Source organism: Bos javanicus, chromosome 22 (assembly GCF_032452875.1).
Source record: "Bos javanicus breed banteng chromosome 22, ARS-OSU_banteng_1.0, whole genome shotgun sequence".
Taxonomy (NCBI): Eukaryota; Metazoa; Chordata; class Mammalia; order Artiodactyla; family Bovidae; genus Bos; species Bos javanicus.
In genome coordinates, this window is record NC_083889.1 from 60,881,789 (window position 1) to 60,937,142 (window position 55,354).

The 55,354-nt window shown below is 48.5% G+C and overlaps 1 long non-coding RNA gene across 1 annotated transcript; it reads left to right on the forward strand.

Annotated features, from left to right (window-relative positions):
* The first annotated feature begins 12,137 nt into the window (after nt 1-12,137).
* On the forward strand, nt 12,138-17,513 carry LOC133235631 (uncharacterized). The gene is made up of 2 exons (XR_009732611.1): nt 12,138-15,573; nt 16,476-17,513. It is a non-coding gene; the product is annotated as an uncharacterized LOC133235631 (long non-coding RNA).
* The last annotated feature ends 37,841 nt before the right edge of the window (nt 17,514-55,354 follow it).

The following is a 55,354-nucleotide window of genomic DNA, read 5'->3' on the forward strand; positions in this document are numbered from 1 at the left end:
CATTCTAACTCCCTGATCTCAAAAACGTCAGAACGATCTCTGTTCGTTTCCAAGACAAACCATTCAATATCAGAGTAATCCAAGTCTATGCCTCAACCAGTAACCTTGAAGAAGTTGAAAGTGAATGGTTCCATGATGACCTACAAGACCTTTTAGATCTAACACCCAAAAAAGATGTCCTTTTCATTATAGGGGACTGGGATGCAAAAGTAGGAAGTCAAGAAACACCTGGAGTAACAGGCAAATTTGGCTTTGGAATATGGAATGAAGCAGGGCAAAGACTAATAGAATTTTGTCAGGAAAATGCACTGGTCATAACAAACACCCTCTCCCAACAACACAAGAGAAGACTCTATACATGGACATCACCAGATGGGCAACACCAAAATCAGATTGATTACATTCTTTGCAGCCAAAGATGGAGAAGCTCTATACAGTCAGCAAAAACAAGACCAGGAGCTGACTCTGGCTCAAATCATGAACTCATTATTGCCAAATTCAGACTTAAATTGAAGAAAGGAGGGGAAATCACTAGACCATTCAGGTATGGCCTCAATCAAATCCCTTATGGTTATACAGTGGAAGTGAGAAATAGATTTAAGGGCCTAGATCTGATAGATAGAGTGCCTGGTGAACTATGGATGGAGGTTTGTGACATTCTACAGGAGACAGGGATCAAGACCATCCCCATGGAAAAGAAATGTTAAAAAGCAAAATGGCTGTCTGGGAAGGCCTTACAAATAGCTGTGAATAGAAGAGAAGCAAAAAGCAAAGGAGAAAAGGAAAGATATAAGCATCTGAATGCAGAGTTCCAAAGAATAGCAAGAAGAGATAAGAAAGCCTTCCTCAGAGATCGATGCAAAGACATAGAGGAAAACAACAGAATGGGAAAGACTAGAGATCTCTTCAAGAAAATTAGAGATACCAAGGGAACATTTCATACAAAGATGGGCTCAATAAAGGATAGAAATGGTATGGACCTAACAGAAGCAGAATATATTAAGAAGCGGTGGCAAGAATACACAGAAGAACCTTACAAAAAAGATCTTCACGACCCAGATAATCATGATGGTGTTATCACTGACCTAGAGCCGGACATCCTGGAATGTGAAATCAAGTGGGCCTTAGAAAGCATCACTACAAACAAAGCTAGTGGAGGTGATGGAATTCCAGTTGAGCTATTCCAAATCCTGAAAGATGATTCTGTGAAAGTGCTGCACTCAATATGCCAGTAAATTTGGAAAACTCAGCAGTGGCCACAGGACTGGAAAAGGTCAGTTTTCATTCCGATCCCAAAGAAAGGCAATGCCAAAGAATGCTCAAACTACCGCACACTTGCACTCATCTCACATGCTAGTAAAGTCATGCTCAAAATTCTCCAAGCCAGGCTTCAGCAATATGTGAACCGTGAACTTCCTGATGCGCAAGCTGGTTTTAGAAAAGGCAGAGGAACCAGAGATCAAATTGCCAGCATCCGCTGGATCATGGAAAAAGCAAGAGAGTCCAGAAAAACATCTATTTCTGCTTTATTGACTATGCCAAAGCCTTTGACTGTGTGTATCACAATAAACTGTGGAAAATTCTGAAAGAGATGGGAATAGCAGACCACCTGATCTGCCTCTTGAGAAATTTGTATGCAGGTCAGGAAGCAACAGTTAGAACTGGACATGGAACAACAGACTGGTTCCAAATAGGAAAAGGAGTATGTCAAGGCTGTATATTGTCACCCTGTTTATTTAACTTATATGCAGAGTACATCATGAGAAACCCAGGGCTGGAAGAAACACAAGCTGGAATCAAGATTGCCAGGAGAAATATCAATAACCACAGATATGCAGATTACACCACTCTTATGGCAGAAAGTGAAGAGGAACTAAAGAGCCTCTTGATGAAGGTGAAAGAGGAGAATGAAAAAGTTGGCTTAAAACTCAACATTCAGAAAATGAAGATCATGGCATCCAGTCCCATCACTTCATAGGAAATAGATGGGGAAACAGTGGAAACAGTGTCAGACTTTATTTTTCTGGGCTCCAAAATCACTGCAGATGGTGACTGCAGCCATGAAATTAAAAGACGCTTACTCCTTGGAAGGAAAGTTATGGCCAACCTAGATAGCATATTAAAAAGCAGAGACATTAGTTTGCCAACAAAGGTCCCTCTAGTCAAGGCTATGGTTTTTCCTGTGGTCATGTATGGATGTGAGCGTTGGACTGGGAAGAAGGCTGAACGCTGAAGAATTGATGCTTTTGAACTGTGGTGTTGGAGAAGACTCTTGAGAGTCCCTTGAACTGCAAGGAGATCCAACCAGTCCATTCTGAAGGAGATCAGCCCTGGGATTTCTTTGGAAGGAATGATGCTAAAGCTGAAACTCCAGTCCTTTGGCCACCTCATGCGAAGAGCTGATGCATTGGAAAAGACTCTGATGCTGGGAAGGATTGGGGGCAGGAGGAGAAGAGGACGACAGAGGATGAGATGGCTGGATGGCATCACTGACTCCATGGACGTGAGTCTCAGTGAACTCCGGGAGTTGGTGATGGACAGGGAGGCCTGGCGTGCCGCGCTTCATGGGGTCGCCAAGAGTCGGACACGACTGAGCGACTGATCTGATCTGATCTCATTTCTGAAGACAGGTGATGTGAATGTGGCTTCTTTTTACTCTTTTACGTTTAAAGACTTTTGTATTACCTATGCACTTTCTGTATGTATCCCCCCCCCCTCCAAAATACCAGACATCCAAGTAAATTCCAAGGGGAATATAAATAGAAAACATGATGCCATGAAGTTCAAGATGAAAACTAAAAATATTTCTATGGTCAAGGAAGATATTTATAAACTGTTATGAACTGAATTTTGTCCCCCAAGTTCACATATTTAAGCCCTAACCCCTAGTATGTCAAAGTGTGACTAAACATATATCTGTGGCCTATAAACAGTTAAACAGTAAAATGAGGCTGTTAAAGTGGACTCTAATCCAATCAGGCTGTGCCCCTTCCCTATGAAAGAGGAAACTTGGAGCCACAAGGAACACAGGCTGCATGTGCACAGGGCAGATGACGTGAGCACACACTGAGGAGGCTGCCTGTGCCAGGCAGGGAGGGGCCTCAGGAGAAACCACAGCTCATCATGCCGTGGCCTTGGGCTTCCAGCCTCCAAAACTGTGAGGAAATCCATTTTCGCTGCTTACAATTCCTTCCCTGCTCCCCTCCAACCTGTGGTCTTTTGTTAAGGCAACTACAAGAAAATAATATTATCCTAAATGCCAAACTACACAGAAAAAGCTTAAAGAGTTTTACTACACAGTACTGTTAAACTCTTATTTGTCCAAAAATAAGAGGAGAATCACAAACTCAGACTGTTACTGCTTCCCCCCCACCCCAGAATGTAACTTCTAATAGCTGATAGAGGTCTAGTATTCCCAAGAAATAATTCCTATAAATATATAGCAGTGTAAACACTTTAGCAGAAAAATTGGCAAGAAATGTAAGTAGGAAAGTTGAAATGAAAAATATACATTGTTGCCAGAAAATAGAAAAAGAAACCAAATTAAGAGGGAAATAATATTTTCTTCCCCACAAAGAGGTAAGAATCTTCCAATATAATATCTTACCCACTAACAAAGACTGTCGCTTTCATTCATGAAGATCTGTGTACTCTACAATTTGTCTTGTTTGCTTCTTTGGTGGCACATACAAATCAAAACCCTTTAAAATGTTTCCTATTTGGCCTAGGGATTTCATTTCTCATTTCTGGGGATTTATACCAAGTAGATAATAAGCTATAAAGTTTTACCTGTTTGATGAGAAATAAATAATGCTAAAATGAGAAATACTCTTAAATGCTCAGCAATAACAATTTGATGAAACAAAGCTAGTACCTTTTAATACTCTCATGCTCTACCAACTGAGCTAGCTGGGCAATAGTAATTTTTATATCAGGAAAATATTTAAAATTGAAAGAAAGTAAGCAAAGAGAGATCTTTGGGTAGATTTGGGGGATTGTGGGTTACAGGTGAATTAAAATTCCTTCTTTCACTATTATAAATATTTTCAAATCTGGCTACAATAAATAAATAGTATTTTGGTAATTAGAGAGATCTACAGGAGCTACTTTAAAAAAAAAAAAAAAAGTGCAACCACTGAGCTCCAAAAAGTACAGGAAGAGAACTTCTTGTGAGTATGAGTGCCCAGGAATCAGACTTGTCTGAGTTTAAGTTTTGGCTTCTCACTCACTAACTCATTCACTGTGTGATTCTGAGGCACCAGAAATAGGGTCTCAAGTTGAGCAGCTGGAGTTTGTCCCCTATGGACACATACTCCAAGATGAAGGCAATAGCAGGAGAAAGGAGAAGTTGGGCACTGCCCAGATAAAGAGACCATGTATTTCTCATTCTCCATGTCAGGGAGGCTTTCCTGAATACACATCCAGAGAAAGGCTGCTCGGAAGTCAAAATGAGAAGGCACCACCCCATAGTAGGTGACGTCAACCTACCCATAGTCCTCTTCACTAGAGCCCGGCTTGGCTATGAGATGCACGTGCGCGTCGCGGAAAACCGTGAGATACACCCAACACAGACTCAGAGCTCAGCAAAGCAAGGTGACTGGTCAGAGGGAACCTGGAAGAAACACCCCACGTAAGGGATTCAAACTAAGAGGGTGCAGCTCTCTCGCTGAGCCACCCTGTGTGTGTCCAAGCGTACCCTTCTTCCTTCTATAAACAAATCGTAGACTGTTTTCAATATTTTCCATCTATTTTGTCAGATTTTATTACAACGTCGACTGGAGAGGACCTTTTCACTGGCCACTGGACAGGATCAGTGCTCTCACTGCTGTGGCCTGACTTCAATCTCTGGTTGAGGAACTGAAATCCTGCTTCAAATTTCTGCAGGTAGAGACCATATGAGATCAATCCTGGCCAAGTTACTAAAAGCACCATGTCTCAGTTCTGTGTTTTGGAAAATAAGAATAGTTGTGCTACGTCAGAGGCTTTTTATAAAGATTAAATAAGATCTTGAATTTAAGGGCTCAGTGGGCACAGAGGAAGGCTATGTCCCACCCACCCCTCCAACCACACACAAGGGAAGGTGGAGTTTCATTTGGAAATAATTACATTCAGTGTGGATGGTTGAAGATGGAAAAGTAGAAACAGCCCGTGGGAAATGAAAAGGGCCCAATGCATGACCGAAGTCTGACAGTAAGAGTGATCATCCTGGGGACCACGTGGACAAGTAACACAAAGTATTTCAAATCGTTCATTGGGATTATTGAGATTGGTATGTGACCTTGCATGTGCGGGCTCACTCAGTCACATGCGATTCTTTGCGACCCTATGGACTGTAGCCTGCCAAGCTCCTCTGTCTGTGGGATTTTCCAGGCAAGAATACTGGAATGAGTTGCCATTTCCTCCTCCAGGAGATCTTCTCAACCCAGGGATTGAACCCACGTATCCTGCATATTGGCAGGCAGGTTCTTTACCACTGAGCCACCTGGGAAGTACTTGTGTGACCTCAGTTCAGTTCAGTTGCTCAGTCGTGTCTGACTCTTTGCAACCCCATGGACTGCAGCACGCCAGGCCTCCCTGTCCATCACCAACTCCCAAAGCTTACTCAAACTCATGTCCAGCAAGTTGATGATGCCATCCAACCATCTCATCATCTGTTGTCCCCTTCTCCTTCTGCCTTCAATCTTTCCCAGCATCAAGGTCTTTTCCAGTGAGTCAGTTCTTTGCATCAGGTGGCCAAAGTATTGGAGTTTCAGCTTCACCATCAGTCCTTCCAATGAATATTCAGGGTGGATTTCCTTTAGGATTGACTGCTTGGATATCTTTGCAGTCCAAGCGGACTCTCAAGAGTCTTCTCCAACACCACATTTCAAAAGCATCCATTCTTTGGTGCTCAACTTTCTTTATAGTGTGACCTCAGATATGAACTAATACACACATTATCTCATGTAATTCTCCGTACAGCTATATAATATAATAACATTTTCATCTCTGCTTTAGAAGTAGGGAAAGTGAGGTTAGAGGTGGCTAGTCGGTCTCTCCAACCTCACATGGACAAGGAGTGGGTAGAGCTAGGATGCCAATGTTTGTGTAATTCAGGACCAGTTTGTATATTTCCTATCAGCATCTTCATGTCTAAATGGATGAGCCACAGCAGGGTGGGGGGACATTTAAAATCAAGTAGGGCAACTACGGTCCAACTAGGCATTCACAATGGAGCCAGGTGGCCACTATGAATGTGGTTGCAGACACATCCTGGGATTGCGGAGTGCTTCAGTGAACTGACCCGTGTTGTTAGTGAAGGCTAGTTTATGTGTCCAGTGCAGAGTGAGACCAAGCAAATGGAAACATCTGAGTTTGGAGCAGAGAAAAGTTTGTTCTGGGCCTTGTGAGAAGAATGCAGGGATCACGCCCCTACAAAAGCCCCAAACTCCCCCAAAGCTTTCAGCACAACTTTTCCAAAAGCAAGCTGTGAGGTTGGTTGTTGCAAACTTCTTGGTGCAGGAATTCTCTGTCCCTGAATGTCAGGTCACCATGTTCCTGGAAACATCCCGCAAAAAAATGTAACTTTCTAGTCTGAAAATTTTATGTCCATGAATGGAAAAGTGTTATACTCTTAAAGATCAGAGCCTTGGGAATGGGCTGACCTGTATATTTCAGGCTATAGACAACATTCTTAACTCAAAGTGAAACCATAGAGTATAGAGGTTAGCGTAAAAGAAACAGACCTAATAGATTTGTTCTTCCCTATTACAGCATCAAACTCAAGGACACTATCAGTCACTCTCAAAACAGTGTCTACTGCCAGCTGCCACCAGCAACCTTACAGTCTCAAAGTCCTCCCTTGTAACCATGCAGCCATTCAAGACTGGGGCCATATTTTTAAAAATTTCAACCCAGCTCTACCTTCCCAAGGTAGAGGGAGTTTAAGTCGGAGCCTCAGTGCACGATGGGAACTTGTTGTCTGCAAAGCTATTTTATTGTAATGAGCACATAATGAGCAAAAGTTACAGTGAGACACCAGAGATTTCCACTTTTCCCAGCTTTGTTTTTGCTTCCAGGACATCTATAACCCCAAAATGTGTGGTTTCCTGTCATTCCAGAGGCTCCTGATTTTCTTTGCCCAAAGCCCCCTTGTTTACAGGATGTGTGCTGGCCCACCTCTGGCCCTGGCCCTCTGTCTCTGCTCATGTCTGCTGTCTGCCTGGGCTCTGGGCCAGTCGGGGCAGGAGCACTTGCACTTTGTGTTTTGCCAGGTTCCAGGCTACAGCCACAGAGCAGAATGAGGGAATGCCTTGGCCCTGTTGTCTGTCTTTCTGCACTCGGGGCCCACATGGGGCAACAAGGTGGCAGCCAAGTACACATGCTTCATTTCTGAGCCTTCATCTCTGGTGTGAAAGAGTCCAGATTTCCCATCCTTGGCAAAAATTATTCTTTAGAAAGGTTTGCAGGAGGCATTCTGTTCTCTGCCAAAGTAAGGTGTCAAGTGAACTAAAATCGCCAGAGTCATCCACAGGCATTGGCTGTGAGCAGCCAGGGCAGGCCCCAGCCCAGCTCCTTTTGGGTTCAGGGAGCGCAGAAGAGCTGCTGGACTCCCCTGGGCCATCCCCAGGCAGGGAAGCTGCAGTCCTATTTGTGGGCTCTGAGCACGGAGCCTGAGGATGAAAAGGCAGCTCTCTGCCCCTCCCAGGGTGGGCAGTGGGGACCTGATGGATGATGGATGGGCCCAGGCAGGAACTGCTGCTCAGACTGAACTGGCACCCTGCATGCCAGGGACAGGATGGCCTCCATTCACTCCTGGGGCCAGGGATGCCAAAACGAGGGGGATGCCAACACGAGAGGGCTGCATGTGAGCAGGGGGCAGGCGTCCTGGGGAAGAACTTGATTCATTCACACCTTGGCGGAGCTTGGTAACTTGGTTTTTGTTGTGCTTTGTGTTCATATTTTCTGTAACATCTCAGTCTCTCAGTCATGAAGATCCCCTGGAGGAGGGGGCATAGAAACCCACTCCAATATTCTTGCCGGGAGAACCCCATGAACAGAGGAGCCTGGTGGGCTACAGTCCACCAGGTCACAAACAGTCGGACACGACTGAGTAACACTTTCAGTTTCACTTGTGCCATCGGTTTGTTGCAAAATGCTGGTCTCGAGGAAGACATGCTGGTCTCTCAGTTACATGGTGGTTCTATAGACCAGCCAGAGCATCCTACCACCCACGGACTGGGCTCTACCCCCATACTGTACTGGCAGGACCTGCAACTTAAGAATGATTTTTATATTTTTAAGTGTTGAAAAAAATTTAAATACTGTTTCACAACATAGGAGAATTGTATGACATTCACAGTTTTGTGTTTATAAATACAATTTTATTGGACAACAGCATGGCCCTTCACTAACCTTTTAGCTGAGGCTGCTTTCCTGCTGCAATGGTAGAGTCTATGTATAAGCAGAAGCCACGTGGCACAGTTTAATAGATTCACTGTCTGGCTTTTTAGAAAACTTTGCCAACCCCTTCTCAAGAAAAGTAGTATTTTCTTAAAACTATATGATGAGAATTTACTTAATAAGCAGGTTAACTTTTGGTGAATTCCCCCCCCCCCCCAGCAGATCTCAGAATAAACCCTAGACACCAGATGTGCTATCACTCCTGCACTGAGAAGGGAACTCACCTACTGCTTCTTTCACCCAAGAATCATCACACATCAGCACAGGTGGAATACAGCTCCCATCTGAATTAGCATCAACTACAGACTATCAGTGTTTCCATTCTTCAAACTGGGGAAGAGTAAACCATGCATCTCCTTTGGACTTTGGTTTAGATACATCTGTTTTGACTATATCACTGTTTGCTGAAGTACACTGAACATAACAATTAAAAAAAATCATTGATAGAAAACTATCAGAATTTAGTAAGTTCTATTTATTATACTTGGAGAAAAGAAAACTGCTAACTGGTCACACTGAGGACATGATTAATACAAAAGTTACATACACTTAAGAAAATTTATTAAAGTAATATGAGAATCACAGCATTTCCTGTTATGAAATGACAGGCATTTTCATGCAGCTTCCAGGTATACTGTTCCATCTGGTGTTCTGCTTCTGTCATGAAATGCATTTTTGCATAATAAAAACACATTGATAAAGACATTTTGAGTTTTCCTTAGCTATTTATAAGTACATTTTTAAAAATTTATTGCTAGTTTATATAGCAAAAATGTTTTATTCTGTGTTGCTTTGAATTATATACAATTAAATTAGAAGGAAATTAGGACCCCAATACAATAATCAAAATAGATATCCTTTTGTCTGCTAATCTTTAACATGGAAACTTACTGAATCTTAAGTAAAATAGCTGATATGTGGAATTTTAACATGTGTGTAGAAAAGATTTTCTTTTCTTATAAAAAATACTGGCTTTTCAAAAACCTAATTTAGAATTCAAAGAATTATATTTAAGAGTACTTATTTTATAATATACGGAGAAGGTAATGGCACCCCACTCCAGTACTTTTGCCTAGAAAATCCCATGGATGGAGGAACCTGGTGGACTGCAGTCCATGGGGTTGCTACGAGTCGGACACGACTGAGCAACTTCACTTTCGCTTTTCACTTTCATGCATTGGAGAAGGAAATGGCAATCCACTCCAGTGTTCTTGCCTGGAGAATCCCAGGGACGGGGGAGCCTGGTGGGCTGCCGTCTATGGGGTCACACAGAGTCGGAAACGACTGAAGTGACTTAGCAGAGACTTTATAAGTCCTGCATGATATAATATGGGAATTCTCTGTAGTTCAAATGGTAAAGAATCTGCCTGTGATGCAGGAGACCACAGTTCGATCCCTGAGTCTGGAAGATCCTCTGGAGAAGGGAATGGCAATCCACTCCAGTATTCTTGCCTGGAGAATTCCATGGGCAGAGAAGCCTGACAGGCTACATTTGTGGGGTTGCAAAGAGTTGGACACCACTGAATGACTAGCATATTTTATAATAGTAAACAGGGAATCTTACTCTTAGGAAAGGAAATCTAACTTTCCTCTGTTCACATCTTACAGAATACCTTTCCAAGGTTTCAGAACTTTGTGAAATATTTGTAGTAACCTAATCATTCTAAAAATACACAATCTTTCCAAGTCCTACAATTGGCAATGTTTTAAACATAATTTGTTTTTATATAAAGTGCCCATATATCCCAGTAGATTAGTTGTAAACAACCTGTAATTTACACCATGATAGACATTTTGTCTTCTTTTAATATCACTATCTTATTTTCTACAGTATTTCTATTATCTGCATTAGGTTGCAGATTTCTGTGAATAGAAGGGCGCTGTATTATTCACACTTTAATCCTCATAACAAAGTTCTAAAATATTAGAAGTTCTTTGTAAATATTTGGTAATAATTAAACATTTGATTAGTGAAAGAATAGTGATCTAGACAATCTTCTCTTGCACGACACATTTATCTCATTGATTGTGGACTCACAGTTTCCTTTAAGGATAGAAAGATGATACACTCTCTTCCTTGCTTTTCCTTGTTTATGTGTGTGTGAGTGTATGTGCAAGCATGCGGGAGTGCAAACACACACACGCAAATACACAGGCATGATGCATCGAACAGTACATTCTAATTAGCCATCTTGAAAACCATGATTCAAGCCATCAAACATCAAAGACCTCAAGGATCTGATGCCTGTTTGGCAACAAAGAGAATGCGATTAAACCAAAGAGAGACCAGAATGTATGACTCAGCCCCCACCCTCTCCCTAACTAGACTTCTTGTAGGTTTAACTTCCCAAGAAGACATGCTCTCAAGGTTGGTTTTTCTCCCAGTGCTTTCTGTTTTAGGACCCATCAGGTAGAGCGAAGGGTGAACCCGTGGAGGGCAGACACACACATGGATGGCGGGAGGGGACAGGGCCTTGTGTCTGAGTGAAGGGGTGTATGCACCCCTGGAGTCCAGGCACATCGTGGAAATGGGGCTCCCCCATATCTCCTATCATCTTACACCTCCTCAGTCATGGAGATATGGACTTGTTTTATTTGGGGGTTTTCTAATGGAAAAACAAAACTCTTCACTGTAAAATCTCAGGTAAGGGAAGAACCTATGGCTCTGAATCCTTGGAATGTTCCTGTCCAGCAGCAGCTTCCCCAGAGTCCACTCTCATTCCCAACCTGACTTGTATACACTCGTATAACACTTACATCCCCCGAAGGAAATACTCTATTACTACACTATATTTTGAATTAGCCATGAATGAGAAGACACATTGTAGAAAATTATCTATGGTAAAATGAAGGACAAATGAATTATAAAACTTTTTATAACTTTCCCAGTGTAATATTTTATTTATTGGACTTTCTCCATAAAATCGCAGGTTCCATAAGGATGGAGGGCATATAAGAAATTATTATATGGACCAGATCCAACACCTGGGAAGTCCTAATAATGTCTCCTTGAATTGAGAACTCTATCCAAGGCCCACATTCTAGCTTTTTACTGCAAATAGAAAATCCAGATGGTTTTTCAAATTGAGTTTTTCAAACTAAGCTATTCAATGCATCAGTTTAACAGAGAACCTACAGATTCAAACTCATCCTTATTGCAATAATCAAGTTACATCACACATGAGATGCCTGTTCCTTGAGGTTGTGCAGTTAGAAACTGTCCACATAATCAAGGAAAGAGCACAGGTTTCAAAACCAGCTGTGTCTTTAGGAGAGTGGGGGGCGCACAGTGTGGGGGGAGAGCATGTCCACATCACTGGAAGGGATCAGCTCCTGATTAAGGCAGTTAAGAGCATCCATGTTCACACATTGGATTTTCAGAGAAGTGCTTGGAGAGGAGAGTGGATTGGATCTGAGCTTGGCTGTCCCCGCTTGTAAAGGAGAGCTGAAAATGCCAGACAGCAGAGGTTCTCAGAGCAGCCTGACAAGGGCACTACACAGAGTTCCCTCAAAGTCTGCTGTGCTGGTTCAGCTTGCCTGCAATAACCTAAGTCCCCACATAATTACAGCAAAGAGAAGTGTGCCTCGGTCTCCCATCCAGATCTGGAGGCAGGTGGCCCAGTGCTGGTCTTGCAGGGCTGTTCCAGAGAGCTTCTCTGTCACCCAAGGATGACAGAGAATGGATGAGGGGTAGGATAGAGCTACCATTTCTGGGTTTACATTCCCTGAAGCAGAAGAGGGGAGGAGAAAGGGCCTTCCTCTCCCTCCTAGAAAATATCCTGGAAGTTGCACAGCTTGATTTTCTTCCATCCTGGAGGGAGAGCATAGTCTCACAAGCAACCTCTTTGCGAAGGAGGCTGGGAACACCTCTCGTCTCAAGCAGTCACATGCTCTGTTAAGTTTAGTGCTTAAGGCTCCCTGATGGCTCAGTGGTAAAGAACCCACCTGCAAATGCAGGAGACACAGGTTCAGTCCTTGATCTGGGAAGATCCCATGTGCATTGGAGCAACTAAGCCCATGTGCCACAACAATTGGAGCCTGCACATCTAAAGCCAGCACTCCAAAACAAGAGAAGCCACTGAAATGTGAAACCAGGCACCACAGCTGCAGAGTAGCCTCTGCTTGCCATAACCAGAGAAAAGCCCACACATCACTGAAGACCCCAACACAGCCAAAATGACTGAATACTACTGTTAAAAATGTAGTGCAGTTACTCCAGGAGACAAGCGGACCATGTGGGCTGGTGAATGAACTGGTGCTCTTCTTTGTGTTCTGTCTAAATCTCTTTCTGGGCCATGTCACAAGGTCCAGCAGAATGTTTGAAGCAGTGTGAGGCAGGTCTACTCCTGCTACTGAGCATAAGTTTTTGTGTTTGATGCACAGTGAGACTAAGCAAACAGAGAGAAAGGTTTTGGCAGGGCCACGCATGGAGACAGGTGGCAGGTGCCCCACATTGCCTGAGCTCCCTAAAGGGTTAAATGGCAAAGCATTTGTAAAGTCAGGGGAGGGAGGGGTGAGTTGGTTGATGCGAGCTTCTTGGTGCAAAGACCCTTTGTCCACACAGGTAAGGCCACGATGTTCCTGTAAACCTCTGACAAGAAAAGTATGTTAGTCTCTGTTCTGTAACTTCTCTCTATATGCATGAAAAGTGTTGAACTGAAAGTTCGGCATTAAGAATGGGCTCTTCTGTATTGTGGGCTACAACCTACATTCTTGAAGCAAAGGCAGTAGAATAAAAGGCTGAAATAAAAGAGACACCTACTGTGGAGTCAAATTTGTTCTTCCTTATAACATGTCTGACCGCCCTGCAGCCAGAATGCTGTGCCCTGAGCGCCCAGCTTCCTTCCCATGGGTGTGGCTGTGATGGACCTAAGGTCTAAGTGTGGAGGACGCTGACGGTGCCTTTGTCCTTTTGACCCTCCCAGGTCAGGAGTTCTTACTGCCAGGAGTTTAGGAAAAAGCCCGGGAGCCTGGGCCCTCCTGCAGTCAAGGATAAAATGTGTGAGAGCACCGGCTTTCTGCAGGTAGGAGTAACTGCTCTGGGTCCAGCCTCACCCAAACATTTTACCCGCATTTCTGGTTGTTAGATATTATGTATTTTCCCAGAATACATAGCTATAGTATTTCCGCTAAGAGTTGTCATTAATTAGTAAAGGTAAGCTTCTGAGGATCAGGGGAGAGCAGTGGGTTGAAAACGTGTAGAGCATTCTGGGAAGCACCAAGTTTCAGAACCGCATTGCTTCATCTTCCCCAACAGTCCCCAGACTATAGTTCTTAAGAGATCTTTCTAACTTTCAGGTAACTGATTTTTTCCCGAAGAGTGGAATTTTTATTTTTTACTTGTAATTTTTATTTTGTTACTTTAAAGCCAGGCTAATATCCTCCCTTTCCTTTCCATCCCCAACACAGCTTTCAACTCTGTACACAAATAGTTTGGGGCAAACTGAAGTTGCCGTTGGATGTGTCACATTGTGCACATTTGGAGGCTCGTGTGTTTTTCATTTTAAGTTTTAAAACACGATTTGGATGCTTAGATCCTGGAAGGTCAAGACACCAGGCAAGAAGGCAGCTCCCTGCTCCCCATTGTTGGATACAGTACAGCCTGGGCTGCAGTTCAGCCCCTGTGGCCCGGAGAAAATCCTGCTACCCAGAATAGCACTTAGGCAGGCTTCTCGTTTTAAACAAAATGCATTTTCTCTGTGGCCTTGGTGGTGCTCTTAGGGCTCACATCACAAAGGCCAGTTCAAGTCGTCTGAGGGGGAAGGCGGTCCTCACTCAACGTGCTGGTCACTTTGTAGCGTCCAAGAAATGGCAGCTGGTTTCAGGTGAAGTCATTCCAGGTAAAAATAAAAGAACTTTTAAGCGAAAAAAATCCAGTTCCAGAAGTCTTTCCAGCCTGGTAAAGTCCCAGGTTTCATTTTGTATTATCTATTCTAGAAGTGCTTTTTTTTTTTTTTTTGGTCCTCTTATAAAACTTGGCCTTCCCTGGTGGCTCAGATGGTAAAGCATCTGTGTACAATGTGGGAGACATGGGTTCGATCCCTGGGTTGGGAAGATTCCCTGGAGAAGGAAATGGCAACCCACTGCACTACTCTTGCCTAGAAAATTCCATGGATGGAAGGAGCCTGGTGCAGGCTACTGCCCATGGGGTCGCAAAGAGTAGGACACGACTGAGCGACCTCACTTATACAAACTTACCGCATTAGAGGGTGGAGCACTGCTACATGCAGCAGTTTGATTGCTTTTACTGTTTCTCTATAGAAATGTTTTATTGACCACTCATTCTGTGGGTCCCAGACCATAGCATGGGAAACAGTTTCTACTTTCTCCTGTCTTTATGAAGCTGACTCCAAGGAAGACATTTTTGAAAACACCTGTGTACGTGCAGACAATGCAGCAGCTACTGTCAAGGATTTGCTAGTGAGCATAGATTAGATCTACACCATGTGTCACGTCCACTATGATCCTTGAAGGAGGCAGGGCTGAAGTAGCTTCACGGAGCTTTTCTCTTATTTTCAAGAGTTCCTTTAGAAGATGTCCAATTCTGTACCATTAATCCCCACTGTTTATAGCAATTCTCAGGCTCTCTAACAAGGTGGAAGTGCAACTCATTCCTTTAACGCTCACTGTAAAAACCTAGAGCTGGGGGAGCCCTAGTTCTAGGTTGTGGCCTGACTCTGCGCTGTCACACACAACAGCACCTGGACCTGCACGTGGGGTGGCTTCGGGCGCTGCTCCTGGCCTGGGGGTGGGGGGGCACCCTGGTTGCCAGCCAGCTGAAGAGAAGTGTGAATCCCTCTCATCATCTCCACTCCCAGTTCCACTTGTCACAAACCTCTGTGAAAGCAGATGTTGGGGTGGATTTATGTATGACGTGTCAACCTTTGTGACGGCACAGTGAGAAAGCAGCATGGGGCATGTGGCAAAACTGAGCTGTGAGGCAGTGCCAACACAGCCTCGCCCCCCCACTGAGGGCTTCTGCAGCATTTGTGACCTCACAGTTTCTCCAGCGTCCCCACTGCACTTGGCCATTGGCTGCAGCAACGCAGCAGAGACCATCCAGGGATGAGGCTGCCTCGAGGAGCTCTTGGCTGAAAGTTGTGTCCAGACGGCACACCCAGCACGTGGGCAGTGAGTGTTCTCTGTGCCAGGGGTGTCAGCGGCATAGGGATGTTCACCGCAACTGGGGCTCAGTAGGATGCGAGGTGGAAGCGGGAGACCTGTCTGAACCGTTTATCTTTTCAGCGGGCCGCCCTCCCAGCAAGCGGCATCAGCGGATTTTGGTGGCAAAGAGCCACTATGGGTAAAACTTAAGTTTGAGTTTCCACTTTCCACTAGATTCTTTTCTGCTAGCAGTCACTACCGATTCTGGTACTGAAGACTCTATTATCACCAAATCAAGGGTAGGTCCACTCAAGAGCCCAAACTCACAGGATGCCCAGGAAAACCAACCGGCAAGTGTCTTGGTGCACAACCTGCCGCCTGGGGGAGAGCATGGAGGATACCCCGGCGGACAAAGGCGCTAACTCATAGACTTCCCAGCTCTCAGGGTGTGGCTGTGTGCTCCAAAGACGTGCCCAGTGGGCAGCTTGGTCACCTTGCCCTGACTTTACTAACCCCCGCTGCCTGTCTGAGGGCTAAGACACAAGCCTCACGGAGGACACAGCCACGCTGCCACCATTTGCTTCTGTGATGTCTGAACCTCCTAGTTCCCCCCCACCCCCAAGGCCAGCTTCCTCACCTCCTCTCACTGACTTTCTGGCTGACCAGAATGAGCCCTCTGCTCTGAAAGGTTGTATCAGACCATTTTTAAAGTACTTGAACAATATGGACCAAATCACGTTTTGCCTGTCTCTCCACATTAGCCCCTGTTTAATCTGTCATCCTGAAAACAAATAGCACCTACTAAATTCCCCAGTGGCCAATGTTAGGTATACAATAGTAAAAGTTACAAACCTGTGGTAAAAATAGTGTGGGAATGTGTGCATGCAAATAATATTTAAGCCTTGCAATTTTTTTTTTTTTTTTTGCAGGCTATGGCTTAACCCAGCACACTGCCTGGGCTTACAGGAGAAGCCATTAACACCTTCGAATCAATCATACCATCACTGAGGGAAATTCAGAACAGTGGAAACGGTAAATTGACCTCTAGTTGGCAAGACCGCAGTAACAGCGCTGACTGGGGCAGACAGCCCTGTGGGACCAGCAGAGAAGACGGACATGGGCGACACCTCCTCCTCCTCCTCCCACCACTCCACACGGGAGCACAGGCCAAATGGAGTTCACAGCCTCTCCTTGCTGAGTTGGCCAAGGACACGCTTCACGCTTCATGCGGGTGATTCAGTCGTGGCATCTCCCTTTTATTTCAAGTTGGATCTTCTCTGCCCACCTCCACTCACATTTCACTTTGGCCTCAATTCTACACTTTCGTGGGCAAACATGTGGCCCAGTGGGGAGAGCTGACCCCTCTGGCCACGAAAGCCTGACACTGAGGTTTAATGTATTTTCATATTGTTTATAGTTCTTACTTGATTGTGATACAATATTTCAGTAATTGTTAATGCTGAGGACGTTTGTTCAGTGACAAACAGGTTTAGTCACATCCTGTTGAGACTTGTGAAGACTGGAGAAACCCAGAGAACTCATAACTAAAGAGTTTTGGGAGAGCCCCACGCCCACGATGTGACTGGAGAGGTGCTGTCAGCAGGGCTTCCCACCCCGCTCCTCTTGACCCCAGTACTGGATCAAGAGGCCACGTCCGCTCTCTTGACCAACCGTCTCCCTTTTCTCACCACACCCCAGGGGCGCCAGCTGGCCCGCACAGCGCATCCTCACTTACAGTGTATGAACAAGCGGCACCGCTTCTCGTAAAGAATACAGTGAACACAGTGCAGAGCTGGCACCTGCCAGTGACGCCGAACTTAAAACCACAGAGTGAACCAGAGGGGGCTGTTTAGACTATGATGTAACTTATGAAAACAAAACGGATGAAAACCCATTTATAGCAGCTTTTATTTTTTCACCAATGCTTGCATAAAACAATTGGTCGTCTAAGTAGTTCAGTTCAGTCACTCAGTCGTGTCCGACTCTTCGCGACCCCATGAATCGCAGCACGCCAGGCCTCCCTGTCCATCACCAACTCCCGGAGTTCACTCAGACTCACGTTGATGCCATCCAGCCATCTCATCCTCTGTCGTCCCCTTCTCCTCCTGCCCACAATCCCTCCCAGCATCAGAGCCTTTTCCGATGAGTCAACTCTTCGCATGAGGTGGCCAAAGTATTGGAGTTTCAGCCTGAGCATCAGTCCTTCCAATGAACACCTAGGACTGGTCTCCTTGCAGTCCAAGGGACTCACAAGAGTCTTCTCCAGCACCATTTTTCAAAAACATCAATTCTTCTGCACTCAGCCTTCTTCACAGTCCAATACTCATATCCATACATGACCACTGGAAAAACCATAGCCTTGACTAGACAGGTGTTTGTTGGCAAAGTAATACCTCTGTTTTTTAATATGCTATCTAGGTTGGTCATAAAATGGAGGAAAACAGAATGGGAAAGACTAGAGATCTCTTCAAGAAAATTACATACCAAGGGATCATTTCATGCAAAGATGGGCTTGATAAAGGACAGAAATGGTATGGACCCAACAGAAGCAGAAGATATTAAGAGGTGGCAAGAATACACAGACCTGTACAAAAAAGACCTTCATGCCCCAGATAATCATGATGGTAAGATCACTGACCTAGGGCCAGACATCCTGGAATGTGAAGTCAAGTGGGCCTTAGAAAGCATCACTATGAACAAAGCTAGTGGAGGTGATGGAATGCCAGTGGAGCTCTTCCAAATCCTGAAAGATGATGCAGTGAAAGTGCTGCACTCAATATGCCAGCACATTTGGAAAACTCAGCAGTGGCCACAGGACTAGAAAAGGTCAGCTTTCATTCCAAGCCCAAAGAAGGGCAATGGCCAGAGGATACTCAAACTACTTCACAATTGCAGTCATCTCTCATGCTAGTAAAGTAATGCTCAAAATTCTCCAAGCCAGGCTTCAGCAACACGTGAACCATAAACTTGCAGATGTTTAAGCTGGTTTTAGAAAAGGCAGAGGAACCAGAAATCAAATCACCAACATCCACTGGATCATGGAAAAAGCAAAAGAATTCCAGAAAAACATCTGTGTCTGCTTTATTGACTATGCCGAAGCCTTTGTGGATCACAATAACCTGTGGGAAATTCTGAAAGAGATGGGAATACCAGACCACCTGACTTGCCTCTTGAGAAACCTGTATGCAGGTCAGAGAGCAACAGAACTGGACATGGAACAACAGACTGGTTCCAAATGGGAAAAGGAGTATGTCATCTAAGTAATCTGGTTCTAAATATAGGTTTTTAATTTTGAAAAGCGCTGCTTATTTCACACCAAAAATGTACCTTTGAAGCCAATGCTAAAATCTGCCAGTGACTTCACCAAAGCAGTTTCTTCACGTCTTTAGAGACGCCATCAGAAAGTTTCCAGATTAGGGGAGCATTTCCTGGGTCACAGGCAGCCCTTGGGCATTACAGTGTTTACTGTAAATGGTGGCGCTGAGAGAGCTGGCAGAGTGACTCAGGCTCCTACAGACACAGGAGCGGTTTGTCACCAGGGACATCGGTGGCAGGTGCGGCCAGTGCATGGACACAGCCCCCAGCCCGGCCCCCGCCCCAGGCGAGCTGCCCTGCCGGCCTCCCTCCTGTGCTGCTCCCACCCCTGGGATCAACAAGCCTGGGACCCTGTGGGCCACTCATGCACTCTTCCCCTTCCCCACTCACAGGTATGGACAAGTCATCTGGGTGCTGGTTCCCAGAGGAAGGCAGTTCAGTCCCAGTCCCAGGAACACCCGTGGAGGGGGACCCCATCCACGCAGAGGCTGAGGGCTCTTCACGGAGGTGCAGGTATTCATGGTGGCTGGAGGACCTCAGTGCCTGCCCTCTGTGCGGTCTCACCTCATGAGCAAAGCCCTTTAAACCCCAGGGGCAGTGGGAGTGTGTCTCTAGGGCAGTTGAGGCTCAGATGTGTCAAGGATAGAGAGGGCCTTCCAAGTTCCAGGGCACAAAGTCCTTTCTGAGGTGGAAGCATTAATGGATCTACAGAATGGAAACATTGGCTGAACGGGTCCCGAGTACAGGGTTTCTGAGACTCGAAGAGACACCGGAGGAGGGAAGAGTGCCGTGAAGATCTGAGATCTGATGCCACCTCGCTTCTCAGTTTGGGAGGTACACGTTATTGTACTTACGACTGTCCATAAGTCACAGCAACTGCTTCTCCCTGGCTCTGATATTCAAACTTCATGATAGCAAAATATATGAGAAAGGAGCTAGGGCCTTCAGTAGGTTTTATCCTCTGTCCTTCATATACAACCCGCAGTAGTGCTCCACGACACCCAGCTGTCCCACTAAACACTCAGTGCTCCCTCCCCCAGAGCACATCCACAGAGGCCCCACTGCATTCATGGCCTGTTTGAGATACCAGGGCACAACAGTGGATGAAACAGGAGCCCAGAGATCCCCATCCTTAAACAACAGGCGGACGCAGAGAGGCAGAGAAAATGTACCCTAAGTCCGATGGTAATGCGCTTCTTGGAGAAAATCAGAAAGCTTAGGGAATAAGTAATGGATGACAGAGTGTCCTGGGCTGAGAGAACAATTGCTGAGACACTGAGGCTACAGTGGGCTGCGTGTTAAGAGTCTCAATTACTAGACTTTTTAGTCAGTTTCACTTAAGTAGCTCATTAGTCTGCTTACCAATTCTCTTGTACTCAGCATACTGTATTGCAATGATTCACAGTGAAAAACTAGGGTGACTTTTGAGTCGTTGTTTACTTGCTCACTTGTCTCTGATGCTTTGCGACCCCATGGACTATAACCCATTCGGCTCCTCGTTTTATGGGCTTCTCAAGCATGATTACTGGAGTGGGTTGCCATTCCTTTCTCCATGGGATCTTCCTGACCCAGGATTGAACCCATGGCTCCTACATGGGCAGGCAGGTTCTTTACCACTGAGCCACATGGGAAGCCCTGTATTTAATATGCCTGGTAAGTACCTGATACATATAATGCAAGGTCTCTCTCCTTGGATAACCAGTCTTTTGGAGACAGATTTAGAGGCCACCAGACTTCAGCTCTAAGCCCTCTTGATGACTTAGGCCAAGCAACTAGGACACTTGGCGCCTCAGTTACTAAATTTGACAGTTTGGTTTTGCCAGACAACCTTCTGGAGGGGGAAGCCCGGCTGAGCTCCTGGCCCCTGAAAGATGCTACAGCTCTGCTGTCACCCAACACTGCTCTCTAGTAACGCTGATCTGCACCATGGAGGGGGAACATTGATGGGGGGAACACAGGAGCTGGGGAGTGTGGTGGTGCCCAAGCAGCACTGAATCCAGGGAACTGGACTGGGCCACTTCCAGCTGGTCCTCGCAGGACACCAAGGGCCACATCCCCAGAATGTGTGCGGTCAACTACAGATTGGCACTTGCCCTCTACCTCTACAATGATTACAGCATGTCACTGCAGCTGCTGACCTTCAACACCCCTGACAGTTGAGGGTGGAGAGGAGCAAGGAGGTACAATGTGCCTTGAAAAAAGCTGGCAGGGGTACTCTTTCTGCCCCCTTCTGATGCCTATGTCAGAAGCTTTCTCTATCTCCTTTATACTTTAATAAAACTTTATTACACAAAAGCTCTGAGCGATCAAGCCTCGTCTCTGGCCCCGGATTAAATTCTTCTCCCCCCAGGGTCAAGAATTCTGGTGTCTTCGTGTGATTCAACAACAACCTTTCAATCATTTGCTTTTTTTCTCTCCCATCTGCTTTTAAAGGGGTCATATCACAGTGTCACAAGATTCTTTGAATAAAGCTCTTCTTTTGTATATATAGAAAAAAAAAAAAAGAAAAAAGCTGGCAGAACATGTCAACATTTTCAAGAGATTTTATTAGCCCCGTTCTTGTATCTCATTTAGAAAAGCACAAAAATCCTTCATGGTGAGTTCTGATGACTAGCAATACTCCATTAGACTAGCAGAAACTTGCCAAAAAAACAAGCTTGATTGCACATACTCCCCTTCACCAGTCACTTGCTTTCCCCGCTTTGCAGGAATTTCTTAACGCCTTCAGAAATGCTGTCTTCTGGGCTATCATTTTGCCGCAATAAAACTCAATTCTCAATGTGTGCATTTTAAGAGACAAACTCTCTGGGACTAAAAAGTCCCAGGCTGAGGGCAGAGCCCACACAGGCCTAAAAACGTGTGGGGAGCAGCCCCCACCCAGGAACCTGGGGAGCCCAGGCTCCAGAGCACACTGGGCGGTAAAGCCGGGCTGGCAGGGTTCCCAGCCTGGTGGCATCAGTGGCAACACCACCCGGAGGATACCTGGTTAAAAGACTCCAGGTTGTGGAAGATGAGACTTTCGCCACCTCTCTCATCTCCAGTTGCCACTATTACCCCTCACCTCTGCACAGGAGCTCTTTTCATTAGCCGCCGTCATGAGGCACCCATTGGTGTCCTGGTCAGGGTGGATGGCGTGTGGGTTTTTGAGAAAAGGCATCAGGACTCAGCTTGTGTCCACTGAGCTTGATGGTGGCTCAGGTGTGGTGAGGTGAGGGTCTGCAGGAAAGCAGGGTGTGAGGCCGTGGACAGACAATGCATAAAATGATCACGCTGGGAACTTTATCTCATTTTTACAAATGTTAGATTTTGTCTGTGTATGTTAATGATAGAACAGACAATTCTTCGGTGGAAAAAAAACTATATAAAACACGGAAGAAGCTCGAAAACACTCGATGCGTGACATCCACCCGTGTGTACGAAGGCCTCTCCACGTCTCCAGAAAACCCAGCTTTTCTGGAGGCAACCTCTGCTCACCGCGCACCCAGGATCGCGGCCGGGCTCAGCCCTCTTCCAGACCATCCCTGAACGGTGAATGCCGGTCCCGTTCCCCGACATTCGGGCAGCTGACCTCCGGGCCCCCGGCAGAACCGCCAGCACGCTGTTAGCACGCCGTGAGCGCCCCGTTAGTTCGCGCTGTCACTCACGGCGAGGAGACCTCCGTGTCTGGCGCACAAGCGCCGGGCCCAGGGAACCCCCAGGAGAGGGAACAGGGGCGCTCTCAGTGGAGATGCTACAGGGCAGGGCCTACAGGGCGTCCTGTTTGTTGAGCCATAGAATGTTTATAGCCGAACTGGAAAAACCAAAGTGCCCGCCGGTGAACTTTCAAGATGTCACCAGGATGGACCCAGGCCCCTAAGGGGCGAGGACGCACCCCAGGACTGTATGCGGATGCCCTGTCTGTGGGAAAGAATGGGCCTCTGGAATCCATCTCCAGTCCCTCCTAGTTTCGCATTCGGGCCGGTTCCTGCTCCAGGGGGAGAGGTAAACGACTGGGATTAGGATGGACAAGACCCACTGAGGAAGAGTGTGTGCATTTGCCTCGTTCTTGCTCTGTGGGCCACTTGACAGTGGGATAAACGGCAGACAGGTCTGTGATCAAAGGCGGACAGCATCCCTCTGGCAGAGAAACGTGAAAAAGTGCTGGCCCCCTCGGGCGGGTGCCATCACCTGACTCGGGAATGTGGCCACAGTTATTCCCTGTAAAGTGGCTTCGCTCTCTCTCTCCCTAAAACTGCCAACTCAATCTCCAGTGAAAGGAGGTATCGGGTCCTCTCTGCTCCCGGGGCTCTCGCTGCTAGCGCCGCCGGCTCCCTGAACGCTCCCTCCGGGCGGGCGGCGGAGGCGCAGCCCCTGGGCAGGGCGCCGAAGCTCCAGGGGGAAGAAAGAAGTCGCTCAATCGTGTCAGACTCTGGGCCCCATGGACTGTAGCCCGCCAGGCTCCTCTAGCCAGGGGATTTCCCAGGCAAGAATACTGGAGTGGGTTGCCATTTCCTTCTCCAGGGGATCTTCCTGACCCAGGGATCGAACCTGGGTCTCCCGCATAGCGGGCAGACGCTTTACCTTCTGAGCCACCAGGGAAGCCCAGCGGGATGTCCCTGGAACGTCTCCGGTTCGGATCCCGGTCGCGGGCCTGTTGTCGAGAAAGGAACAGCGCGAGCTGCTGAAACGCCAGAAAGCCTCCTGGGAGGTCTGTCTCAAAGCTGGCACCCAGCCCGCACAACATGCCCGGGCCGCGCGACCTGGGCCGCAGAGGAAACGCGGCCATCGGGGAGATGGAAACGCCTCGCCGGGAGGCTGCCTCCAAGGAGATGCGCCCGGTTGACCCCAGCCGGGTGGCGCACACGCAGCCCAGAGACACTGCATGGTCCTTGCTCACCGGGCTGAGAGGATTGTGAAATGGCAACCGTGAAAGTACTGGGAAAGAGCATGTGTGAGAATTATTTATATTATGCAGTTACAGAGTGGAGTCCTTGCACAGAACTTTAAAGTCATACTAAAGTTGAATAAACAACTACATACTGATCTTTACATATTTCACGAAGTCCAATGGTAAGTACCTGGAGAACATTTGTGCAAATGTGTATGCCTAATAAATTGAGGGTAACTTTGCTTCATGTAAAAGCATTTGGGAAAAACTAGTAAGAGGAACTAGGTTGGTAAGTTCTAGTACAATTACACAAGGCAGTCTCATCAATTTGTGTTTGAGTTATTGGTATATATTAAATGATGTAGATCTATAGATACTGCAAAAATTGACAGTGCAACTTCAATGAAAACAAGTTGTAGAACTTCCAGGGGTGTTCTTCAAAATAAAATGCATTTATCTTCTGAAGAAACTCAGCTGGAAAGCCAAAGATAATAGAAAAGCTTAAAGGGAATTAAAAAAAAAAAAACACGAAGGAAACAGGTTTCCTTGTGACTTGGACTCTGGAGTCAGAAAGCAGACCTGGACGCCCTGACCTCTTTCCTCAACCTGGGAGTCCCCACTGCCAGCCACACGAATTCATAAGATTGCCCCGTGTTAGTTGTGTTAGAAATCACCCACCTAGTTCCTTTTAATGGTTGTGTTCCGAATACTATGCTTTTATATTAAGTAATGCTGGTACTCATACCAATCATCCCCATTCCAAGGCTCCTAGCCAGCCACATCTTGCATGGGTGTGCAACACTTCTCTGCATGAGCTTTGAGCTATTTTCCCGAGGAAAGGACATGCCCTTCCCATGAAATGCAGTACTGTGGTGCAGTCTCAGAAATGACAGAATGATCTCTGTCTCCAAGGCAAACCATTCAATATCACAGTAAACCCAAGTCTATGCCCCTACCATTAATGCTGAAGAAGCTGAATGGTTCTGTGATGACTACAAGACTTTTTAGAACTAGCACACCGAAAAAAGTGTTCTTTTCATCACAGGGGACTGGAATGCATAAATAGGAAGACTTATACAGGCGGTAACAAGCAAGTTTGGGCCTTGGAGCACAAAATGAAGCAGAACAAAGGCTCAGAGTTTTGGCAGGAAGGATGCATTGGTCATAGCAAACATCCTATTCCAAAAAGCACAAGAGACAGGTTTCCATATATGACATCATCAGATGGTCAATGCTGAAATCAGACTGATTATATTCTTTGCAGAATATAGAGAAGCTCTATACAGTCACCAACAAGACCAGGAGCTGACTGTGGCTCAGATCACGAATGCCTTATTGCCAAATTCAGACTTAAGTGGAAGGGAGTAGGGAAAAAGTGACAGATTCAAGGATTAGATCTGATAGAGTGCCTGAAGAAACTGGATGGAGTTTTGCAACACTGTGTCAGCAGTGGTGATCAAAATCCATCCCCAAGAAAAAGAAATGCAAGAAGGGCAAGATGGTTGTCATGAGTAGGCCTTAAAAATAGCTAAGAGAAGCTAAGGCAAAGGAAAAAAGGAAAGATACACCCATCGGAATGCAGAGTTCCAAAGTAGCAAGGAGAGAGATAAGGAAAGCCTTTCTCAGTGATGAAAAAGAGGAAAGCAATTAGAACCGGAAAGAGTAGAGATCTCTTCAAGAAAATAAGGGGAAATCCAGGGTATATTTCATGCAAAAGACAGGCCCGAAAAAGGACAGAAATTGTATGGACCTCACAGAAGCAGAAAATAGTAAGAAGAGGTGGCAAGCAGAGAGTAAGTGGAGACTTTTCACTGTTCCTCCCCCCAAACCTCAGTTAGAAGGTGTGAGCTGTGGCTTATCCACTTAGATATGATGTTGCTGATAGGAAATACACCGACTGGCCCTGAATAATACACACATTCCCATCCCTGCTCTGACCTCCCCATCAGTGAAAAGGCCCTGTAACCATTCTATCCTCACTTCTGCTAAAGCAGAGATGGCAACATTATCACATCGCATTGCTATGTGGAGAATTGCATGAGATAATGAATTCACCAGTGCATAATATGTAGTCACATTTTGGATCCTTTTCATCGCTCATGGCCTGGTTCTATTTCTCCATTCTCCTCAATCCACACAGACCCAGTGATTCCAAACAAAACTGCACCTTCCCTTGTACAAGGTTGGGGGGTGTGTGGGAAGCAGCTTTCTTCTGGGCCCACCCCCACAGCCCTTCAATTCAAGATCTAATTTAACCCTCAGAATAATTTGCAATATTTCAATATTTTGACATTTATTGAGCTTTTTTGTGGGCCAGAATATCTTTGTAAACTTTTCATGTAAGAAAGAAGTGTTATTTACTGTGTAGTTCTTGGAGTTCTTTATAAAATGTTCACTATATGAAGATGAATAGTGTCACTCAGATCTTCTACATGCTTAACAGATTTCTTTTTTTGGTCTAAGTGCTATAACAACAAAGTTGCTTTAATTAATAATTACATATTTTAATTTTTGCAAAGTCTGTGTCTACTGTACAAATTTCTGTTCCATATGAGAAGCTTATTGAAGTTATATAAACTCATGTAAAGGATTTCACAGGCAATTATAAATGCTTATTAAAATACCATGAATACATTGAAAATACAGAAAAATTTATTAACAGTTTATTAACTAATTCATAAAGTACTTAACATTTTAACATTAAACATGCTAATTCTTCAAGGAAGATATTTTTGAGAGTTTGAAATGTTCATGTTTTAGTCACAAGGTAAATAATACTTAAAATACATTAATTATATAAAGTTTCAAGGATGCAGGAGAGAAAAGAGTAAAATAGGAGAAAGTGGGCTTAGTCTGAATTCAGGCATATTTGTAAACGTTGTGACACTGTGAACTGAAGAATTTCCTCAAATTATCTGATTCACGTGTGCAGTAGAAGGTGATTCCTTTTGTGGAAAGTAAATGAAGTACTAAGAATGTTTAAAAGTTAGAAGATATGCAGAAAAGTCTGAAATATTTGTGAAACATAGAATAAGATTTAATTATCCAGATATAGTACAGTGGCAAGAGATGTTTGAAAGGTGTTGGGAGGTTTGTGAGCCTCCCCAGGTTTAAGATGCTAGTTAGATTCAGCCATGGAAAAGCAGGCCTGTGAAGTCATCCAGGACTGGAATCTTGACAGCAGGTGTGATAAAAGGTCAGAAGTATATGAAAAGTGTTGGTCTTCATAACTATATGCTGAAATGACTTAATTTGATGAATATGACATAAAAATAATGATAGGTTGACACAGATATTAAGGGAGTGGAGTCAATTCAATGGAGGTTTTCCAAGCATTTGGGGTCAGGAAAGGAACTGAGTAAGAACTTCAAGTAGCTTTAATTACTTTTCTAAAAACTCTTTGATTTTTGTTTCCTCATACATAAACTTGATTCACTATTTCCCTTGTGAGAAGCACTAGCCAAGCCCTTCTTAGTGCTGACTCTGGGAAAGAAGATTTCTCCGCTTTTCTCTTGAATACTTCCCGTTTGCTGGTGCCCCACTGGCAGTTCATGCCCAGGTAAAGGTTCAGGAATTCATGACTTTAGGCCTGGAATTTACAGATCAGATTCAAGTCTCATGGCTTTCTTCTATTTCCTCAGGTTCACTTGCTTAGAGAACGTACTGACTGTGAGATAATAAAATACAGAGGGAAACAGCTAACAGCTGAGTTCTTGGCGATGCGTCTCTGTGTGACTGGGGGCTTGCTTTTTCTAGTGAAATGATAACTCTCTTTTCAGTGGTTAGAATGGTATCTTCACTTGTACTGAGGCTTCTAAGTGTATCCAGGAGGCATTCCAGGCTCTGACCATTAGTTCACATGCAGCATCTCTGGGAGGATTGTGGGGTGGACAAGCGCTAATGCAGAAAATGCCTCCTTTCCAGCATTTACACGGAGAGGCCTGAACCAGCTAGAATCTCCTGTTACTCTGAGTAGGGAGATGGGGAAGCGGCAGGAGGAAAAGGATCATCAGAGCTGTGAGGCTCCAGAGAGATCAGAAGGGAAAAGAGCCCTCAGCTCACAGGAGAGGTCAGGCTGGGACACTCTTTCACTTCTGCAGCCCCAGGGTCACTGGCTTGAGGAGGAAAATCTGTCTGTTATAGCTTGTGAAGAATGACTGATGTGTGTTGAGGTGATAAGGGCAGCGCTTCCTAAGCCCAGGCCCACAGAAAGCTGGCTCCATCCTGCAGAGTACTGGACACCTCGTCGAGGTTCTTGGAGAACCTCAAGACTCGTGTTTCTGTGGCTTTACCTGGGTTTTTTTTTTTTTTTTTTAATGTAAGAAGCTCTTACCTATTAGATCATTCGGTCACTCAAGTGTCTCAGGAGGTTATGAAACTATTTCACACTTAAGAATTTGGAGGTTTATACTTGAGGAATTTTGCTCACAGTCACAGCTAAGTGGCAGAACATGGATATTGTTTGCCTCGTGCTTAGTCTGTGAATTTAATTAAACTTTGTGGGGAATAGAGCATATTTATGAGCTCCCAGGTACCAGTTTTATAATCACCAGTCAGGAAGTTAAAATTATCATTCTGTTGTGGAATTTCCAGATGTTTCAAACTACTTTTCACGTGATGTTCCATCTTCATGAAAGTTATTCTGGATTTAGAATGTGCACATCTCTGGGATGTTTCTGAAAGGCGTATGAGCAGTCACCCCAGAGATATACTGGACTTGACCTCTGAGTTTGGTTTTGACCCACACAGCTCTCTGTCCCTGGTGCTGTCATCCTAAACCATCACCTCTGCACACTGTGAGCAATGGTGCCACTCGAGCCAGGACGTCCACCGTGTTTGTAGGAATCATGGACCTTCAAGGGTGAGGCTGTGAACTCATCCAATGAGGGAGGCTGTGAAAATGCATCCCAGAGGAAACTGCGGGAATATGATGCTCCTCAGAAGTATCTGGCAGTTTCCATGTGTACACACGTGCTCAGCTGCTTCAGTCATGGCCAACTCTTTGAGACCCTATGGACTGTAACCCTCCAGGATCCTCTGTCCATGGGATTCTCCAGGCAAGAATACTGGAGTGGGTTGCAATGTCTTCCTCCAGGGGATCTTCCTGACCCAGGGACTGAATCTGTGACTCCTGCAGTTCTTGTATTGTGGACAGATTCTTTACCACTGAGCCACCAGGGAAGTCTTGACAGTTTCTATAGCTGATGCTGATTCAAATGGAAGCTTGGCAGGAGTTTGGCATTATGAACAGAGTAGGAACCTATGGTCCTTGCCCCCCACCCACCATGTCCTCTGCCTGCCTTTTGTCTGTGGAAAACTTTAATCAAAGAATACGTTTAGCTAGAGAAATGGGAAATGCTGAAACAAAGGAATACAGTTAAAGGAGACTAACTGTAGTCCTTAAGCATAGTCGAGGATCTTTATTTCTTTCTCAAGGGCTATAGATAATATTCTGAGCCACATGCCATGTGCTCTTATAGATACTAAAACACCAGGTGGGAGAAGTTAGCTACATGGTGCCTAGACTGTACCCAGGATGTGAGCTGCCACAATTCAAGAACTGGCTGCAAAGAAATGGGAATAAATGGACTCCAGAACTGAAGATTAACTGTACCTAAAGCAACCAAGATGATGCTGGTCAGACCACTAGTGACCAATTCAAATATGACTGTTAGAGATAACTGTGCTGTTTCTACTTGTAGTCCCACCCCATTCTATCTATAAAAGTTCTGACCCCCTGCTTGTTGAGAGTGGGCGGATTCAGCCTTTGGACAGTTGTCTGCCGGCTTCTCCCCATCCCAGTTGCCAGATCTGAAATAGAGAAGCTTTCCTTTCCACCAACCTGGCCTGTTTATTGGCTTTTGACGGGCGAGCAACCAGACCCCACACTCAGTCTTTTGTAACAGATTTTGGCCGCCAGGACGGGGCTGCCTGCTGCTGGCTCCTGTGCTTTCACGGCACCTGGCTTACCTGGGTTTTCTAGGGGAGATCTATGGCCATGACAGTGTATGAGCCTGCTTGTGGTTAGCTAGCCCCTAGTAGGGGATATGGGACGTGTTCCTAGCAGCTATCAAAACCATTTTTTTTGAGAATCCTCTCTGTTTCTCCCCTTCTTGGCACTGGCTGCCAACTTGTGCTTTTCATCGGCGGAATGGAAACTTGCATCTAGGAGGAGCTGACAAGCTCCATGAGTGGGTAAGTCCACTGCACACTGGTGTGCACACAGCGACCTTCCCATATGTGAGTGTTAGTGCTATGTGGGCATTCTTGCCAGTTGGTTCTGATGTGTGTCTGATGTTGAGGATCATTTGTGAGCACGGACTGCTATTTAGGCATTTTTACCAGTTGGTTCTGACTCCTGGCTAACAGAGCAGGATGGCTGCAGCCCTCAGCAGGTGGCCATTGCTCTGTCTCATTACGCTGCTCCCTGTTACTAGGCAACAGGTCTTGCGCAGCCATTGGTCGGCGCCTCAGTCGGCCCCACCCAGAAGCAACCAACTGTTGACGAGTGTTAGTTGTCCTGCTCAACTGTTGGTCAGCACCACAGCGGGCCCTGCCCACTGGTAACTGTCAGTGAGGGACCACTGGGGAAGCGATTCAGCCAGGGGTCAGTGGGGTCCTGGTCACCCAGTGGAGAGTGAGGTAAGAGGCAGACTCAGGCCTTCTCCGGGAGGCCCTCCAGATTCCCCAGCCTTCGGTCCGTGGGTGAGTGGAGGGCCCAGGGAACAGACTGGGGCTCCATCCCGCAGGGCTCCAGAGGCCTCACAAGGCCTCCACTGGCCTTGGTCCAGCCCTTGAGGCAGCGGTGAACCTCTCCCTCACCCCTGTCTCTGTGACCTAATAGCAGTGGCCGTCCGTATGAGTCACAGTTTGTGGGACCGGGTCTCCCCATTTGGGCAGCTGAGGAGACTGAGGGTCAGTTGAGTTGGGTGCCTGGCTCCCTCAGGGATGATAGCAGAGCAGGCCTTGGAAACCTGGACCTGAAGGAGCTGCCAACTGAGATCTGCTTCCTCTCAACCAGGACTGGGACCTTGGACGGTGAAAGGTGTGCCTTGGGACCTTGCCCTTTCTTGTCAGGACAGAGAGTAACATTCATCTGTAGAGACTTACAGGAACATCATTACCAGACCTCAGAAACAAACGTTCTGACCCCGAGAAGTCTGCAACAACTAACTACACCCATCCCTCAATTTTTGCTTTTAAGGGGGCTTGCTGAAAGGTTTCATTAATGTTGGAGTTCTTAGGGCATGAGCGACCCATCTTAGGGCATGAGCGACCCATCTCCTTGTATGGATGTGTATTAAGCCTTTCTCTATTCCAAGCTCATTATAATGTTTAGAATTGATAGGCCTCACTGTGTGCCTGGCACATGGGCTTGTGAATTCAGTAACATAACTACCCGTGAGGACTGTTTGTGTCAGGGAAATGTTCCTTTGGGACTCTGTACTGGTCACCCTCGGAGAGGGTTTGTGACTCATCTGTCACTCAGTGTGTGAGACTGTATTCCATTTGCGTGATTGGTATTCTTGCTGCCTTATGCAAAATGACAACTCATTAGGGCGCAATTAAGCAAAATTTTAGCTACAAAATTCTAACTAGGACAAAGAAAGATGACTATTATTATTATTTTGAATAACGTATGGCAGCAGCAGATAGTGAAGGACAGGGAATCCGGGCGTGCTGCAGTCTGTGGGGTCACAAAGAGTCGGACACAACTGAGTGACTGAGCAACAAAAAAATGGCAACATTATTTTTTAAGCTTCAGGGAAAATTGGTTAAGATGAAACTCTTGAAAGTCACAAAAACTGGTTCTTTTTGTATATGCAGTTAGGGAAAGCTAGCTTGATAAAACAGTTTTCCTGGCTCCTGAGAAAACAAAAATATGCCTAGGAGAAAGCTTGAAGTTAACTCTTATCAAGTCCTTGAAATACAAACACAGTCCACTTTGCCTGTGACTTTGGTCTTTGGTTAATTGGGTAAAACTTCAAGCTAAAAAAAAAAAAAAGAAAGAAAAAGGAAAGAAGCCTTTCAAGAATAAGTATGTAAATTCGGCTATTCTATTATCCATAAACTGATTAGTTTAATTGCAATGGCTGATTCATAAAATGTAAAAAGATGAAAGAATGAGATCTCTGTCTGAATGTTTGTGTGTCTCAGCACGTGTGTTTGTCTTTGTATTATATTGCTGAGGTTAATTTGTAAAGAAGCTCTATTTAATTGTCCTTAAAAATATGGTCACTTACAAGTCAAAGAAATCTAAATTTACTTCCTTTTGTCTTGTAAGACTAGAGGGAAATTAAAGATGTTTTGGTTTATTAAACCTGTATGTTGTACTACTGAAGAAAAATTATGCTATGAAAAGCATGTATGTTTTTAGGGGTTATAGAGTATGTTCTTGAGTTTGCCAATCAAAAAATGCTGGTATAATATTTGACTCACTTAGTTTCATTAAGGCTTCAAGGAGTAAAAATTGTGATATGTAAAAATAATAAGGGAAAGATTTCTGTGTGTAAAACAAGTAGGATATGTGTTGTTGTGGAAGAGAAGATATTTTTGTTGAAGAAAAACGATAGTTTTTTCCTACAGTTCTTTGTTTTTTGATGAAGAAATACAGGACAAATTTGTTTGGATCTAAAAAATAATAAAAGGTTTGTGAAAAAGAAACTTAGAGAAAAGATTTTTGTATGTTGTCAGGATTAATGTCAGACTGAATTTAATTAGATATATAAATTTTGTTATTAACAGTAAACTGATGCAAGACTGAATTTGTTCTTTTTCTCTGTTAAGAAAACAAAGTTCTCCTGGAATATTGATCTGACTTTGGTAACAGAGGCTTCTAATGGAAAGTGCTTGTTTGGTTTCTAGTTTTGACCCTAATGTACAGGATGGAAAAGTTGTCCAGTGAAGTTGTCGCAAAGTATAGCTACTCATGGTGTGCAGCACCGCTGGCTCTAAGTTTGCTGCTTGAAGCACATGTGTGTTGTTTGTGTGACGACTGGGGATAGACGATAAAACATATGGCCTATAAAACATTCCCCCAGTAACAACTCTGAGCCTGTTCGTGATGTCTGATTAGTTTCTTCCCCCTGGACAACTGGGCAAATATATAAACAAAAAAGAGGCCTAGCGCCGAGGGACAAGGATCGACTAGAGCAGGCCAGAGAGCCGCTCTGGCAACGTTGGGGAAATGTATTGATTATCAGTGCTCCCTATGGAAGGAATTACAGCTAAAAGGGGAAAACGATGGAAGAGATTTTCATATATTGAGGCATGGGGAAGTCATTTTGGCCTATACATCATTAATACAAACTTTAGGTTAACCAAAACAGCCTGTTTGTGGCCTATTTAACATTCACTGCACATCTGCTTTAATCACTAGGACAATAATACTAAGAGGCATTTTGATTATTATCCTCGTTGTAAAAAATCTAGTAATTTTTAAATATTTGGGTACTATGAAAGTGTATTATCTTTCTTGCTCTGTACTGGTCCCTCCTCAAGATTGAGGAGTATCAAAGCAAAGTGAAAGTGAAGTCGCTCAGTCGTGTCCGACTCTTTTTGACCCCATGGACGGTAGCCTACCAGGCTTCGCGGTCCATGGGATTTTCCAGGCAAGAATACTGGAGTGGGCTGCCATTTCCTTCTCCAGGGGATCTTCCCAACCCAGGGATCGAACCCGGGTCTCCTGCATTGCAAACAGACGCTTTACCATCTGAGCCATCAAAGCAAAGGGAAGATTCAAACGGAGCAGGCCCTATGGTCCTTGCCCCTCAGCTCGCCTCTCCCCCCACCCCCGCCCCACCCTGCTGCCACCCACCATGCCCTTTGCCTGCCTTTTGTCTATGGAAAAAGTTTAATCAAAAAATAAGTTTAACCAGAGAAGTGAGAAACGCCGAAGCCAAGGAAAACAGCCAAAGGAGACTAAATAGTAATAATGTAGTCATTAAGCACAGTCAGGGATCTTTAATTCTTTCTTTCTCAAGGGCTATAGATAATATTCTGAGCCACATCCTGTGAGCTGTCTTACAGACACTAGACCATCAGGTGGAGAAATTAACTGCATGATGACCAGACTATATCCAAGATATGAGCTTCCACAATTCCGAGAATCAGCTGCAAAGAAATGGGAACAGATGGACCCTGGAACTGAAGGTTCAGTTCAGTCGCTCTGTCGTGTCCAACTCTTTGTGACCCCTTGCACCACATCACGCCAGGCCTCACTATCCATCACCAACTGCCAGACTCTACCCAAACCCATGCCCATTGACTCAGTGATGCCAGCCAACCATCTCATCCTCTGTTGTCCCCTTCTCCTCCTGCCCTCAATCTTTCCTAGCACCAGGGTCTTTTCAAATGAGTCAGCTCTTCACATCAGGTGGCCAAAGTATCGGGGTTTCAGCTTCAACATCAGTCCTTCCAATGAAAACCCAGGACTGATCTCCATTAGGATGGACTGGTTGGATCTCCTTGCAGTCCAAGGGACTCTCAAGAGTCTTCTCCAACACCACACTTCAAAAGCACCAATTCTTCAGCGCTCAGCTGTCTTTATGTTCTAACTCTCACATCCATACATGACTACTGGAAAAATCATAGCCTTGACTAGATGGATCTTTGTTGACAGAGTACTGTCTCTGCTTTTTAATATGCTGTCTACTTTGGTAATAATTTTCCTTCCAAGGTGTGTCTTTTAATTTCATGGCTGCAATCATCATCTGCAATGATTTTGGAGCCCCCAAAAAATAAAGTCAGCCACTGTTTCCACTGTGTTTCCCCATCTATTTGCCATGAAGTGATTGGAAAAGATGTCATGATTTCAGATTTGTGAATGTTGAGCTTTAAGCCAGCTTTTCCACTCTCCTCCTTTACTGTCATCTGCTGCTGCTACTGCTAAGTCGCTTCAGTCATGTCCGACTCTGCTCGACCCCATAGACGGCAGCCCACCAGGCTCCCCCATCCCTGGGATTCTCCAGGCAAGAACACTGGAGTGGGTTGCCATTTCCTTCTCCAATGCATGAAAGTGAAAAGTGAAAGTGAAGTCTCTCAGTCGTGTCTGGCTCTTAGCGACCCCATGGACTGCAGCCCACCAGGCTCCTCCGTCCATGGGATATTCTAGGCAACAGTACTGGAGTGGGGTGCCATTGCCTTCTCCATTCACTGTCATCAAGAGGCTCTTTAGTTCCTCTTCACTTTTTGCCATAAGGGTGGTGTCATCTGCATATCTGAGGTTATTGATGTTTCCCCCCGGCAATCTTGGTTCCAGCTTGTGCTTCCTCGAGCCCAGCATTTCTCATGATGTACTCTGCATATAAGTTAAATAAGCAGAGTGACAGTATACAGCCTTGACGTACTCCTTTTCCTATTTGGAACCAGTCTGTTGTTCCATGTCCAGTTCTAACTGTTGCTTCCTGACCTGCATACTGGTTTTTCAAGAGGCAGGTCAGGTGGTCTGGTATTCCCATCTCCTTCAGAATTTTCCACGGTGTATTGTGATCCACAAAGTCAAAGGGTTTTGCATAGTCAATAAAGCAGAAATAGATGTTTTCCTGAAACTCTCTTGCTTTTTCAATGATCCAGCAGGTCTTGGCAATTTGATCTCTGGTTCCTCTGCCTTTTCTAAAACCAGCTTGAACATCTGGAAGTTCATGGTTCATGTATTGCTGAAGCCTGACTTGGAGAATGTTGAGCATTACTTTACCTAGCATGTGAGATGAGTGCAATTGTTCAGTAGTTTGAGGATTCTTTGGCATTGCCTTTCTTTGGGATGGGAATGAAAACAGACCTTTTCCAGTCCTGTGGCCACTGCTGAATTTTTCAAATTTGCTGGCATATTGAGTGCAGCACTTTCACAGCATCATCTTTCAGGATTTGAAATAGCTTAACTGGAATTCCATCACCTCCACTAGCTTTGTTCATAGTGATGCTTTCTAAGGCCCACTTGACTTCACATTTCAGGATGTCTGGCTCTAGATGAGTGTGAGTGATCACACCATTGTGATTATCTGGGTCATGAAGACCTTTTTTTGGTACAGTTCTCCTGTGTATTCTTGCCACCTCTTAATATCTTCTGCTTCTGTGAGGTCCATACCATTTCTGTCATTTATTGAGCCATCATTGCGTGAATGTTCCCTTGGTATCTTTAATTTTCTTGAGATCTCTAGTCTTTCCCATTCTATTGTTTTCCTCTATTTCTTTGCATTAATCACTTCAGTATTCTTGCCTTGAGAACCCCATGAACTGTATGAAAAGACAAAAAGATAGGACACTGAAAGATGAACTCCCCAGGTCGGTAGGTGCCCAATATGCTACTGGAGATCAGTGGCGAAATAACTCCAGAAAGAATGAAGGGATGGAGCCAAAGCAAAAACAACACTCAGTTGTGGATGGGACGAGTGATAGAAGCAAGGTCCGATGCTGTAAAGAGCAGTATCGCATAGGAACCTGGAATGGTAGGTCCATGAGTCAAGGAAATTGGAAGTGGTCAAACAGGAGATGGCAAGAGTGAACGTCGACATTCTAGGAATCAGCGAACTAAGATGGACTGGATTGGGTGAATTTAACTCAGATGACCACTATATCTACTACTGTGGGCAGGAATCCCTTAGAAGAAATGGAGTAGCCATCATGGTCAACAAAAAAGTCTGAAATGCAGTACTTGGATGCAATCTCAAAAATGACAGAATGATCTCTGTTCATTTCCAAGGCAAACCATTAAATATCACAGTAATCCAAGTCTATGCCCTGACCAGTAATGCTGAAGAAGCTGAAGTTGAACGGTTCTATGAAGACCTACAAGACCTTTTAGAACTAACACCCCCAAAAGATGTCCTTTTCATTATAGGGGACTGGAATGCAAAAGTAGGAATTCAAGAAACACTTGGAGTGACAGGCAAATTTGGCCTTGGAGTACAGACTGAAGCAGGGCAAAGACTCATAGAGTTCTGCCAAGAGAATGCACTGGTCATAGCAAACACCCTCTTCCAACAACACAAGAGAAGACTCTACACATCGACATCACCAGATGGTCAACACCGAAATCAGATTGATTATATTCTTTGCAGCCAAAGATGGAAAAGCTCCGTCAGCAAAAACAAGACTGGGAGTGGACCGTGGCTCAGAATATGAACTCCTTATTGCCAAATTCAGACTTAAATTGAAGGAAGTGGGGAAAACCACTAGACCATTCAGGTATGACCTAAATCAAATCCCTTATTACTATATAGTGGAAATGAGAAATAGATTTAAGGGATGAGATCTGATAGACAAAGTGCCTGATGAACTATGGATGAAGGTTAATGACATTGTTCAGGAGACAGGAATCAAGACCGTCTCCAAGAAAAAGAAATGCAGAAAAGCAAAATGGCTGTCTGGGGAGGCCTTACAAATAGCTGCGAAAAGAAGAGAAATGAAAAGCAAAGGAGAAAAGGAAAGATATACCCATTTGAATGCAGAGTTCCAAAGAATAGCAAGGAGACATAAGAAAGCCTTCCTCAGCGATCAATGCAAAGAAATAGAGGGACTGAAGGTCAACCCTAAAACAACTAAGATGTTCCTGCTCAGACCACTGTTGGCCAATTTGAAGATGACTGTCAGAGATGACTGTGCTCTGTCTATAAAAGCTGTTGTCCCCTGCCTGCTGGGGTGTGTGTGTGTTGGGGGTGGGGGACTTGTGTGTCAGTCTTTAGACAAATGTCTGCCCTCCGCCCCCAATTGCCAGATCTTGAAATAGAGCAAACTTTCCTTTTCACCAAACTGGCCTGTTTGTTGGCTTTTGAGTGGTGAGCAGCCGGACCCTACATACTCTTTTGGTAACAATTTTTTCTTAGATGAAAGAAGGCAACAGGTAGATTCCATCCCCAGCACAAGAATAATTGTAATTCTGGTGTCTTAGCTTTTATTTTAACGAAGATTACTGAGAGTAATGTAACCAGCTTTATATTTACCCAAAAAGGTTTATTTCAAATAAATTTAGTGGTAAAATTCACTAAAAAATTAGCTGCTTATTTAATAAATCTCTAATCATATAGTGTTAAGAAAATACTACTAGTTCTTTAGTCAGGGCTGACAACATTTTCTAAAAGGCAAATAGTAAATATTTAAGATTTTACCACACAACCTGTGTTGCATATACTTATTTTTGTTATTGTAGGAGAAAAACAGCCACAGATAAAAGATAAATCAAGGAACATGGCTGTGAGCCAAAGATATTTTATTTATAGACACTGAGATCTGACTGTCATATAATTCTTATGCCTCATGAAATAATTTTTTTTTTAATTTAAAATTATGAAAACCCTTACTAGCTTGCAGGCCCTTAACACAGGCTGTGGTCAGAATTTGACCCTTGGGATGCAGGAAACCATGGCATGTTCTAGAGAGCAATAATGGAACTGACCCTTCTTAGAAACCAACATTAAAAAACCAACTGTACTAGACACATGACAGATATTGGAAAACTCAAAACAAAAGCAAAACAGAACACAAACTATGAAGAGCTGCCCAAAGTGTGAAGGAATCAGGTCCCGCCCAGGACGCCCAGCCTCCATGCATGCAGAGTGCCTTCATGTTGGTGTCCCGAGCAGCCAGCAGTGCATGAGGCTGCTCTGTCCACATGCCCCCTGTCCTGCCACATGCAGGGCACCCATTAGTTGTGAGCAGCATTACTAGTTGAGCACAGTTCATCACCAAGTCACCACTACCTACCGTGTCTCCTGGAGGGAGAGAAGCCACCTTTGCATCCTCAGCCCTGTGCAGAGCTGTTATTCCAGCTCCTGTCCACCATGTGGTAGCTTGTTCAGGGTGCCGAGATCCATCCCAGAGCTAATCAGGGCTCGAGTCCTCAGAGGAATCCACACCATCCTTGCAACCCTCCAGGGAAGTGACCCTGCACCCACAGGAAGTGCAACTTCAGATCTCGGGGTGTCAGCTGGGTAAGGGGGGGCAAGCATGGAAAAGGCATAGTGCATAGCTCTGCATGGATGAAACCCGCAGTCTTTGCTAATTGGTGTGATATTATATTAAAATTTTTTGTGTCTAAATATGAATAGGAAATTATGTCCCAGTCTTAATTTGTATAGATAGTTTTCTCTTTTTAACTTTTTACTTACTGTATTTTTTATTTCAACTTTCCAGTTTATCTTGCCAATTTTTCTGCAAGGATGTTCACTCTATTACAGATTTTTAGATGCTATTTATTAGGAATATCAGATTTCTTCCACATATATTATAAATAGCGTTCTGAGTTGACAGTTATCTTTAAAGAAAGGTAATACCCAAGAATGTTCAAACTACCACACAGTTGCACTCGTCTCACACCATAGCAAAGTAATGCTCAAAATTCTCCAAGCCAGGCTTCAGCAGTACATGAACCTAGAACTACCAGATGTTCAAGCTGGATTTAGAAAAGGCAGAGGAACCAGAGATCCAGTTGCCAGCATCTCTCTCAAAAAGCAAGAGTTCCAGTAAAACATCCACTTCTGCTTTATAGACTACACCAGAGCCTTTGACTGTGTGGATCACAGCAAACTGTGCAACGTTCCTCAAGAGATGGGAAAACCAGACCCCCTGACATGCCCGCTGAGAAACTGTTGCGGCCTGGAGGAGCAGAGGCCAGAACCTGCCCCAGGGCCGTCCTAGCAGGCATACAGATGGACATCCCTAGGGCGGGGTGTACTCCCTGCTCCGCTTCACTGCCTGCCCTGCGTCCATCTCCAGGGAGACAAAGCAAGATATTCCTGGTTAACAGCAGAGCCCGCGCTAATCAAACCCACCAGTGTAGCTATTCCCTAATTGTCTCATGTGACTTCTACCAATAAAAGTGCGGCTAAAAGGAGCCATTTTGTCTTCCTGCCATGGAGAGCAGGAGGGCCCCCTGACTCCCCGCTTGCCAAATTATATGTGTTTATCTTTTCATTACCCACCCCCCCGCCCCCATTTCAGGTCTTTCTCATCTGCTGTGCTGGACATGGCCAGAAATCTGTATGCAGCTCAAGAAGCAACAGTTACAACCAGACATGGAACAATGGACTGCTTCCAAATAGGAAAAGGAGTACGTCAAGGCTGTATATTGTCACTCTGCTTATTTAACTTATATGCAGAGTACATCATGAGAAAGGCAGAGCTGAGGAAGCACAAGCTGGAACCAAGATTGCTGGGAGAAATATCAATCACCTCAGATACTCAGATGACACCACCCTTTTGGCAGAAAGTGAAGAGGAACTAAAAAGCCTCTTGATGAAGGTGAAGGTGGAGAGTTTCTGAAAAAGTTGGCTTAAAGCTCAAAATTCAGAAAAGGAAGATCATGGCATCCGGTCCCATCAATTCATGGGAAATAGATGGGGAAACAGTGGAAACAGTGTCAAACTTTATTTTTCTGGGCTCCAAAATCACTGCAGATGGTGGCTGCAGCCATGAAATTAAAAGACGCTTACTCCTTGGAAGGAAAGTGATGACCAACCTAGATAGCATATTCCAAAGCAGAGACGTTACTTTGCCAACAAAGGTCCGGCTAGTCAAGGCTATGGTTTTACCTGTGGTCGTGTATGGATGTGAGCGTTGGACTGTGAAGAAGGCTGAGCACCAAAGAATTGATGCTTTTGATCTGTGGTGTTGGAGAAGACTCTTGAGAGTCCCTTGGACTGCAAGGAGATCCAACCAGTCCATTCTGAAGGAGATCAGCCCTGGGATTTCTTCGGAAGGAATGATGCTAAAGCTGAAACTCCAGTCCTTTGGCCACCTCATGCGAAGAGTTGACTCATTGGAAAAGACTCTGATGCTGGGAGGGATTGGGGGCAGGAGGAGAAGGGGACGACAGAGGAGGAGATGGCTGGATGGCATCACTGACTCGATGGACGTGAGTCTGAGTGAACTCCGGGAGTTGGTGATGGACAGGGAGGCCTGGCGAGCTGCGATTCATGGGGTTGCAAAGAGTCAGACATGACTGAGCGAGTGATCTGATCTGAAAGTTTTGTGAAGAAAGAAATGGAGCCTAGCTTCAGGAGGGAAGGGAAGTCCAGCAATGTCGAATGAGGTCCAGTGGTGGCTGGGGATTCATCTGGAGGAACTTCTCTGAAGAAGGGCCTGGGGTCCACCCGAAAGCTGAAGTGAGAGCCCGTGCCTGGGAGCGAGTGTCCAGAGCGGGATGAGGGCTCCCGGGAGACTGACTGTAGCAGGGCTGGTCTCCGGGCGCCCCCCTCCCCTCCCCTCGGCTGGTGCCCACAGGCCGGGTAACCACCCTTGGGGAGGCTCGGCAGGAAGCCTCCCGTGGAGGGAGCCCACAGGTGTCTCGCTGCTCGTGGCTGTCGCTCGGTTTCTTGGGCTGCCAGGTCGTCTGAGCTATTGCTGTGAGAGGGAAATTCTGCCTGAAGTTATGCTTGAGGCCTGAGCTCTCTTATTATCAAATTAGGCCAATATCTGATATATAATGTGAATACCTGGCATACTACCATGAAATATCTAAGTATCCATGTGCTGAAAGCTAACTCCATCCCCACAGGTGCAAGTGAACGCAGGTGAACTGGCGCATGTGTGACCGGTATAATGGTAGTGGTAAGAGCGGGAATGAATCGTGAGGGTAGATGACCAGGTGGAATTTCTCGATTCAAATCCATGAATCTCTGAGCACTTTGTGAGCAGGTTACAGTTCAAGTGTCATTGCTGGCCTGAGAGGTAGCATGAACAGTACTTTTTTGATGGGTTAATGCATACGCGATGCAGGAGTCCAGATCCACAGTACCCAGCAGTATCTTTGGTTATAGACAGGTCCAGAAAAAGCTATCAGCTCATTGTTGGCTCTTTCAAAGCATGTATCAGCTGTGTGGTGGCTGGAAATGTTAGTGCTGTAAATGCACCTCACCCACCATGTACCTGTTGGCCTTGTAGATGAGCAGGTGGCTGAGTGCACAAGTGACTTGGTTTTAATCTCTAGAGCACCCTTTGCTGTGGGCTTGGTGAAGTGCAGGTCCTCAGCACACAGCATTCTCATCCCTCCTGGACTGTTTCTGGCTCCTCTTTACTATTTGGGTTCCACAAGCCTCATCTTTAGCAGCACACTGTGCTTTTACCACAAACAGCACTTTCTTTCAAGGTGCGTCTTGTCCTTCACCGCTGGTGCTGGGGTCAGACTGTCCCCTGCCCCACGGCTCTTTCCCAGGCCTTTCCTTTTCACTCTCCTGTGGCTAAAGCTCTGACCCACCCACCAAGTGTGAGACCTCTTCTCACTATTTTGTACTCAGGGCAAGCCTACTTATTCTGGGAGTTATTCCTCCTTGATACTTTCTGTCTATAACCATGACCAAGACCAAGCGCACAAATATCTTTCCATGCAAGCCCCTCCTGACTCTCAGCTCTGCTGGGCATGTTGGTGCTGACTCTCATATGGATGGTGAGTTGACACTTGACAGGTGAGCTTTCCATGAACCATGTAGAAAGTATGGTTGGTAAGCCTCTGACACAGATTCCCCCATGGGAAATCATTGTCACCTCCTGAGACAGTCCTGGGAACAAAGTCAATGACCAGAGGATTCAGTGTTTCCAGACAAATCTAGTGGTTGTTGCAGACACAACCTACCCCTACATCCAAGATCAAGTGTGACGAAAGGCATAGGAGCAGCCTGAACCAGTCAGGTCTGCTCCTCTCCTGGCTGCAGTCCAATAAACTCCAAATAGAATGCCTCTCTGTTGCAATCAAGTGTCCAGTTCTAAAATTTTGTTAACAATGCATATAATAAAGGAGAGGGAAAGCCAGCTTTACTTAAACTTGTGGATAATGCAATTCTTATCCATGCTACTGTTTGACACAATTCGGGTTTAAGAGCATCTTATTTTCCAGGAAAGATACTATACAACTAAAGGTATAATTTCTAGTGCCTCCTTAATTTTCCAGTCTCTGGCTATGAGAACTGCACTGAATGTTCTCTAGTATATTTTCAGGGACATGACAAAAACACTGTTAAGATCCTTCCTGATAGATGTTCTGAAATAGAACTAAGTAGCTGCAAACACTAACTCTCAGTTCCAACTCCAGTAGAGGAGAAGCTGCATTGCTGGACGCAGTTCAAATAAACACTGCATCTTCCCAAGAATGGGCTGGGCACCCCAGCATTTACCTGGAGGCTGCAGCAAGGAATAATAAATCTGACCCCGCATTAGGTCTGTTTCTTTAACTTTAACCTTTACACTTTATCCCTGATTGCTTCAATTTATGTATATTGCCTATAGCCTGAGATATACAGGATACACCCGTTGTCCAGGCTCAGACTTTTGAGTCTAATATATTTCCATTCATATGCTGATAGAAATTTGCAGAATAGAGAACAATATTTATCTTGTTGGAGGTTTACAGGAATACCATGACCTGACATATGTGGAAACTTCAAGAATAAATTATTCCCAAACCAAGAGGTTTGCAACAGCTAACCAGGCCACTCTCGCACATTGCCTAGAAAAATGCTTGGATGAAATGCTGCAAGAAGTTCCATGTATTTTGGGCATGTGCCACCCATCATCTCTGTCTAGCCCTGCAATAAATTTTTATTTAAACTGACATTTTGGTATGTTCACCATGCTTCAGGCACATGACTTTGCATTTTTAATCAAGGTAATCTGCAACATCTGGAAGAGACCATAATGGAAAAGCATGAAAGTGCTATTCTTAAAGACATGTGAATCATTTTCATATGTAGTATTATCTAAATAAAATACTATCCATTATTTTTGGAAAGTTCTGTATTTTCATCATTTCATGGATGTAAATCTGAGGTTATTAGAGAACACGAAATATACCATCTGCATTTCAGACTTCCCAAGTAGACTGAACTTGTGAAATCGCTCTAGGCCGAGATGCCAGATGGCCGCCCTGCCGCTTGGTATCTGTCTCCATCAGCCATGCCCGAAAGGCACGTGAGATCACAGACAGCACGTAGCGCACCCAGAACACACAACAGGATCCTCCTGAACCCAGAACGGCGATTGTGATGGATCCACGTGGAGGGCGTCGATATCCCCACCTGATGCGTGAATAGGAGTCACACAGACTCGATGGGTTTGAGCTTGGATGGGGTGCCCTATCCGGAGAGATCACGTGGGTCAGAAAGCACACACGGAACAGAGCAAAACCAAAGACCACAGCCAAGTCGAGGGAGGGCTGAACCCGAGGACCTCACCGGTCCCGTGGCATCACGTGCCGTACACGGCCTCTCTCGATGGCCGAGAGGGACGTGGAATGTATGTGTCCCCGTATTGGTGTGTCGTGCCCGAAACCACGCCACGGAGAGGGATCGTGTCTGATGCTCATCATCGCTCAAAAGATACATACACCGGGTCTCTTTAGAAAACGATGGAAGGATATCTTTGAATGCCAAAGGGTGTGACGTGGGAAAGACACATCCAAGTGGAATCAGCGTGGCCGAGAGAGCTCCCCCAAATAGAGAGGGGAGGCCATCGAGGAAGAGGTCCGTGTGTCTCAGTCTGGATGGAATGTCCACTTGGAGCACTGACTGGGTCCCAGAGGCCTCCAGATCATCTAAGGAAACAGTGTTCCCGAAATTCAAGATACCTCTCACACCCTCCCCTTTCCCTAAATACCTTGTGACCGTCTACCCTGGAAGAAGAAACATGTCCCTTGTTGCATGACAGCAAATCCTAATTGCCCTCAGCTGGCTTGACAACCTCACGAGGTTCAGCTTTCTAGGCCCCTGACTCTTTCCTGTGGAACATTCCCTGGGTTTTATTGAAATCTGTGTCCCTGCATGGCAATATCTAAGACCCTCCCCCCACCCCCCCCCCCCCCCCCCCCCCCCCACACACACAATAAAGCTTTCTTTTCTTTTTTCTTTCTTTCCTTTTTTTTTTTTTTTTTTTGGCGTGCAGCCAATACTGACCATTCATTGAAAGATAATAAAACTAGGTGATGTTATGTGTTTCATGTCCCGGTGTATTGAAATAGAATGTTCTTCGTTAAGGACATACAACATCCTCTGTTCTAACGTGTACAGAATGGTGACTTGATGCACCTGTCTGTTGCAAAAGAATCATTCATGACCACCCAAGCGGTAGCTCATAGCTTGATCACAACCCATACATGTCATGACTGTATGCGAAAGAAAGTGAAGTCACTCAGTCGTGTTGGACTCTTTGCGACCCCACGGACTGTAGCCTACCAGGCTCCTCCGTCCATGGAATTTTCCAGGCAAGACTACTGGAGTGGGTTGCCATGTCCTTCTTCCATTGTATGGGAAGTGAATGCGTCATGTCCACGGTCATGGCGACTTTCGAATAGGATAATGCTGCTGCTGCTGCTGCTGCTGCTGCTGCTGCTGCTGCGTCGCTTCCGTCGTGTCCGAATCTGTGCGACCCCGTAGACGGTAGCCCGCCGGGCACCCCCGTCCCTGGGGTTCTCCAGGCAAGAACACTGCGGTGGGTTGCCGTGTCCTTCTCCAAGGCGTGAAAGGGAAAACGGGAAGGGAAGTCGCTCCGTCGTGTCCGACTCTGTGCGACAACGTGGACTGCGGCCTACCGGGCTCCTACCGGGCTCCTCCGTCCACGGGATTTTCCGGGCAAGAGGACTGGAGTGGGGTGCCGTTGCCTTCTCCGAATATGAGACGACGATAATACCAATACTATTCTTTAGAATCACCGTGCTCTTTGTGGCGTAGACAGTATATATGTACCTTATCCGTGAAGTCCCCCCCCCCCCCACCCCCCCACGCCCGCCGTTACATCGGCATCTTCCCATGTCTCCCTCCCCCAGCCGCTCTGTGATGATCGTTTTCCTTGTTTTAGGTGGCCTTGCATGGCATGTCAGTGACAGGAGAAACTCTTTTTCTTTCTCTACCTGACTTCTTCATTGGGCATCACTCCCTAAGTCCCATCCATGCGATCACGATGTAAGACTGTGTTCATTCCTGGGGCTACCTGGGACACCTAGATCTACCTATCGATCGATCTCTACCTGGATCGTGTATCTTCTTGATCTAGTCTTCCCTTGATGGACACTTGGGCTGGGTCCCCATCTTGACTCTTGTGAATGGATGCTGCGATGGACCTGGGAGTGCAGGCCTCTCTCTGCGAGTTTCAGGTTTTATTTTCTTTCGAGGTCTACCCAGAAGTGAGATGGTTGGCAGGATCCATCCTCTCTCCACCGAGACTCGTGTCTAAGTCCTTCTGAGGTGATCCGGTTGCTGCTGCTGCGGCTGCCGCTAAGTCGCTTCCGTCGTGTCCGACTCTGTGCGACCCCATAGCCGGCAGCCCGCCAGGCTCCCCCCTGTCCCTGGGATTCTCCAGGCGAGAACACTGGAGTGGGTTGCCACGGCCTTCTCCGATGCGTGGAAGGGAAAAGGGAAAGGGAAGTCGCTCGGTCGTGTTCGACTCTTCCCGACCCCGTGGACCGCGGCCTACCTACCGGGCTCCTCCGCCCATGGGAGTTTCCAGGCGAGAGGACTGGAGTGGGTTGCCGTGGCCTTCTCCGGTGATCCGGGGAGCGATCCGTGCTTTCCCAATAGACGCCGTTTGAATCCATGCGACTGCGTACGTCTTAGGGAATACGGCGACGACGGCGACGACCCAAACGCTCCCGTGAGCACCGTGGAACCGGAGGGTGTGTCCTCGGGATGATTCCCCGGTGCCAGCTTTCCACGGCTCGTACGCGTCCACGAGCCCCCTGCGGTCGGCATGTCATTCGATAGACACGGAACCACGGTTGTCGCGGACCGGGGTTGCCTGGGTGCCAGTCGATCCCCAGATGAGTGGAGGGATGACAGAGTCCTTAGGGAACAGAGCGGAGACCCAGAGAATGATTTCCACGAGACGAGGGCGGTGAGACGAGAAGAACGACGGGAAGTGGTGCCCGGGGAGCCGGACATGGTCGAACAGGAAAGAAAACGTGTCAGACGAGACGAGAGGGGAGAAGGATTCCAAGTCAGTGGAGCAGCACGGGGGAGACAGGCCCAGAAGATGCGAGCGGATGCTGGGGGCACGGCACACCTGGACCCGTGAGCGCGCAGGGAGCCGAGAGGGATGGCCGACCATCGCCTGCAGGTCCGCGTGGGCCGATCTCCAGGGCCCGGACTGTGAGGGACTTCGTGAGAACAGTCACGCTCACGGTGCCCACGGGTCACGTCTCCACGGTGCTCTCAGCACTGTACGGAGAGCTCCCCGCGCTGCCCATGGCACAGTGAGCTAGGGTTTCTTTACGTGTATCGACAGAAGATTCAGGGAGCTTCCCGAGTGACGGGACTAGGTATTGGCCGCTCGCGTCCGATCTCAGGCAGGCCGTCTCGCTCGACGATCATTGGACGTATGTGATGTCTGTGGGGGCGTGCTCTGTGTGTCTTCGTGGCCGTGCAAGCTGTTCTCTCTCTGTGGAGAGAGGGGGTCGCTCTACGGTCGTGTGTCTGGGCTTCTCGTGGCTGTGGTTCCTCTTGGGGGGCAGGGGCGCCGGGGCACGTGGGCTTCCGTGGCTGCTGGGTGTGGGCTCAACACTCGCAGCGGCCAGGATCTAGAGCACAGACTCCATCACCGAGGCGTATGGGTAGCGTGTGGGCTCTTCCCGGACCGGGGGCGAAACCCACGTCTCCTGCATGGGCACGGGATCGTTGACCACGGGGCCCCCGGGGAAGCCCCAGTCCCGAACTCGAGACGGATCTCTTGACGTCACCGCTTTTCTTGGAGAGGTTCGAAACGATCGGGCCAGGGAGAAGGACACAACCTGGACGTCCTTTCGATGGGATCCCTGAGTCCAGGAGGAGCCGTGCAGACGCCGATAAGGGAGGAAGGGGATGATTTTGCCTTTTTGTAAGGTGAGGATTGGACTCCTCGCCGTCCACACTCCTGTTCCCACCGCTCCCCTCCGGGAACTGGAGTTCGAATCTAGGTGGGCCTCTGAGCACACACCTGGCCGGGCTCCATCATGCCGGGTTGACCTTCGGTGCTCACACACCGGCACGCTTGCTGCCTCTCGACGTGTCCTAGAGAAGAAGACATCGGATTCCGTATCAGATCAGCTTCTTTGATGAGCGACGGCACGACAGCCACAGCAAGTGGGATGGATACACACAAACGTTGGTTTCTTTTGGACTATGAGCCCACCTCTGTTCGTGTGTGTGTGTGTGTGTGTGTGTGTGTGTGTGAGAGAGAGAGAGAGAGAGAGAGAGAGAGAGAGAGAGAGAGAGATGCCTTGGTGGTTCTAAAGCAAGAAGCACTGAGGAGTGAAGACATTCTCGAACGAACATATTTTCCTTCATTTCAGTCGTGATGGTCCAATGAGTTGGAGGACGACGTGGACTGTTTCGGGGTAGATGAGTTTAGAAGGCTGTGAAGGGACTTCCCTGCCTGGTGGTCCAGTGGTGAAGAATCCACCTGCCGATGAGGCAGGGGACAGGGTGTTTTCGATCGATCCCTGATCCGGGAAGATGCCGCCGGGCTCCGGGCAGGTTCGATATGAACCTACAGAATGGACGGACAGTGCCAGGCGTGAAGGCGAGGGCAGGCAGACGGGGGACTCTGGACGAGGATGACGGACACGGACGGACACGGACGCCTCCGTTGTAGGTGGGCTGTGGCCGGCCGGCACGCTCCTCTGGGGCAGGATGTTCCTAGGACCGTTGGGGAGCGTGCCCGTGCGCGCCCGTGGGAGGAGCAGGGGACCGAAGGGAACTCTCTGTCCTCTCTGCTCCACGGGGCCCGCGGCACCCTAATCGGCTCCAAGAGAGGATGCCTCCGATGGAGAGACAAACCCACACGTGAGGGACCCTCCCTTCTGGTTCACTTGGACTCGGAAAGCGTGACGGTCAGGTTCACTCAGTGCTCTGGATGTCTGTGCTTCCTGAGATCCCGGCCTACTCACGGGAAGGACCCGCGGAGCCGGATGAGATCTCCCTCTGCACGGCGGCGGCGGCTCCAGGGTGCACACGTTTCAGTGGCTACGGCTTGTGGACATCGATCGCACCGAGAGCCTAACCCCCGGTGTGCCAGACGCCTGTGTCCACGATGGGTGAACAGTTCTAAGTGTGGGAAGCCCCACACTTGCCACTGCCTGTTCGATCTGCAGGGACTCTGCGAAGCACAAACGTGCCCGGTCTCCTGACCGATCGATCCCCTTTTCGGAGCCAGCCTGGTGCGTGATCTCTTTTCCAGGCCGCAGGCACACACTGGCGCTGGGGAGCTGTGTTCCTGTTCCTCCTCCTCCTCCTCCTCCTCCTCCTCCTCCTCCTCCTCCTCCTCCTCCTCCTCTCTGCCCCCACCCTTCCCCCCACACGCAGGCTCCCCCACCCCGCCTGGCCCCGGCCCGTCCGGGTCTCCCCCACCCGCGGAAAAGGCCAGGAAAAACATGGTCCCTGAACGACGCAGCTGAGAAACAGTGCAAGTCCACTCGGATGCGGTTAGGAGACACCTGAGCATACCTAGGCCAACACTGCCACCGTGTGGGGTGAGAGGCCAGCGCGAGGGGAGCTCGACAGTTCAGAGGAGGGGGAAGAGGAGCAGGAGGGAGAGGGGGGTGGGGTGGGGGGGGAGGGACAGGCTGAAGCTGTCTCAGGGCGATGACGTGGATGAAAACGTTCCCCTTCGGAAGGGCGCTCCAAAGAGATCGTGGCGGCGGGACCTGGAGAGCACAAAGGGCTTCGTTTTGGAGGCTGATCTTCAAGCTGGGAGTCGGGGGGTGGGGTGGGGCAGGGGAATCATCCAGACAGAGGAAAGACACCAGGCCGAGAAGGCAAGAGAGATTCTTTACACAAGTGAATCGGATGCTTTTCTGTCCATGTGTTCCCTAATCACACCATCACGGAAATCCAGCCAGCCAGCCAGCCACCCACCATCGTTTCGCTCCTTTCCTGTTCTCTACATTTTGAACGGCGAGTGAGGGAGAGAGTCTTTCAATGGTTTGAGAGGAGTTTGGAATGTCGTGGGACCATGGTACTTTTCAGCCATGGATGAACGTGACGGCTTCTTTTGTCCGCTTCGGCGTTCAGGGTTATCCCCAACTCCCCCTGCCGAGTGAGGCCTGTGTGTCGCTGTGTGCTGGAGGACACCGTGCTGTCCCCATCTTGATCTTGGACTGAACAAAACCACCGTTGGGAGTGTGTTCGGTTGCTTGGCTTCGTTTCCTTTCCCTATGGCACTCACCTGACCGTCCTGTCCACTCTTGGGATCTTTCATCTCCTCCTCCCCCTCAAGGCAATCGGGTCCTTTTCTTTCTCCTCCTCCTGCTCCTCCTCCTCCTCCTCCTCACCCTAGTTTCTCCCCCCCCCCCCACAAGTCCCACTCTTCTCAAACGGACGTCTAACTGACTGCCAACGTTTACTTTTGCCTTCTTTCCTTCCTTCCTTCCTTCCTTCCTTCCTTCCTTCCTTCCTTCCTTCCTTCTGTCACCCTGTGGAGTTGCTGGGTTGGGTCGAATGGGGGAATCTTTGGGGGAGTGTACATCGCAGGACTCTTTTCCCTAGGGATGTGGTTTCTCTGTCTGTGAGGCGCCAGGGGATGAGATCTGATCTCTCTGAGCCCGCCCACAGTTTTCTCAGCTGCAGAAAAAACGCGTTCGATCCATCAGGAGCCACTGTCCTCTGATGGTTCGAACTTGCTGTCGTGATTGCGATTCCCGGCTCCTGGGCCTTTCCCCTCCGAATGAGAAGGATCATTGTCCAGGGAAACGCCCCGGGGTGGGGTGCTTCCGTGAGCCCGCCCCCACCCCCAGGAGCCCCAGCTCAGCCCAGCCCAGCCCAGCCCTGCCGTGGATGTGTGTTCTACCTTGTGCTTCTGGGTGTCTGCCTGTTCCACCTTTCTTTGGAAGGAAGGGGTCTGTTCGGGCCTCCTGCCCACTTCGCTCATCGGGGGTTGTTTCCCTTTTGGAGGTTGAGGTGTCTGACGCCTTGATCGGTGTTGGACAGAAAAGCCCCTTTTGCAATATGCTTGTGCTTTCCCCGGACGGACGGACAGACAGACAGACAGACAGACAGACACACACACACACACACACACACACACACACACACACGGATGTGTGTTTCCGCCCGGGTATGTACGTGTGTGTCTGTGAGTATTTATATGTACGAATGTACACCTATAGATACGCACACCACACACGCGCGCACGTAGACATCCACGCAGACACATGGGTATAGATGCACGTATACACTGATGCACATGTACACGTACGTATACACACGCGCGTTTGCGTATGCGTATACATGTGTGTGCATCTATGCACATCGATCTGTGTATAGGCACTCTAGATGCACACGGGCACCTGTACATACGTACATGCGTGCACGTCTACGTATATATACACACGTGTGTACGTAGGCACAGATTCACGCGTGCGTCTGTGTGGACGTACATACGCTCTCTGTAGGCGTCTGCGTATGCGTCCGTACGTATGTATACGTGTGTACATACACGTGTGCACATACACACGCAGATATGTGTGTCTATGCAAGCATGCACGTACGGGTACGCATAGACGTGCATCCACACCTGTGCGCAGACATCACACGTATACACACTATACGTGCGTCTAGATGCGTTGACACGTCCGCGTGTATGTGTGTGTGTGTGCCTATGTATCCCGACGTCTCTGCACATGTGAGCATGTGTGTTCACGCCTGTGTCTATCCGTGTACGTATGTGTATAGATGCCTCTGCGTATATACACGCAAGCATACACGCACACTAGAAACGCCTAGGCATACACGTGCGCAGACACGTGCGTGTACGTGAGCATGCCCTTCGTACGTGTGTGTTTATACGCCTGCGTGCACGTATATATAGACGCGATTACGTGTGCATGTACATATGTACACGTGTATACCCACATGTGTATGCGTTCTCCCTCTCCCTCTCCCTCTCCCTCTCCCTCTCCCTCTCCCTCTCCCTCTCCCTCTCCTCTCTCTCTCTGACTTTTAAGCTGCCAGGACAGTTCCACGAGTTGACTTTCCTGCCTGGTGGTTTTGTCTCATTTCGTTTCTGAGCTACGTGAAAAAGTTATGTATTCATTGAGGTGGCTGTTGTCACGGGACCCGGGGTTTATTTAGTGGATCCCTATGGACTCCGTCCTCCTCACCAGCACGCCCCTCAATACCACCCCCCCACACCCTCCCCGCAACCCCCCAACCCCCCACCCCCCCCCCCGCAGCCCTGCCACCCCAGACCTCCCAGGCCGTCCGCCTTTCCGCTGTTTGTGGCCAGTGGTGTTGAAATCCATGTTCTCCTGACCTCAAGTGCACTTTCCCCACCCACCCGCGCATGCTTGTGTGTGTCGTCTCTGGACTTTGTCACGGTGTCTCTACCCAGGGTGAGTTTTGTTTTCTCTTCTTGGGGGTCCGAGTGTCTCCTTCTTTTCCTTTCTTACTCCTAGGCTTGTGTGTCTGTGTCCGTGTCTGCTTTCGAAAGTCCTGCTTTGTTCTCCCAGCAGCGCTTGCCTGGTTTCGCTTTGCCGGTCCCTCCCTCCCTCCCTCCCTCCCTCCCTCCTTTTCTCCCTCCCTCCCTCCCGCCCCCCTCTTTCGGGGGGCCGGGGGCCGGGGGTTCCTGGGATGTCACTGGTGCCCCCTCTCTCCGCCCACCCCGCCCCGAGCCCCCGCCGCCCGCCCGCCCGCGTCTCCGTGGAATGTCCCCCCACCACCCTGGAATCGCGTGGGGGGGGGGGGGGGGGATCGCGGCTCTTTCGTGGCAGCCTCCAGGGGAGAGATCTCCCGGCTCCTCTCCCTTCCTCTGCGGCCGGGGTCGCGTCGCGTCGCGTCGCTCGGCGGCGGAGGCTCCGGGCCGAGCTCGGGCGTTTGGGCGGCCGGCGCTGTGGCGTCCCCGGCGGCCGGCGACAGCGACCCGTCCTCGGGACGTTCGAGCCGGTTGTCGGGAGCCACCTGGCGGCCGCTTGTATATTGTCCCTCCCCCTCCGGAGCTTCGGCGAGCCCTTCAGGAGGGTTGTGACTCAGCCGCCGGGCCCGAGGCAGAGCTCTCAGACACCGGCTATGCTGGCGGCGACAGTCCCGGTGGCGCCGAGGCCTAGGGACGTCCTGCTGTCGCCGGAGATTGGTTCTCTAGGTTTCTGAGGAGGGTGATCGTCGCGGCGCTCCGGGGCCGGGCTCTGGGGTGGCCGGACCGGGTCGACCAGCATCTCCCCGTGCCCCTGTGGCCGCGGAGAAGGACCGGCCGGACCCTCCCTGGGCCGGGCCGCCGCGGTGGGCAGGGAGAGGGTCTTCCCTGCCCGGAGCGCCTGGACTCTCGGGCTCGGCGGTCCGGACTCCTCCTGGGCCGCCCTCAGGAGCGTTTGCTTCGCCCTCGGCCCCGCTCCGGAGGTGGGGACCCGCCCGCCGGAGTCGTGAGGGTTGACGGGGAGAGGCGGGCGCGTGTGCGGCCGCCCCCCCCCCCCCCACCCCAACCCGTGGGGTCCGGTCGCCCGAGGCGTCTCCTGGCACACATGCTGTTTCTTTTTCAAAGTCCCGATGGGTCCGGAGACGTGGATGGACCGGACCCTGCTTCCGCGGGTGGCCGGGGAGGGCGCGCCCGACCCTTCAGCGTGCCTTCGTGGGTCTCGGTCGTCGGATGCGACTTTGTCTCACCCCTCCCCACCTCCCTGAATCCCGGTCAGGAGGTGGGGACCGGCTCGGGCCGTCCTGGGTGCCCCATCTAGGACGGTCTGGGTCCCGCCCGGGCGCGGTCCCTGGTCGGGGCCCGCTCGTCTCGTTGGAGGCGCCTCGCTGACGGTTCTTCCTTCTTGTTTCTTGATGCTCATCGAAGCCAAATCCCCGTTCGGAGACTCCGACGGACCGGTACCCCTACCCGTGTGGGCGAAGCGGGAGAGGGCGCCCCCGGCCAGCTCCCTCTCCCTTGGTGGGTGTCCGCGCCCCCACTTTGGCCATCGCGCGCCCCCTCCCCCTGCTCCCCTTCCCCCGGTCGACCAGATGACTGCCCCCCCCCCCCCCCCCGCCACGAGAGCTCCGGGCCTGGTGTTTATGGGGTAGCGCTGGGGACAGGTGGCCGGGCCAAGGTTCCGGGGGTCCTCCATGCGAGTCGTGGATGGGCCCTGCTGTCGGCTGCTGTCATTTCGTCGCCCTTAATGGGCCTTTTTTACCACCAGGTAAGTGCTGACACGGTCTGCTTCGGTGTCTGCCGCCGAGGAAACTTTGGGTCTTTGGATGTACGCGGGGCTCTGGGCCTTCGGGCCGCCAGCTCTGGTCCCCGGTTCGGCCCTTGCCGCTGGAGCCGCCCGCCTGGGCCTGTGCGCCGGCTCCTGTGTGGCGTTGTCTGGCTGACCCGACCCGTGGTGCCACCTCCGGTCTCTGGGCGACCCGAGGGCGGCGGGGCGAGGCGCCGTGGGTCTTCTACCCTGTGCGCTCCCCGCTGCGGGCACCCGGTGAAGGCTGAGATGCGACCCCCGCCCTGTGGGCTCCGTGCCACGTGTCAGGCGTTCTCGAACCTCCTGGGGTCGTGGGCCGCTCTCGCCTGAGGCGAGGTGGGGGGCGGAGGTTGCCGGTGAGGCTTAAAGCGGGCCCCTCTGGTGACTGTCCTCGCCGTGCCTTCCCCCCGCTCCACCTTGGCTCATCCGATCGATGTGGTGTGGTCGTGCTCTCCCGGGCCGGGCCTAAGCCGTGCCAGACGAGGGACAGGTGTTCCCGGTGAACGTGTCTGCTCTTCTCGGTCTGTCCGCGGGGCCCCTCGCCTGACTTTTCCCCCCTGGCCGTCGGGGAGGGGGAGGAAGGCGGGGGCTGGGTTGCGGCCTCTGGCCCTGACCTTCGGTCTCCTGTCCCCCGCCTCAGGTGGCGTCAGTGGGGGCCGTGGGTCTTCTGACACAGCAGATGCTCTCGCTTCGCCTTCCCGGCGTGTGCTCCGCGAGCGGCCCTCCCCGCGGTGGGGAGGGCTGTACCGCTGCTGCGCTGCGCCCCCCCCCCCGCGCGGGTGCGCGAGCGTGCCTCGTTGGACCCTCGGTGGTGCCCCTGGAGCGCTCCAGGTCGTCGCTCAGGTGCCTGAGGCCGAGCGGTGGTGTTGTTTCCCTTAACCCCGGTGTCCTCCTCGGGTCCCCACCGCGGTGGTGTGTGTGTGTGTCCCGTGAGTGGGCTCTCTTTTGGGGGGGGTCGAGGCGGTAGGAGAGGCGTGCCTGTTCCCCTCGTCGTCGAGGCTGACGGGTGAGGCCTTGCAGGGGACGGGACGCGGGCTCTGCGCTGGCCCCGGCCGCGCAGACGCTCCTGTGTTGGTGCTCCGCCTACCTGTACCGCAGGCCCCTCCCACCCCAGCTGAGGACTGGTGGCTCGTGGAGCGCCTCCGTGGGCCCGAAGGAGAGAGACGATCCGGGTGAGGGGCGGCGAGCCCTCGGTGAGAAAGCCTTCTCTAGCGATCCGAGAGGGAGCCTTGGGGTATCGGACCCCCCAGCTGCTGCCCCTCCTGAGTGCGCAGTGGCCGCCGTGGCGGCTGCCAAGAGCGCGTGGGCAGAACACCCCGCCCCCCCACCGCCCCTCTAGGGGCGGTGGGGGGGCGGGTGCGCCGGCCCCGCGGTGGGGCCGTGTGCCGCTCGTTGCCTACCGCGGCCCGCGCCTCCCCCTTCGAGGTGGGGGAGGGTCCCGCTGGGCCCCGCCGGGCGTCCGGCAGGTGGGGGGGACCGGAGCGTGCGTGCGCCGCATGTGCGCGCGGTCGGCCCCCGCGGTGTGG